This window comes from Corvus kubaryi, unplaced genomic scaffold (assembly GCF_017639235.1).
Source record: "Corvus kubaryi isolate FWS band 111438036 unplaced genomic scaffold, C.kubaryi_AGA036_p1.0 37391, whole genome shotgun sequence".
NCBI lineage: Eukaryota > Metazoa > Chordata > Aves > Passeriformes > Corvidae > Corvus > Corvus kubaryi.
In genome coordinates this window covers 11,545,656-11,614,937 of record NW_024581130.1, presented here as the reverse complement: position 1 = coordinate 11,614,937, position 69,282 = coordinate 11,545,656, and the positions used below count along the sequence as shown (strand labels likewise).

Genomic DNA, 69,282 nt, shown 5'->3' with positions numbered 1-69,282 from the left:
CTTTCATTCATTAGTAATCTGTCCTTTAATGGTTACTGATTTCTCACTTCTTATGCTAATTAGTCCATATTTTTAGTCGTCTTCTATATTTCCCTTTAGTAGGGAATTTCCAATGCTGAATCTTTATCTGGTAGTTTCTGCAGTGTCCTTGTGATCCATAAATTCTGCTTTCTAGATGTCCAACCTCACCACTCCCTCTTTCTCCCCCGGGCTTTGTTCATGGGAGCATATCAGAGTTAGTTTCTCGAAACTGAATGTTTCAGTACTTTTGCCAAGCTGTTCCCACAAAAATAGCTTATGACAATTTTTCTAAATGCTGGCTGAGAGCAATTTAAGAATAGTCCACTATTTATAATTTATATACGTATAGGTGACGATTAATTAAAATAATTAATTTAAAAGGCAGTTAAACTCCTTAACTGCAATTATTGAGACGTTCTAGTGTTTCCAACACCGGGCGCGGCGCGCGAGCCCTTCAAGCGGCTCCCGTGCCCTCACGGGGTGGCCGGAAGCGGAAGCGGCCGCGGGACCGGCGGAGGCGCCGTTGCGGTGGCGGCGTCTCCGGAGTGGCCCGGCGGATCCCGAAGGATCCTGGTGCTGCCGGCGGGGGCGGCAGCGGCCCCACCGCGCTCTCAGGGCGTCCCGAAGCGCCGGGCGCGGCCGGTCCCCGCGCTCCCTCCGTGCCTCCGGTATCCAGGGACTCGGCTCCGTTGCTGAGGGGCCGCCCCGCCCCGGCCATGGTGCGGCTGCATGTGAAGCGCGGCGGCGAGAGCCAGTTTCTTCTGGAGACGCCGGGCAGCGCCCGCCTGGCCGAGCTGGCGCCGCTCGCCGCTCGCATCCACAACGGGCGGCTGAAGGTGCAGCGCCTGTGCTCAGGTACCGCTGGGGGCCGCGCGGGGCGGGAACGGCCCTCAGGCGCCGCCCGGGCAGCGGGAACGCGCCGCCTCCCCACTTAATGGGGCCGTGATCGCACAGTGCCACCGCGTGTGAATTCCCGCCTTTGGTATTATAAGTGAGGGCACTGCACAGCGCTGAAAATTCTCTCGCTGTGTGTGCCGGCAGCGGCTGCTTAAGTCACGGAATCGCGGAATGGTTTGGACTGGGAGGGACCTGAAAGCTCATGCAGTCCCACCCCCTGCCGTGGACAGGGACATCTTCCACTATCCCAGGTTGCTCCAGGCCCCATCCAACCTGAACTTGGACGCTTCCAGGGTTCCAGGGGCAGCCACAGCTTTTCTGGGCAACCTGTGCCAGGGCCTCCCCACCCTCACAGGGAAGAATTTCTTCCTGATACCCGATCTAACCCTGCCCTCTGTCAGTTTGAAGCCGTTCCCCCTTGTCCTGTCACTCCAGACCCCTGTCCAAAGTCCTCCTTCAGGGCACTGTGAAGTGCTCCCTTATGACCAGCAGTCCCCCAACAGGTGTGTGAGGTTATATTGGCCACCACATACATCCCCTGACATGCAGTGGAGTCTGTGATGTGTCTGAATTAGCGCTGAGTTCACTTCCGAGGCAGCTTTGAAAAACCTTTCCTGCCCCACAGTAGGGCTGTCAGAGCAGAGATTCCTGTCAGGTGAGCCTGACCTGGGGCTGCAGTTGACCCACACCTGCTGTGCACCAGCCACAGTGTTTGTGGGGTGTCTGAGGCCATACTGAGGCTGCTCTGAAATTTAAAAAATCTGACTAGGGAAATACCAAAAAGAAAAGGTTTATGGCCAGAAAGTACCATGCAGGTTTGTGTCCCTGCAAGTGTCATTTGTTACGTTGTTTTACGGGTATGTGAAATGTATAAATTTCAACATTATTACAGCATCCGTATCTATATATATGTGTTTATAGCCCTCATTATTTATTCCCTGTACTTACTTGTTGAAAAACTAAAAGCTAGGGGCACAGTTTACCTGCATGTACATCATGTGAAAGCCTTTTGGAAATGGACTATAGTAACAGAGACTTTTAATCTTGTTCTCTAAACACTCTAAAGAGATGGAGGAGCTAGCAGAGCATGGTATTTCCTTGCCATACAATATGCAAGGACTGGCAGATGAGCAGATCGAAGAGCTGAAGTTAAAGGATGAGTGGGCAGAGAAGTGTGTCCCAAGCGGTGGAAGCGTCTTCAGGAAGGATGAAATGGGGCGAAGAAATGGATTTGGTAAGTCAAATGTAAATGCTTGCTTCTCTCCCTTCAGACACAGATAATCCATAATATAATAGGGAACAACAAATCCCTAATTCTGGAATAGGATAGCCAAACTAATGGTTAAACACACAGGAATTCTGTCTTGGGTTACAGCCTGGGGTAATGCTGATTTACAAGCCTAAAGAGCAGTATCTTCAGCATATAAACAATCACCAGGAGCAAGTTTGACTGTTCCAGTTTAGTTTACTCTCCCGATTTGTAAATGTACACTTCAGAACTGGTTTTCTCCGGGGACTCCAAGATACATTAACAAGTTGTTTTTCTAATATTTCTTTTTTCTCATTGCCTGGGACTCAGATTCACTGAACATGTGTTTGTAAGTGGGAGGACAGCCTTATGATATTGACAAAGTTGGAGTATTGAACAGTGTGTATATGTAAGCCAAACCAAGTACTGTCAAATGATGCACTTAAGTGGGACATAAGCTGGGAATGAGTATGCTTTAGCAGTATTTTTGTTTTTGAGGACAGGCTTGTTATATCAACTAAAACAGGTAACTGTGATATGAAATGTACAGTGAATTTGCAAAACTGTCTGTGCTATTAGATTGAGATTTTAATTAGAACAAAACACAACTGCAAGCTGTTATGCCCACTTAAAGCACATCCGCTAGTACAGTCCACAACAGGCCAGCAAGGAAGGAGCCTTGGTTTATGTTTTGGAGGGTATGGGATTATGTTTGTTGCTTTCTACTTAGTACCTTTGTCCCAAATGAAGTTCCAGGTCATAGAACCATGGAATCACAGGATGGTTTGGGTTGGAAAGGACCGTAAAGCTCATCCTGTTCCAGTCCGCTGCCATGGGCAAGGACGCTTCCCACTAGACCACACTGCTCCAAGGCCTGTCCAGCCTGGCCTTGGACACTTCCAGGGGTCCAGGGGCAAATACCAGTCGCATGTCTTTGGGGAAAAGTGAGTTTATTTGTCCTGTGAAAAATACTGCTTGTTTCTTAAGTTAGTAAGAAGTACAGGAATGAACTATCCAACTGGCAAATAGGCTGTAGCTTGGTGGTGTTTCTCCTGCTTTACGATTTCATACTGTTTCATTTGCTCACACTGGGGTCTGGACAGGTTGTGTGCTTGGTTTCTTGGCAGTAAGTGTAAACTATGAAATATGTATCTTACTTTTAGCTCCAAATGAAAAAATGCAGCAAGTTATAAAGAAGACAGTAGAGGAAGCCAAGGCATTAATCTCTAAGGTAAGTTTCCTCAAGTGGTGTGTGGGGCTTTCCTAAAAAGTGCTGTGGAGCTGGGCATCTTAAATGAAACCAGACTTTTCAGTGCAAGGACTGACAGTTGTTGCGAAATGCCATGAAGTGAATAGCATAATAAAAACTGACATTTTGGTTAATGATTTTCTTCGAGGCTTTTGGTGAGTGGTTCAACAGGTTAAGGAATCAGATACTAAACTCCAAGGGAATGCTGGCAGCCGAGCCCGTGTGGAATGATTAAAGCACGTTCACCCAAAGAACGCATCCACGCAATTTGCTATTGATGTGTTCTTTGGGTGAATGCTTGTCATGCTTTCTGGTGAAAAATTAACTACATTCTGTGCTGTTCTTGGAGTTCATGAAGTCTTTTGACTTTTATGTGCAATTAATTGAAAAATGTGTTCTAATCTCTTAGATTATCACAGAATCACAGATGATTTGGTTTGGAAGGGGCTTGAAAGGTCATTCAGTCCCACCCCATTGCCATGGTTAGGGATGCCTTCCACTAGACCAGGTTGCTCAGAGCTCAATCCAGCCTGGCCTTGAACACTTCCAGGGATGGGGCAGGGATTAGGCCTTGGTTTGGCAAGCACTTGGACTCATGCTCAGTCCTGCTGAGTGTGTGCGTTCAAAGACAAGCACAAGGTTTGCCCTGATGGCATGGTGTTCTCAGGTATTCGAATTCACATTACCAGATCTATAGGTGCTCTGTGTTGTGTTTCAGCTTTTGTAGGACTTTGCAACACAAATTTAGTAATTTGTGAATGGAGTTAAGGATAGTTTGGGAAGTGGTTTATTTGGTTCGCCACTTGATAAAGACAAAAGAGAAGAAATGTGCCTGTGTATTTGAGGTTGCACTGGTCAGTTAGCCAGATCAAGAACATCCACAAGGAGGCAACATTCCCTTACCCTAGTACTTAAGAAACTCTTAAATCTGTTGGGAAGAACTTAATTTCTTCTCTTCCAGATGTCATGTTTCTTCTTTATCTCTGCAGTAGGATTTAGAATGATCTCAAGTACTTGGTCTTACACGTCTCTGCATGAGCTGTGCAATTTGCCAAGCTTTACACTTCTGCTCATGTGTGCTTTACTTTTTTCTCAAGTTTTAAGCCCCTTCTCTATCCCTCACTTTAATTCTGCTGGCTTGAATCATGTTCATGAGTCACAAGTGCTTGGAGCCAAAGCATTCCTGTCTGGTATCTGTGGTCATATGTGTCCTGGTTTGAGTCCTGTGTCCCACAGGCCGTTGTCTCCTGCACAATTTAGTGAAGATCTCCTTTTTTTGTTTCCTCCCCCATCCCATGTAAGCAGGCAAAACAGAGGCGCCAAAGGTGAGAGATGTATTCCAATGAGGAAATTTGCACTCCTAATATCTTTGTGCAGCCTGTTAGCTCTGCTCAGATAGCCCATCACTGAACCTTTGAACTAGGCACAAAGCAAAGTCTTTCTGCAGGTTTGTTTGTATTACCAATGATCCTTGTCTGTATTTCAGAAACAAGTTCAGGCCAATGTGTGTGTTAATATGGAGATGGTGAAAGATGCGTTGGAGCAGCTCCGAGGGGCTGTGATGATTGTGTATCCAATGGGATTGCCTCCACATGATCCAATTAGGATGGAGTTTGAAGATAAAGAAGACTTGTCAGGAACTCATGTATGCAGTGATGTATTCCCTTTATATGTAGTCCCTGGGTTAAACATGGGCTATGCTGTTCTTCTTCTTATCAGTGAAGGTTGTTTTCACCTCCAATATGGAGAATTTGTTGCCCAAGGTGTTTCTATTAGATCAAGATTGAATGGAATATAAATAAAAATGCCATAGGTGAGTATGAGGAGAAAGACGTAGAAGTAGAGTGTAAAATTACACTTCATGTAAGGAATTCCAGAAAGATTTTTTTTTTTTCCCCCAGAAAAAAAAAAAAATTCCGGTTTTGGAAAAAAAAAGCAAGAAACAACACTCCCCAACTCTTCCCCTTATTTATTTTGTCACAGGCTGGAACTGAAGTTATAAAAGAATCGGAAGCACAGCTGTGGTGGGCAGGAAAGCAGTTGGAAGAAACAAAGTTGCTCTCTGACTATGTAGGCAAAAATGAAAAAACAACCATCATTGTCAAGATCCAGAAAGTGAGTATTGCTCGGAGATTTCTCTACAAGTTCCTCACCCTTGGTTATCTGTTCTCCGTGGGAGAGAACTATCCCTAGGAGTGTAAAATGGATTAGATTAGTTCCAGCTTGAGCATCTTAAAACTGTATATCCATTTTATGGTTTGAATGGATTATATTCTTGAGTTTTTCTTCAGTAATTCTTTAGCCTGTCAGTTATGTACTATAGTTGGTTGCTACTTCTTGCTCCATAGTGTTTTTGTCAAGTACAAAGAGGTATTTAAAGAATAGATGAAATACAAACTGAAAAGTTTTATGGCCAATCTTGCCACCTGCAGGTTCTGCAGTGCATCCCTGAGAAGGGGGTAAGTCAGGTGATTTATGTGTTTGTCACTTAGAAGATCAGAATTGCTTTCTCTTTCCTCTCAGGGTCACTGGAAAATGGTGTGGCATCTCAGTAGCCACTGAAGTCTAGGGTCCCGGGAATGTTGTCTGTTTAATTAGCTGAAGGACCTGCTCAAAGAATGTGGTGCAGTATAGGAGTTTGTCTCTGCCTAAACTGCCTCAGACCCTGTTCGTTCTTGAGAGCATTCACTATGTCCATGCAAGATGCTGTGTTTGCAGTTGCTGACAGCAGGTGTTTTCTGCTTGGTCCATCATTTCTTCCAGGAGTACAGTAGCCTGGATAAGCAATTTCCTTTTATATGTAGTGGTTTGTAACTCCCTTACTTCCCTGCCTTACTGAGTGCTAAGCCATCCTGTGTCTGTATTAGCAGGGGTGCTAAAGATATGGGCATATCCTGAGATGTCTAGAGTGACATTAAAACAGATGTATTATGTCTTTTAGAGTGGAAACTTAAGTAAAATAGACTCAATCCTGTTGGCATCTTCCACTGATGCCCACAAAATGATTCAGATTTCACAGCATGATTCAGATACAGAGATGAAAAAATAAACCTCACTTGAAAAAATAACCCTTACTTCCCTGTAAGGATAGTGAGGCTCTGGCACAGGTTGCCCAGAGCAGCTGTGGCTGCCCCTGGATCCCTGGAAGTGTCCAAGGCCAGGTTGGACAGGGCTTGGAGCAACCTGGGCTAGTGGAAAGCGTCCCTGCCCATGGCAGGGGCTTGGAATTAAAATATCTTCAAGGTCCCTTCCAACCCAAACCAGTCTGGGATTCTATGAATGCAGAAGCAGTTTCTCAGCATTTATTTTCCTGTCCTGAGGGACCTTATTAAATTTGACAATCCAGTTGTCTGAAGAAAGGTTTTTGATGTCTCTGTGTAGCAGCTTCTCCTTTGTATCACAAATGCCATCGGCAACATTTACAATTTCCCTTCCAGAAAGGACAAGGAGCTCCAGGGCGGGAGCCTGTGATCAGTCATGAGGAGCAAAAAGAGATGATGCTGTACTACTACAGGAAGCAGGAGGAGCTGAAGGTAAGTGTTCTTTTGGAGCCTGAGAGCTGAGCTGCTCCGATAGAGCTCAGGCTGCGTCCCTCACCGCCTCCCTCCCCTCTCTGCCACAGAAACTGGAGGAGGAGGACGACGACTCGTTTCTAAATGCTGAGTGGGCAGACAACCATGCTCTGAAAAGGCAATTTCACGGTGTGAAAGACATCAAATGGGGTCCAAGATGAAGCTCTGCAAACCCCTTCTTAAGCTGCTCAGTTGATGCTCTTGTTTGCAGCAAGGACCTGTTTTGTGTGTGGTAGATTCTTCTGACAGCAGCTGAAATTTTCACTTCTGTGGCCTTAGGTGTTCAATAAATGTTCATATTTCTCTGTGACTGCAGCAGCACTTCTCTCTGCAAAGAATTCAACCAATTCTCTTGAAGTTTGGTATTTTATTAGAAACTTGTAATTTGGATATGAAGTGTCAATCTATTTCATAGATAATAGGTCTAGTAAATATGCACTGGAATGTTTGGTGTTGTTCAGTGGTCTTTATACTCTCTTCTCATTCTTACTGTTAGATGGTGTTCTCTGGAGAAGGTAATTTGTTTTATAGGAGATGAGCTTCCCCCAACTAATGCAGGGAGAATGAAGGTTTTTTTATGTGCTTGTTCGCATTTCGACATAGCTGTTTCCAAACCATCGTTTTGAAATGAGGTAGCCTCTTAATAATTGTTTAAAGGAAGTGTTTTTGTATAAACACGAGTAACATACTTGTGGACTGCTTCATTTTCATTATTTGCGTTTAGTTTTTATTGCTGGTATATAGAGGTTGACAGAAATTTGTATACAAAAGTAAGCATCATTTGCAGGTAGATTGAATAAATAAACCCAAGTTTAATAGGACCCGATCTCTAAGATGGAAGTAAAAAAATCATCACTTTCCATATTGGTATGGTTGAAGAGACACAGATCAAGTTAAAAGTTGAGTGTTTGCTGAACTCGCAGCTTGAAGATTGGATGCAGAAAAGATAAGTAATGCCATTCAGTGAACTGTTAATGGTGGATTTACTTCAATCGATGATTTTTTTATTTTTAGGGAAGTTTTGTGTCTGGTAGTTTTTTTTGAATCTCAACTTTACAGTAATATGGCTTTTTACAAGAAAAATCAGCTTTTCTGAGTTGCAAAACTTCAAATATTTTTTATTTTAAATTTATTTGGAATTATTTCACATGGCAAAAAAGTTTTCTAACAAAACACTTGTTCTACCACTTCCTAAGAGGAAAATCAGTGTCCTGGAGCTTATAATATTCTTATTTCCCCTCTGAAAGCAAGGGAAAAGAAGGCATAGGAAATATTTAACAGAGATTCTGCACTCCTTTGACTGCTGTCCTCTGCTCTAATTGGTGCTGGATTTTTATTTGGCTGAGCAAACTTTCCAAAGCATTGATGCTTTTTGGAGTTCCCACAACAGTGTTTGTTGATCTGCTGGATTCATTTATTGTGACTGAAATTGAATGAACTCACTGGACAAAGATTAAAGAGTACAGGAGCCCAGGAAAGCCTATAGCTATTTAACTGCGCAAGGAGATAATGAGATAGAAACACCACACATAGGTTTGCAAATTTGCAAGTGTTTTGTCTTTCTTTTAAACCACTTATTTCTAGAAGTTTAATAGTAGCCATGCCCTTCCAGAGGGAAAATCCATTCTCTCCCAAAGGAGACACACAGGAGAATATTGCTAAACCTTTTGTTTTGTGGCCTTATCACCATCCTGATGAGTGGAAATGGTTTCCACACGTGGTTTCATTCCTTTTCTCCTTTTTAACGATTTTGCTTTCCCGCATTGCTCTGTTCTCTGCCTTGCCCAGGATTCTGGATAAATAAAAAGGACTTATTTGTTGCTTCCTGCAACCTCACCCAGCATTCCTGGTGACAAACTCGAGGCATTTTCAAGGCAGGAGTGGCGAGTTCAAACAGCTACACTAGCATTGCATGTTTCCTTCCAGCTATTTATGACCCAGCTATTGATGCTGGGTCATAAGCATTTCCAGATGTGTGTCATGCCCACAGCCTTGTGTGGGGCACAAACCAAATAGTCCAAACAACTTGCAAGCTCTCCTTTGCAGTATTTTCTCCTTAGGTTGCTCTCCTGGGAAATTGCAGGGATTTTACTGCTGAAACTCCATCCCACTGCCAGCCTTGAGTGTCCTTCCCATAGCATCACTGCTGCTGCCCCATGGCACCCTCCCCGTGGATACATCAGCCCTCAGCCTGGAGGGGGAGTAGATTCCAGCTATGGCACTTCACCTGCTGGCTTTTTCAGGGCTTGGGACAGGTAAGTGCATACCTCATTAATTTTCTATTTTCTCTACTGGATACTTTTTCTGCAGAGGGTGTTGTTTCAGAAAGATCCAAATAATTCAATGTCTGTTTATCAGGTTTTCTCATGTTTTTTTTCATTCTGACTTTCAGACTGCTGTGAACAGTGAATATTTTGGAATGAGGTGAACTGCTAATTGACAGCTTTCCCCAATTAGACTTGGAAAGTGTATGCAAAAAGAATAAAATAGCAACCCAAATTCAGACTATAAATAGTTCAGTCAGAGGAACAGATCCTGAGTGAAGCTTGACCTCCCAGCCTGGAGCAAAAGCTGTTTCCCCTGCCCTGATGACTTGCTTGTGGAGCTGGGGTTTGGACATGGTTTGTCACTACATTGGAGGATCCATTTAAACGAGTATGCATTATTAAGCACTGCACTTCTTTTTCCTCAAAACACATTCCCAGTGGCTGGGAAATGGGAAGCAGCTGGGAAATCTTGGGAAGCAGCTGCTTCTCTGGCACCTGCAGGAATTTTTTACTGTCCGCCCACAGCATGTGGTGGCAGGCGGGGAGGAAAATCAGGAGGGGATCAGGTCTGTTAAATCACTATTTCAATACGAAAGGTCTTTTTCCTCTGAGGCTGTAAAATCAAGGAGAGGAATGGGAGTTGGGAAAAGTGAAACGTTTTGCCCCAAGGAAGGGACTAACTTCTGAGTTTGCAAACTGGTTTCTGCTGATCTGCTGCACTGCAGTTGTTTTGTCACCAGGAATGTAGACCCTGGTTTCATCTGGGAAGCCCAAGGAGGGCTATCAGATGGGTGGGTGTGTGGATGAAGTGAACAAAACAGGGAAAGGACCTGTGTGCCCAGTGGCAGGAGCAAAGGCATTGGGCACAAAATGAAACACAGGAGGGTCCCTCTGAACATCAGGGAACACTTTGTCACTGTGTGGATGGCCGAGCACTGGCACAGGTTGCCCAGAAAGGTTGTGGAGTCTCGTCCTTGGTTGGACCAGGTGCTCTTCAGTGGGTCACCCCTAGGGCACACTGACTTTACCTAGCCTTGGGCAAAGTGAAGTCGGGAGGAAAGATAACTCCCAGCTTTTGTTAGGATGGCAGCTTCTGACATCCGAGGCTTTCCAATAAAATGAGGGAAGAAAATGCACAAATTTTAGTGGCTATAAACATTAACTGTCAGACAGATAACTTCCAGAAATGAGCCAGCTGGGTGTCAACTGGCCTGTGGGCCTCAGGCTCTCCAGGAGGGAGTTTCACCAGGACTCAGAGTTCTGGGTAGCCCAGCAGAGCAGGGGGCCCTGGAGCCCCTGCCCTCAGCCTGCTCCAGGTCAGAGCCCAGCCTGCTCCAGTAAAAGAAGAGGATCAGGTTTTTTTCACTAGTATGGTCTGTCAGCAGAGGGAATTGTTGGGATGTCCATCAGTCCCTTCGTATCTGACCAGGAAATGGGTGGCACCTGCCCCATGAGTCAGGAGGAAGGAGCCAACTCTGGCCCAGAGCCCTCCCCAAAGGCAAACTTGCCTTCTTCCACCCTCAGGACCAAGGCATGGGCTTCTCCAAACCAAAACCTATTAATCAATATCGTGCATAGCACAGGTTATGACGACTTCCTACTGGAAAGGGGAGAGCAGTATCCCAGAGGGAATGCAGCCAGGCTCCTGGACTGTGCCTGGCCTCTCCTGCAGTTTCCCAGTGCTCTGGATGACCTCAACCCTCTGTCCATCTCCTTAGCCTCTCTTCCTTCCGCTGATAGGATGCTAATTGGTGGTGAGATTTTTCCAGTTGAGCACAGACAGGATTGTGCCTTAGTCATCTGAGCAAGATCCCTTCCTCCCTTTAAAGTTTTTCCAGGCTTAATTCGACTTTGTATCAGTAGGAAATGACAAGTCATGTCACTGTTTTCTTTCCAAGTGTTTCATACTACACTCTACCTGGACACACAGCATCTCAGTGGGGAAGCACAATGAACCCATGAAGTATTACCAATAGGAAGTGACATTTTTCCTCCTTTTGTTCAGTAAATTCCCTGTGGGCTGCAGCTAAAATATTGGAGACGTTTTTAAGACAGGAAGGCTGTTGTGGTTTCAGCTTAGATACATTACTGATTTCATTTTCTGTCCAACTGAAACCAAATCTGTCTAGTCTAACAATTTTCAAGTGAAGATTGCGAACTGATAAAAAATCCTGAGAACATGACCTGTGTTCAAGTGCTGGCTCTAGCCCTGCTTTAGGATCAGAAAAATGAACCCAATGTTTCCCTTAAGTGTTCTTAGCATGTGGCAAAGTCAGGAGTTTTTTATGAAAGCAGCAGCCATTTTGGAGCTTGTCCTTCACAGATTTGCCAGCACAGATAGCAGCCGGAGCACATCTCAGGCGGGTCTGTTCTGATGGTTTAATACATCTGCTTAAATATTTTCCACCTTTTTTGATATTCCTAAACATGGATTTGGCAGTTGATCCCAAATTACAATGAAAAGTAATCTGTAGCATAAATTAAAAATGTAGAGTGTTTTTCACAGAAGGATTTATAGACAGTCAAGGATACGAAACCCTCTTTTTATTGCATATATTTCTTTTTGTTTTACAAATATTATATTCACTGATACAAATGTTCCTTCACAGAAGGTACATTGTTGTTTTTTTTTTTTTTAAAGGGATAGGGTGTCATCCAAAATAAGCCATTTATTGTTCATTAATATAAAATGTATTCATATTTCTAGGAGGTGTCATATCCAAACCACTGTTCATCCAAATTTCCTGTATGATCTGCTCCCTGCGTTCAATCCTTTCGGCCAGTTCTGCTGCCTCTGCTGAGTTATAACCTGTGTAAGAAGGTCTGTAAAGTCCGTCTGTCTCACCCTGGGTGTTGGAAAGGGAGGAATCCTCCCCCTCCTCTTCCTCCTCCTCCTGTTCACTGCTTTCGTAGGCTCTGGCACTCTCTGGCACCAGCTGATCCCTCTTTCTGTGCAATTTCCGGATGTCACTAGCACACGACATGCGGATCACCAAGGCACACAGCGTGAAGAATAATCCTACACAAACACTGGACACAAACAGGAGAGCGGCTCTTTCGGGGTGATCTGCAGGCAAGAAAGCCAGGGCTTAATTGCTTTACAAACTGCCAAGGCTGCCTACAAACCCCCAGCTGCAATTCCCGCAGTGTTCCATAGCCATAAGGCATCCAAACCTCCCAACACTCACAGCCCAACCCTGCCAGCTCTGCCTCTCCAAACTGCTGGGCAAAAATGCAGCCTGCTTATAACATCGTAAAATAACAACATGACCCCAACCCTTTACGAGCAGCTCACTGCTGTTGTCAACCAGCTACCAGAACTCTGCACACCTTTTTTGGTTTTTCCAGCCATCCTGCCAAAACAGGCCTTACCCTTACAAACAGGGGGCATGAGAAGAGTGACTGTGGGCTCAGCAGGGCCTTAGCAGCATCTCCAGGCCAGGCTGAGTAGGTAGCACTTTTCTTACTTTGCACTTAGTGTTGCTAAGTCACAAAACCTGCTTTGTCTCACGGCAGAGACGGCTGAGTTTGGGATGGCTTTTCTCTTCCTCCCCCTCTTCCTCCCCCTCTTCCTCCCCCTCTCTCTTTCTTTCTACTACTCCTTGACGATCCGTGTATGTACGCAGCCCAACATTTCCAAAGACAGGTGTTTCCAATGCTCTCACAGGTCAGGGCCAGGTGTACAAAACTACTGAACATCCAACAGTCCCAACTGAAAATATTAATTTCAATATATCTTGGCTGCAGTTGCTTAGAGAGTTTGAATCCTTCAAGGCAGGAAATATTCCCTAAATATCAATTATGCTGGGATTGTCCCATCAACCAGACTCTGATTATATTGTAATAATATCATTACCATAAACGTGGGATTACTAGTTGTAACCTTTGGATTTGGTCCTCCCTTTTCCCCATAATGCCATGATCTAGTGAGCCAAACAGTATCAGCCTCATTTTCCTACCTCTAATGTATGCAAATGTAGCCAAGTAGTTAGAGCTAACAATAGTTCCATCTTTCTTTGGAAGTCTTGATTCCCTTGGATCAAGGTCGACACCTGTGACACGAGGAGGGAAGGTAAATTCAATGAAGCTACTAAACTCATATTCACCCAGTAACTTTCCAGCTAACGAGTCCACCCAAAACACAGGCAGGCCAGTGCTGTGCTGAAGGAGCTGCAGAACACTAGACCAAAAAATGGTTGCTAAGTTGAATACAGTATAATTAACAAATTATTGAAAATATCAAACATCTAGAAAATGGCAAGTTCATTTAAAGGAGCCTATTGCCAAGTGAAACCCCTTGTGCCTATTCCCATTGGGTTTTCTGAAATAATTTTACTTCATGAAACTTCACGGTTCTCCAATGGCCTTCCCAGCCCAAACATGCCATGTGCTCCTGTTACTGGGGATAGCGTACACACATCAGCCTCATCCTTAACTTTGTGGCCTTTGAAAAGAGCAGGTGTTGGCAGAACTTGTAAAAGATTCTTCACCCTGAAACAACTACAATTTCACTTTTGCCCTTCCCAACGTGCTGGCTCTGGGCAGGTCACCCTTCCTGCAGCGTTGCTGGGACTGCAGGACTGTGCTCACATCCCACTCCCAGCCTGTCCCCCTGCTCTCCAACAGGAAAAGCAGCTCTTTCAGCAGGGTTTCCACTACTTCATCCCAAACCCTGATTCTGTGGTGGTACATACCATCATTCTGTTTGATGGAAGACTTGTTATCGGGGACCAGGGGGTTGACAGCCGTGAGGATAAATTTCGGAACTGCAGAGACAAAAGACAAATTGTGTTCTGTTAGTTTTAAGAACCTTCTCCCCAGTTAATTACAAATCCCTCTGCTAACCCTGGGTTTATTAACTGGGTTTCTGACAGTGGTATTGAAGGTTGGACTCGATCTTGGAGACCTTTTCCGACCTTAATGATTGTATGGTTCTTGCAAAGTCAGGGCAGCTCTGGGCCTGTGACTGGATTTACACACACCAGCCTGCTCCAGGAACATCCGTGCAACTCCATACAGCCTGGCAACCTGCCCCTTGTTTTCAGCCCCTCAAGGGTGTGCCAACCAGTGGATGGAGACAAAATTGGCCTCTAACTTCAGCATAAATTGGGCTACAGCCAGATGCTAGGTTGCATCTAGATACTGGGTTTGGATGAGGATAATTCACTGTAATTCTAAGATAAATGTTAAAGTCTTGCATGATGTCATTTGCGAAGCCTCTGAGTTGCTGAGGAGGAAAGGGGGGAGGATGGGAATAAATGAGCTGCATCTCTCTCATTTCATTAATTTATTCCCTTGATAAGTGTTTACAGTCTTCTTCAAATAAAAGAACTACAAGCAGGTGCATTGTACAGACATTGACGGTTCACATATTCTGTGTTGGATGAATGGGCCCTTCTGACAGCCAGATCTTGGCACCTGTTCCTGTACTATGTGAAGCCAGATTGATTGATTTTCAGACTGATTGTGAGAGAAAAAAAAGAAGAAATTTCAAGTATGACACTCACCTCTATCCCACATAGAAATATTTGCCAAGAAACAGTGTTGAGAGAATTAAAGGGAACAGAGGTTTGCAGCTTAAACAGACGCTGAGGTTTGCAGCTTAGCATAGTTTTCATTTGGAAAACAACTAAAAATAGCACTTTTTTGTGAGCATAACTTTTCTTTCTGTGTGGGCTCAAAGTCAGAGCCGTTTCCTTTCCTCATGAAGGAATACTTTTGGGACTCTTGGCTCCTGTTTGCAGTGGAAGGCCAACAGCTACAGGGGTAAATAAGCTCATTTCTATTTTGTCTTGTACCTCATGGTAGTTTATAGCTGTTTCCCCCTGGCAGAATACTTTCCTTGGTGTGTGGGGCAGACAGGGAGCAGGATTGTTTCCAGCCTGCGGTCTGCATTTGCAGGCCTGGCTATTCTGAACAACATGCCTGTGTTGTGAACCATGTCCTGGGAGGATGCTCAGTCTCCAGCACCGATGCAGGACCCAGAGCTCCTGTTGCATGGCCTGGGACTCCTTCCCCTGTGCTGGTGTCCCTCCTGCTCCCCCTGCAGGGGGAGCTCCCCAGGGCTTTGCTTGTTCTTTTTCCCCCTATACCATTCAAATATTTATTGTAGGGGAATGTTTAATTCAAAATTGCATGGACAGAAAGAGCCCCTGGCTCCTTGCAGTGCTCATTTTCATTACGGTGCCTTTCAGACACAAGGACCTTAACTAGGATAGGCTACATCAGGTTGCTGAACCGAACAGCTGCTACCAGCATGAGGAATTCTTATTAAGATAATAACATCTGTACTACACCTTGTGCCAGCACTGCTTTGGCAAGTAGGAGTCAGTCACCTCCTGCAGGCTGCCAAAGGCAGCACACAAAGGGACTCTGGCATCCAGGGAGTGTGGATCCTCGCGGGACCACAGGAGCCGTGTTTCCTGAGAGAGGATTCCAGGATCCTGAAGTGCGGGCTCAGCAAGAGCCAGGAGGTCCCACCTTGCACAGACAGGAGATGATTCTGAGCAGATCACTGGGGGCACTGAGACTTCAAGAAACTAGCGCCTCTCGGCTCCTGCCATGTTTTTATACTGTCAGGAATGAACTGCAAATGTAAAAATGTAGCCAGACTCACTACCCCTAAACGGCTGCTGACCGCTGGGTGGGGCAGCATGGGGTTTTTTCACGTTCCTGACCACGATAGAAATACTTTGAAGTGTGACACAGCCCTGAGAACAAAAGTGCTCTGGTCTGCTGCGTTCCTGTCATTACAGGGGGAGGTCTATTTGCATTATCTTGGGAAGCATCAGACTAGCAGGCATCTTCTAGTGAGGAGAATGTAAAACTGTGATTCTGGAATATTCCAAATTCTTCCCGTGTTGATTAGATGATCTGTAAAATAATCAGATCTGCAAATCATTGGCTAGTGCTTCACATTGCACAGCCCAGTAAGATTTGGCAGAAGAAAAAATCTTCCAAATGTGCCAGCAGCACAAAAGAACACTATTTGTTACCCACGTGTTTTTGCAAAACCTCATCCCTAAATAACAGCATGCATAACTCCAGTGCAAATAAACTCGCACTGCTTTTCTGATACACAGATGTGCAAAGAGGAATGACTTGTTGTAGTTATGCTTATGCTAATCGGAGAGAATTATATTAACTCATTCATAAAGGCAGCTGCACAATAATCTAATGTATTGGTGCAATGGCAGGTTCCTGTATCTCTCCAGTAATAGGAAGCTGAATTACTGTACTGCCTTTCACAGCTGACAACCAATGCTGGGGGAGACTGAAAATCTCTCAGGGCTCATTTTCCTCTGATCTTCAGGTAGAGGTGATCTGGCCATCAATCCTACACTGCTGTTCTCAAAAGCATGTCTCGGGTAACCTGTGCCCTTTGACCACTACTTACTAGGGATGCAGCCAAGGGACTTTGCAGTATGTAGCTGTAGAGCTGCTCCTAACAAAGTATTTTAGGGAATTCTGCTTGCCTCTTATGAAAATATATTAGTCTATAGGAAACAATATGGAAAGCTGTTCCCTCTTGTCTGAGGAATGAGCTGAAGTATGTTTCAATCCTGCAAGGGATGTATAACCTCAAATCTTTACTTTTCATAAACCTTCACTTCCCTTTCCATGAGAAAGGAAACCCCTCTGTGAGGGAGAAGCTGTAGATGTGCTCACATGAATCAGGTTTCAGGACTGGGCTTGTATACAGTGCTTCAATTATGCTGGACTGTTTTACCTGCCCTGATGCCAGGCAATGCCAGGTTATTTTTCCTAGCTCTGTTGCAGGTGAATTCTGTGGAACTGACTCTTATCTGGATAGTATTTCTCGAAAATATTGAACTACATACTTGATATTTTATTGTCGGTTGCATTTTTTGTAGCAAAAAACTCCTTAAGTCCAGAGTCTTTGTTAGGTGCCGCTGTGCCCAGGGGATTGTTCGTGTATTGTGTGTGTCTGTGTTACAAACGTCCTATGTTAAAGGGAAGTGCGTATTTAGGAAGGCTCAGTGCACATATGTAGACATGCGTGTCTTTGCAAGCAGAAATGAGGGCTTGAAAATGATTGTGCATTTGCTCTTACCACATGCATAGCTGACATTAAGGTATTTTGTCACTCCAGGTAGGCATGGACTTCCAAAATCCCGGCTAGTGACAATGATTTTGCATCTCTGCTTCCCATAACACCTTTTTGATAACACTTCCAGCGCTGTGTAAGAGAAACAGTCTGAAAGAAAAAACACATATAATAAATATAAGACTCTGGTGTTAGCCGAAATGAGAGCTGCTGGATGCAAGACTAGAGATACAAGTCTGCATCTCATCTCAGGCATAACTTTGCCTAAGCAGGATTTCAGTATTAAATATTAGGATTTGTCAATGCAAGGAAGTCAGCTGCAATAAAAATGTGAACTTGCAGCAAGTTAACTCTCCCGTGTTGCCTTCCAGGTGCATACTAAGGCTGCAGGAAGAGTCCTGTTGAGCTCCAAACAGATGCCCAATATAAGATCTCGATGTACCATTCAGGATGTCTTGGAAACAATAAGCACATCCAAATCGCTCTCTATCTATTCCATCTCAAATCAAGAGAGAAGAAATGCTGTTTCCAAGTCTGTCTCTCAGCCCTGGGTTACTGAGATGAGTCGACCGGACACCCAAGTTCAGTTCAAGTCAGGTGAGATCAATTTTTATGTGCTGCAACAGCTTAGGCTGCAGGGAAGTTCAGGGTATTAAAAAGCAGCTTTTGATTTACAGTGAAGAGGTCAAAATGGGCTCAGTATTTAACCAGGGAAACATGTGGCTTCCAAAAATGGGTTTTGCACTGGAGGTGAAATTACTTGACTGGGAAAGTGTGTGAGTCACATTCTGCTTTAAAAAAAAAGAACGTCTCTAAATGTGATTAAGTTCTCTGTATCCACATGTGCTAAACTCCAAGCCACAAAGCAAGAAACACCCTGTAGTTTTGGTGTCTGAATAGAAAGGATGCAGAATGGACAAGTCTGGATCAAGTAATACTTCTCTGAGTCTTTCTGCATCACTGCACACACTGTGGCTTCCTATGTAGGACAGATATGTCTCACTCCAGGCTTCTGAGGCGAGGGCGCTGTAGAGGTCTGAAACATATTTCTCGGGACATTAAAACAGTCCCTCTTCCTGCAATAAAGGATGGCACCCAGTCAGCTGCCAACTGCTGAAGCTCATTTGTGCCTCTTTAGAGGAAGGACAAACACTGTTTGCAAAGACACTCCAAAGGTTCCCCAAATCTGTTTGGAAAGAAGAGAAGGTTTGAGACTGAGTTCTTGACATTTAATGTGTGAAAATGGGGCAGATTTGTGGTTTTTAGAGTTAACTCCCTGAATAAGCACCGAGTAAGTCATATACCTGGGCAGAGTCATCAGGAGATATTGGGCTCATCCGTCTGGCAAAGGGCTCGTGAGTTACTTTGGACATGAATTTTAGGAGACAGCTCTTCCTCTGACCTTTCAGAGACCTAAAATCCCCGTACCTGTGTGTCCCAAGAGACTGCTGGAAGGCAGGGAAGAGCTGACCTAAAGCAGTGGGTAGTTCTGATTAAGTAACTCAGCAGTTTTAGTTTCCCTCCCTGGCAATTTCAGATAAGTAAAGATATATTTAGATGGACGTTTTAGGCAGCCAATCGCTTACTTTGGCAAGTACAAAACCAACTGGAGAATATCAGGAGGAATTACCGGGTGACTCATGAATGAATGGATTGGGAGCACAGCAGCAAACTGAATTGTTTTCTACAGAATTTTCTTTTATAAGGCTCGTGCCTTATAAAAACAGGAGGATGCTGTGCTGATGGTTTTCTACATATTCAGTGATATGGCAAGTGTGTGTTTCATTTCAGGTTTGGTAGGCATTTGCTCATGTTTCTGTGGGACTTAATAGCTTCTTATCATCTCTATCCATGTTGGATTTGGCTCCTGTACCAGTCATTATATGCCTGCAGGTTCTTGGCAGGCCAGTTTTTGGAGAACCTCCCAGGGCTTGCCTGGTGTCATAGGTGAGTGAATGCAAACTGTGGCTGGTTTCTTCTGCAGGACAGGACAGACGTTACCTGGAAAGACTTACAACATTAAAAAAACCTATTTAAAACTTCCTGCGTTCTAAAAAGATTTTGGGTTTTAGTGATTCAATCCAAAATCCTGTCTGGTTTATATGCATCCTTGCTACCTTCCCAGTAGTTCTCCCAGCAGCTATGATGGGAATAACTTGAATAACTTCCCCTCCTCCTGGTGAAACACCTTATTCCAGTGACTGAATGAGGAGAGGTCAGTGCTGTGTTTGGAGTAAAGGAATTCCATGGAATGGCCCCAGAGAAACCATTAATTGGGAGATGAACATAAATATGCAATGTGGCTTCTTTCTGGCTAAGTGCTGTTCGATCTACACAGATATCCCTGGGGCTTGTTAGACTGGTACCGTACATTTTCAATAACCTGCTTCTGGAAAGGCACATTCCCAGAGTGCTAAAAGGCTGGTGGCATCCAGCGGTGGTGGACAAGGCAGCAATGTGTGGCTGGGAAAACACTCCATTCTCCATGCCTTTCTCCCGAAGTTGGTTGTTACACACCAAGAGTGTCGGTGGATCTTTTGTACCAGACACTGCTATGGATGGCACAGGGACACGGGTGTCAAGACGAGGTTCTTAATGCAGTAATAAACTATCCAATCTGACTGCAGCTATTTAACAGTTGGAGTACAAAGCCTTGTTTCTGCAGGAAAGGCTCTTTCAGCTCCCTAATTAGCTTTGTTTGGGAAAGTTTTGGCATGCAAATGACATGCCATAAATCATGCAGGCTTTAATGAGAAGTAATTTGTCTTCTGGTTTCTTAAAGCTTCTCTCAATCCAGACAGGAGGAGCTTTCCCTCCCTTTCTTTCCACCCTGCCACACAAGACCTGCAGGTGATGGAGCATCTTGTGCCAGGCCCCAGGGACAGCATCCTGTCCCACCCTCTCCAAACGTTTCCAACTGCTTTCATCCCCAACTGCTCCTTATGCCGCTTTATGTGTCCTGGGCTGTGTCCACCCACAGAAGAATAAGGAGCTCGCTTTTAAAATCAAAGCAAAGAAATGCTTTGGTTTTAAGCTGAAAGCAAAGATTTCACACCTTCAAATCAGGATGCCTTGTGCTTTGTGGAGCCCAAATATCAGCTGTGGGGACAAGAACTGACAGGGGGAAGCTATGGAGTTCGGAGCAAGCTAAGGCTGCAGGATCCTAAAGAAAGTTGCTGAAATAATATGGTAATTTATGCAAGAGCATGGCACGCAAGGTCCCGCCTATGCATCAGAAAAGGGCCACTTGAGCTGCTAATTCCAGCAGAAACACACAATGTGATCAGCAGCACTTTTGTACCAACAAGACCCCACCAAACTTGGTCTCTCTTTCCTCCTTGCACATGCATGTGCAGTGTGGGGGATCCATCGCACCAAACACCAAGGGCAAGAGACAAGTGGGGCTCTCCGCTTCCTGGCAGCAGGAGCCGGACTCCTTGCTCCTGCATGTGCACATGCAGGAGTTCCTTGGCTCCTTTTAGACTTGGGGGCCAGGTGTACTTTTCCAAACCTTTCACAAATTTGAGCCATGAAAAAATAGACCCAAGAAACTCCTGATCTGCTGGTAAAGAAAACATTACTGGATGAAATGATGTGTGTCTCAGAGTGCTCCAAGCAACTTCCACCAGACAAATCTGATCTTCCCTGTTTGTCTCAGAAGAAAGTTACTTGGACTCTAAAAATGGTGGCTGGTCTTTTTTTCCCTTCAGTCGCTCCTCATCCTGTCACTGCTCTGAAAACCTCTTCTTTTAAGGGGGTTTTTCCTTGACAACGTTTGCTGGGGCCAAGGGGTGCAATGGCTCCTACTGGCACCTCTTGAGGCCCAAAGCACCTACTAAGCTTCTCAGTTTTCTCAGGCTGACACAGGCAAGGACCTTTTCATATCTGCTGTCTGCACACAGAGAGAGCTGACTTAAGGGGTTTTGTGGTGGAAGGAAAACGGAACTATTTTATCCTTACTTTTGCATCCACAAAATTGATTTGACTCCTGTCTCCCACGCCCAAAGTGCCAAGGCGGTGAGGAAACATTTCCAGATCTGCCTACAGCTGCTTGTGCCTTCACTGCTCTTACTTCTGATCTCAAGAGACATTCCCAAGGGACTGGCTCACACCAGGCAGAGAGTACATCTCTTAGTAAGAGACAGAAACCAAAAGCTTTTCAGTCAGTGAATAAGAGATGTAAGGCCCTTTGAATTGGCTACAGTATCCAAACAAACAAACAAAAACAAATAAAAAAGAATCACAGCATCATAGAATCCTGTTACGTTAAAAAAATCATGACACCTAGTTGGACTGGAAGGAAGCTACAGGATGTTGAAAATCCCTCTTGCTTGACTTGCTCACCCTTTCCTCTTAGCTGAATTCCACAGGAAGAGGAGACTATGACAAAGCCTAACCCCAGGGTATGTCATGGCACAGTGCAAGCTGTGATGGGAGTTGGTGAATTCTCCACCTCCCCTCTCAACCCTCCAAAAGTGGGGCCAGATAAAAGGGCTGCACTGGAAGGAACCCCACCTTCCAGCAATGAGAACCATGGCAGGGGTGTAATTCAGGGCTGTGTTGGTCCCTGGTGCTTGAGGAGATGCGCAGCTGACCAGGCAATGTGCATCCAGAGGAATTTCTGGGAAGGATATTGCAGTGTTCTAGCTTGCAAGTTGAACCTAGGGGCAGCCCACTACCAAGACTTCTTTCAAGTATTTTCATGTATTAACAAGAGTAATTTATTATTTGGGAGGTGTTTGTTGAGCTGAATCTTCCTGGTGCTCTCTATGGTAACCTGTTCTGGCACAATTCTTTAACAACTTCTGGCCAATAAATTTTCTATTTCCTCATGCACATGTTAGTACAAATATGAAAAGAGATAATGGGTCAGAAAAGGCAACAAGTCACACAGGAACAAACTGCTATAGTTTCCTGCTTTGGTGCTTGGCACAGTGGATTCCTCTAGGCAGAACCATCTGCTACAAAACCACACCCAGAATTTTCTTGTGAAGTTTTTGATAGTCTTAGTAAAGCAGAGAGGTTACTTGCTGGAAGTTCTGTGCAGTCTTAACAGTACCAGGCATTTGGACAGCTGCAGAAGCTGATTTTTACTATTAAACTGGCTCAGAAAAGCAGTTGCATGAGTAGGTACTCATGCTAGATGTGGAGGTGAGGGTCAGGATCCTACAAGTGCTCAAGGCCACACAGCTATCTCCCATAGCTGAGATGGATTTATATACTTTATTTCCTATATGGAGAAGAGCTTTTTGCCAAAGACTTGACATGTTTTCCTGGGTTCCCTTTGAAGCAAAGCTCTGAAAATCTGTCAGCTGATTTGACAGGTGGTTCACAGAAAAGCAGTGCTTGAGAACACATCTGTCCCAACCCAAAGCTGCTGTTTGTCATTGCTATCACACATATCAGCAGGTAGCCAAGATCTCGAGGTGCATCCACTTCAATACCCAGTACACCTGACAGGACCATATCAAGTATGGAAAGATGCAAAGCTTTTGAGCTCACCAGAGACTTTCTATGCCTGTCATTAGGACCTACAGATGACTTCTCTTCTGCGTAGTGCTAAAAAAATCACCTCACAGTTTCTCTGTGAGGCAGTGAAAGAGCTGGAAAGGCTTGAGCGCTGCCTTTAGGCTGAGTTGCACCCATGCGAGCAGAAACAACAATGGATGTGTTTTGGAGCCAATTTAGCTTTTGCTGTAAACATAAATAGGTACACAGACTCTGATTCGAGAAGGAAGAGCTGTCTTAAGTCATTACATTCAAATTACCATTGTTTTCCCGGAGAGAAAGGTACACAGTCACTGCAGAAATCTAATCGTGCACTACATCTGTAGGTGCTTAAATAACCACTCAAATAAGTGTCAGGCTTGAGACAGATCTGGAGTCAATTGGATCTGGCTCCTAAGTGCCGAGTCTTTTGTGATAACTGAATGTGAACTCCCATGCCACACAGGGGCTTTTGGAAATTCTACTGCCTATAGAAGGTCACTGGTACCACGCAGGAAGAGGCCAAGCACTTCCATGAAGTAGTAGGAAATCTATACAAGGATCTACCTTCTGTAGATCTGATTTGTATTTGTCTCAGGTTTTATGCTCTCTCCTATTACTGGTGTCTTAGGCTGCTTTATAGAGCACAAAACCAGTGTCAGCCAGGGTGTTGCTGCATAGGTGCTTGTAAACAGGGGCCACAGCAGAGCTTGTTGCATTTGCAAATTCTTTCTCTTTATCGTGGGAGACTTTATCCAGTAGGAAAGGTTTGCAGAATTCTGATCTGTGAACTGTGAGTGCTGACATCAGAGGCAAGGGAGTAATTTTGAAAGGTCAGTGAAGTGCAAGGTACAAGTGTGGTGGCAGCCTCTCTCGATCAGCTGAGACATCTGTGCCCTGACTTGTGTCACCCGTTAATGCCAGCATTGTAAGGGGTGTGGGGGCCTGCCAGAGACCTGCTGAAATGTTTCCTCTGCAGAACAGATAGGCACAGCTAAGTCTATGTGAAGGCCCGAGAGAGCCGATGTGAAACACAGACACAGCAATATTAAATAGATTCTTGTCTAAGAACAGATTGCAATTTTCAGCCAATAAATTTTTAATAGTATCTATGTAACTAAATAGAAACATTGGCTTGCAGACAAAGGGCTCTTAAGATTAATTATTGATCTCTTCTTGATGTTTTGAGAGATGCTTCTCATAGATGACACTTAAAGCATGTTTCTTAGGAGCAACGTTAAGCCTTTGCACAGGGCTGGCATCAGTCATGCAAGCCCTTCCCTTTGTAGTACTCATCTCATGCTGGCCTTCTCCATGGCATGACAAGTTACCATCATGCCTTCAGTGTCACCATTGAACATATTATTCAGTGTAGTACTATGTATGTAGGACATTCCTGACTTGGTGCCAGAGAGAAGTCCCAAGTATGTTTAACTTTCTGATGTGCCACCACAGCCTTGGAGTCTAGCCATACAACAGCATCTAAAGCAACGGCCCTGCCTCATGGACCCTCTCCTTACAGTCTGCAGCTAAGGCAGGGAATATCTGGCAGAAACAGGTATCAGAGAAGAAGGAGCAGTAAGACACAGTATCGTGACACTTGTGTCACCTGGTCATTGTCAGAAGCTGGAGGAAGCAGAGAGGCAAACAGTGAATATTTAGTATATGTCACCTAAATTCAAGACAGACAAGAGAACTAGTTTTTGATGCTAATCATACTACAGACTGATTAACTGTATGAAAGTTTATTACTTTGCTGCATTTATTACTCTATGTTCCTCCCTCTTACCGGGCAGTTTGAGAAATAATCTCTCTCACATTTCAACCACCGATGCTTTCAAAACACCATTGCTCTTGCATCTGAAGTTTCTCCCCACCTGTGTCCCCTCTTCCCTGTGCTCCTGCCTGGAGAAGGTTCCTCTACGGTGCCCAAACGTACCAAAGGGGGGTGTGTGCTCCGCCTTTGTTGAGCAGACGCTCTCCTCATGTGCCCATCTGCCGTAGGTGGCTGAGTAGATGATAAGGAACTTGGATTCCTGACAGTGGAGCTTCAGTTCCTGGTTTTCACATGCTGATTTGGTTTTGTATTCAGCTAAAGTAGAAGCAAACAGCAATAATAGCATGAGGCAATTTATTTAGCTGCACTGTTAATAGCAAATAGCAGCAGGACAGAAACCAGCTTTCCTGCAAATGCTGTTGCAAGTGACATGTGGCACCTGTACAGCCAGACACAGAGTCAAGAGCAGAGTGCTTCTCCCAAATGAGTTGCTCCCAAGTGACTATCTAGAGCCTGTGGCTGCTTGTTGAACAGAATAAAAAACCCTAACTTTTGCCAATCTCCTCTCCCAGTGTAACAGCCTCCTTGGTTTCCTGGCTTGCTTTCCTGCTCAGTAAGAGAAGCTTCATCTTTCCCTTTTGTCTCTCCTCAGGACACTGTTGCATTCTACGCGTGTCTCAGCTGCCTCTGCACACTCATCAATCACGGGCAGGGCTGGCACTGCTCAGTGACAGCACTGGGGGAGAGGGACAGACAATGGGAGGACAAAGGCCAGGATGGGGTTCCCATCCCAAGGCAGACAGTGCTCTCAGCTGTATTTGCATGGCTTCACCAAGGTCAGTTGGTTTCTCTGGGCGGCACCTTCAAGCAGGGGCTCATTTGAAAGTTTGGCTGGCAAAGTGATGTGAATTAGGACCCTGAGAAAAATCCCCCCCTCCCTTGCTCAGCTGGCACAGGCACCCTGGCAGCACCCTCAGCAGAGGTGGGGAAGGCACTGAGCTCATCTTCATGGCTTATCGCTCCTAGGGAAACCCTTTAAATCTGCTACCTGGCCAAGAAGGCTCTTCCTGGCCCAAGCAGCCACTCTGTCCGTGACATTTTACCTTCTTGAGTCTTCCTGGTTGAGCTGTGTTGCCAAACCTTTTTATGGCAGATAAAGCCAGGGAGAAGAGTTTATTCTCCTCCAATTTTTTTGGTCCTCAAAAATGTGGAAACAGGAAAAGGAGATTCCTGAGCTGAGCAGAAGAAAAGGGAGACCTTTTGTTAGCAAGTGATGTCCCTGTGAGTGGAGGGTGGATGCTGGTTCTTGGGGAACTGGAGAGAGAAAAACCTCCTATCTACTCAACATTATTGTTTCATCCAAAACAGAACAGATAAAACAATGGGTTAATGTTCTTGGTAACAGTCCCGTTTCTTCCGTTTGAGCTCATCAACAGCTACAAGCTTAAGTCTGAAAAAGAGTGATTTTGAGAAATACTTGACCTGCTGCAGGTTGTGACTTCTGCAGAAGCACCTGCCGTACTGTGCACCAATAAATAGGTCGAAAACCTGGGGTCTCTGCCCAAGGACTGACAGCCTAAAGCTGAGCTCTGAGTCTGGCTGTGCTGGAGGGGCTGTGGAAGTACGTATAACCCCAAGTGGTATCAGAAAAGGAGAAGAGCCCAAGATAAACCTCTGCAGGGATACGGCAACAATAATTGTAAATAGATGAAAAGCTAAGGGATTTAGGCAATTGCTTAAGTGCCCACTTGAAGGAAAGGAGACTGCAAAATATATTTGAAGTTATCCTGAAGTGATTTCCTGAGTAAGGATGTTTTCCACTGCCAAGACTAACAATATTGGTATCTTACCTACAAATACAAATTTCCTGTCACAAGAAATCATGTAATTTGCCCTGGAATTGGACTATTTCTCAATCCTGAAGGCAGCACATGCTGCTAAATATGCTTTTGACCAGCTTTTTAAGAATTCAAATCACAGAAAATACTATATACTCAAAGAAGCTCATCTCCCATGGAAAAAAATATTAAGCAGCTTCCAAAAGTAATAAACAATCCAAATTCGCTTTTGGTTAGTAAAAAGAGATTTCTAATGACACAGACACTGCTATGACATTCAAATCCACCTACTATTAATAATGGACTAATTGCAATATGCAAAATGACTTAAACTATTGATATAATAAAACAGATCATGAAATTTTTCAATTTCAGGCTTTTTTTTCCCTAACGATTGGCCCTGTGTATCTCCCTGGGAGTTTCTGAGTCAGTGCTTTGCCAAAGGTAACATCTGCCTACTCCACTCCATCTTTCTGCTGACTTCCACTTTCCAGTGTGAGATTGCCCTTCAGTTCACTTGCCACCTACTCCTGTTCTACCACTGATGTATATCTTAGTGCTCTGATCAAAGAAAACCCCCTTAGTGCTTTCTCCTTTGCTCATGGGTTGGTATTTCTGAGTTGGCTGGTGAACTTACCCATAAATCATCGTTCAGCTGTTTTCTCTGGGACCCATTTCAGCCACTCTGGGGATTCACTGCCAGACAACCTGAGCCCCCAGGCTACTGGAGCTTGTTCTCATATACCATAGCAACAAGGAGAACGATTAAAAACCACCAATAAAGGAAACCTCATGAGGATTGTCTTAATCGTTCTTCCGTTTTCTCATGTTTACAAAGTGGATTCTCTTTGAGGTAAGATTTGTTCCTTCACATACCAGCATCGAATACCTGCACAGAGCACAGGTGATTCTGCAATAAAAGCCTCTAACCAAGTCAGCACATGTATCTTCTGGCCATTATTCCATAAACGGGAGGTATTTTTGAATCTTTGAAAGCTTTAGGCCCAGCTCCTTAAGTATTTTTGCATATTCCTTCCTAGGATACCTTCTTCATCATTTGGATCCTTAGCCCAAGCATCTGGTTTTGCTGTTCAGCTCTTTCTAATACGACATTATCATTGCAATCTCACTAAAAATAATTTCCAAAACATTTTTCCTTTCTAGTCTGATGTCTGACACCTGCCCCTGCCAAACTACGCTGGTCATTAAATTGGCAGCCAGCACCCTGAAGCTGCAAACACAATGGAGAGCTAAGGTAAAGTAGAAAAAAACAATTTGTTATCAATCCAAGAGCCCCAAAATTTCACATGGATTTATGCAAAGCCTTGTGCAGTGGCATTTTAACCAAAACAAGCAACCAAACATGCAGAAAAACACATTTGCCTGATAAAGATTACTTACTAGGTTTGCATTTAAAGGAGACAAGGAGGAATTTAGTGGTCCCTGGACACAGATCAGGCCCAAAAACCCGACTATTGACAAGGAGTTGGCAGGATCTCAGGTTTTGGCATTCATCCAGTACTTTCTAGAACAATGGGCAAAAAGGATAGTCTTGACAACAAGGTATGAAGCTATACAGCAGTGAAAACACTTAGTTGTATTTTGTTCTACACAGGAGAGAAACCACAACTTTTTGGCTATAAACGTGCAAGAAACATCAGTATCATTGGATCTAGGCCATAGCTCCACTGGAATTGGAGTCATGGCCAACTTTATGGGAACACATTCATCACAGCCATGCTCATGGCAAGTTAGGATGTTACCGATTTGCTGTTGTTTGTCACTTTTCCCTCTGCCCCTGGGGAGGTTGGCCAAATTCCCCTGGGTGCCACCAAAGCCTCAATGGTGCAGAGCCCAGAGCAAGTGGGGACACACTAAGCCCCCAGCTGTCTCACTGACATGCTTGAGACACTTGTACACTCCTGAGCACATTTATGGGAGTGCAATGTCCAGGAGAAGCATGGCAACTCTAAAAGATGTCTTTTTAACCACTTCTTCTTGATCTACTTACATGTACCTTAACATGCCCTGTAATAATCTTCACTTGAAAGAGTTCTGACTGATGAAAAGCACAACCCGAGCTTTAAGCCATGTGTAGGACCTCCTGCTTAAGGGACGCTTCCTTCTTGCTTGCAGTTACACACATGACCAGATATTTGCTTGACTTGCCACGAGCAAATTTCAGAACTGGTTTGAATGGATAGCACGGATCTGCAAGTCTATCCTCAGCCTCCTTGTCTTGTTTTGTGGGGGTGTTTTTTTATGCTGTTCTAAGGCCATATCTACTCCAAATTTATTGGCCCAGCAATATATCCTGGTTCTTACTGTACAGCTTCCCTGGGAGTGGGAACAGAGGAGGACAACAAACAGGCCAGCAGTGCTATACACAAAGTGTCACTTGGTCTCTCTCCCGATCTGGCAAAAGGACTGAGTGCTCCTCCTGCTCACACTGGTGCTCCCACTCCAGCTGTGCTCTTGGAACTGTAGCTGCAGAAAATATTAAGACATTGCCAGAGCAAGTCTGTGTCCAGTTTTTAACACAGTCACAAGCCAAAGCACCTAAAAACACCCAGTTTAAATGCAGCAGTGTATTTAGGAAATTCTTGTTCACCTCCAAAACTCAGTTAAGAGAGGGCTTTTCTGTCATTGTTTTTGGATAGTCTGTGTGGTTGTGCACAGGATTCATGATGTTTAAAATCACAGCAGGCTGTAATAAGGAGGGTGTTTTCTCCAGTTACTCCACTCTTAACAGGAGTAACTGTAATATACCATTCTAATAGTTTTAGGTAGTCCCTCAAAATCTGTGGGAATTTTTGCTTTGTTTCTCATCAGAAGAGGTCTTAGTCATACCAAGAGACCAAATCACAAATTTACCACTGCGATGGCACAAGCTGCATTCCTATTTCCAGGCTGAGAGAGTTGGCAGTGGCTGGATCTCTGTTGTCATCAGTGGAAACCTTCCCTCCCAAGCAGCAATGACACACATTGGCAGCACACTGCAGTGATCCTACAGCTCCCATTGTCAGAGGAAGAGGACATGCATCCAACACTTTTTGAGCATTAAATGCACTCTGAAGAGTTTAAAAGGGAAGGAAAGTACAGCAGACTTAATTTTATCAGTCCATTCTCCTTTTACAGAGTTGCAAGTCAAATAACTCCTCCTAAGTTGGGATAGTTCTGGAAGGGACCAGTGAAACAGTTACATCTTAAGTAAATGGAGATAGCTGTCCCCTACTGAGTCACCTTCTGTTTGCACCTGAGCTGAGTCATCTCCTGAGCATCTGTTTGTGTTTTCTCCTGCCTAATGTAAACAGCAGTCCCATTTTCTCTCGTGTTGCTGTGCAAAAGCACGCAGCCACAAAAGCAAACAATGATACTCAAAATAGTACCGGGCAGTTACTGTCTCTAGCCAGATCCAGCTTTGCAGTGGTCCCTCTAACAGGAGGTCTCTGTAATACGTGCCTGTGATGCTTCCTCCTAGCTACAGGGCATCATCTTGCCTGCCTGTGCGGACTGCAGATCTACTTCCAAAGGGAAGGGGAGGAGGGATGAGGTCACTGGTGCTCTTTTCTAAGAAACCAGTTTACAAGATGTGTCCCTTCTCCTTAACAGAACTGGAACTTCCTGAGATGCACAGCATTTGTATCTCACACACTGATGGCCCTGACAAAATGCTTTCATGCCTTTGATCAGCCACGGTGCCCGAATGATGATGGTAGTTTATACAAGAGTTACCCCATGCTGTGTTTATTATATTCAGGGGGAAAAACTGCCTCACAAAGGCACTCACAAGCCCAAAATAATCATTGGTGCCACTTTGCTGCAGTCAGTCATATAACATCAAGGATGCATCTGGACTGCTGGTTTTGGTGGAGAGATGTACTTTCACATGGCCCATAGGTCATGTCTGGAATGTCCTCAAAAATTGCAGTACATCATGGATGAGCCACACTTATAAAATTGCCCTAATACTGTTTCTGGAGAGAAGATATTACTGCCAAACCACTTCATAATACCCTTCAACTCAGAAAGGGTGGAAACAGACATTCCCTGATGCCAAGAAGGAACGTGTAGTCTACAGACACAAATGTTGCAAACTTCATCAGAGCTTCTGTAGAGCATTTACAACAGTTTAGCCGACAGAACGTATTCAGATTCCACTGACTGCTCATTTTTGCAATGATTTACTGAATTTGGAACAACACTGGGTATTTTTCACTATGATGAAACAAGCCTTTGACAGCAGTTTAAGTCAGACCTTGTTACAATAGTCTCTACAGCAGAAAGTAATAATTGATGAAGTATAAATCATTTTAAGCTATACTGAAGCAGGCCCAGCAAACAAACTGTAGGGTGTTGCTGATACAAATCAGGTAGTCACAGAAATGCAGGCATCTGCAGAAATGCTTGGGATTTGCTGTTTAGCTGTTGCTGTGCCTTTTCAGTGAGGGAGGACAGGCATGGAACAGTGCCAACCAGGGATGTCATCTTATTCACTGGATTTGTAACTCAGCTCTGTCCAATGCTTGTGTCCTCCCCTGGGGTCAAGCAGAGCCTGTGTGATAGATTAAGACTGGTCAACTCAGTTATGACCAGCCCTTGAATGGAAAGGAGCTGACTATTTTAGGGAACTTTAAAAATGGGGTTTCCAAAGCAAGGCTCATCACAACGGAAGGCAATCTTCAAAGTTCTCACAATCCTATGGTAATACCCTGCTGTCCAGACAAATCCTTCCAGCTGTAACTCTTTTGGTGGTAAACTGCCATAGGTACAGTGTCATCTCATTCAAGGTTGAGAACACTTGCACAGAAATGGCAGGGAAACTGTCAAAAACATTCTGTACCTTGAGAAACCTTTACAACGTGTGGTACCTGCAAAGAGGTGGGTGCCACGCAGTTCCTGGGTTCTGTCATCCTGGTTTCAGGCTCCCAAGTACTGCACATGTGGGGGTCCTGCCCATAAAATGCTGACTGAACACTGATGGTTGAGTGCCGAGGGCAGTGCAGGCTCAGGTGCTGCCCATCGCAGGCATAGGCGGTGTGATTCTGCAGGAGCTTCGTTAGGTAACCTAGAAAATATTCAGCTCTGTTACAACTAGCACAGGAAATGACAAGCTCGTTAGATAATAAGAAAACCACAATCAGTTTCCGGAAAGGGCATTGTAATCAAGGTTATACGTCTGGCCCGCAGCCACCCGGTTCTCTGAATGGGTCACCCCTTGCGTGCTCTTAGCGCTCCGGGCTGGAAAACACGAGGTCTCATGGCAGGGAGTCCAAGCCCTCCCAGCACTCCAGCAGCAGCAGGATGTGTTGTACGGACAATATGTGGGCTCAGGCCCTTGCCAGTCGTGGCTGCTCACGATCCCAGGGCATGTCTGCAGCAGTCAGAAGGGTATTACTGGGTTTTGTGGGCCAGGTTCTTGCATTCCATCTGCCTAAGGTACTCCTTATACCTCTTGTTAAAAGGTTGTGCTGCACTTTTGGGCTCGTGGGCAGTTGTGTTTCACACGCTCTTAAGTAAAAAGGAGAAAAAAAACCCCTCACATTTTCTTGTGGGAACATTTTCTTATTGTGGCTGAATCGGGGGCTTTTTTGTATCATTAAAACAAAAATTCATTTTCTCAAAGAAAATACTGAGAAAGAGTTCACTCCTTTTAATTAATTAAAATTTGCCCTTTAAATAAAATGCGCCATTTAATTTTCACACTTCTGCCCTTCATAAACTTTCCCCAAAGACAAGCGATTTTCAAAAAGGTTTTTAAATAGAAACTTTAGTACTCCAAGCAAAAGATAGGAAAATCATAGAATCATAGAATGGTTTGGGTTGGAAAGTTCCTTAAAGATCACCCAGTTCCAACCCGCCTGCCACCTTCCACTAGAACAGGTTGCTCAGAGCTCCATCCAGTCTGGCCTTGAACACTTCCAGGGATGGGTCAAACATTTCAGTTCTCTGGCATCTTTTCCAGCTCCAGCTGTGCATCTGGATAACGAAAATCAGGTTCCCTATCAGTTATTAAGTCTGGAGGAAGGAGAAGCCTGCTCCATTGTTACCTATGTCCAGAGCCCAGGGGAGGACGGGAGTCAGGCGGATGCACCTTCCAGCACAGCAGAGCTGTAGGCGAGTTCCCCACCTCAGTGACCTCAGTCTGAGCACTGGCACTGGAGCTGGGACGGAAGAAGTTTCATGCCTTGCATTTGCAGTCTGGATCTCAAGGAGACCAGTCCAGCAGCAATCCCCACAGCTTCTCACAGGTTAAAAAGAATAACCAAACCCACTACCAAATCCATCCCCTGCATTTTCTGTGTAATTGAGATCACAAATAATTGAAGTTCCCTGCCGGAGCCCCTCCTCTCTCAGCCTGTTCCTGAGACATGCTGAGTGCTGCCAGAAAAATGGGCCGGATGCCCAGTTGCACCCAAGTGACTTTGCTATGGCCAGTGCTGCAGAGGGGCCTCCTGTGGCATTTGCTGAACGCCTTGCCATCACCATCGTGGCATAAAGGGCCACAGTGTCAGAGTATTCAGCCCTACATGAGTTGTGGGCACTCAACACCCTCAAAGATAGGACCCACTGTTTCTAATCATTTCAGTTCTTCAGGTTTTAAGTTACGTGGGGCCAAGAGTGCTGTATACAAAACAGTCCAGTATTCCCTAAAGAATATCAGCTATGCTGCGATTTGGATGAGTTCCCTGGCATCTTAACTGCTACTTTGATCCTGCAAATTCCTAATCCAGCATCTAAGCACCTTTCTTCAACAATTGCAACTATTCAATCCTTTAAAAAAATGTCTTTATAAAAAGCTTGCTCTGGTTCTGTACGAGCAATATGGTTCACTTGTAAAAATGATATTAAATGGACTGGTGAAAAGAAGACATCTTGCTCTCCAGCCTTCCAAGCAGCTTAAACATGACTCTGCTGTTACTAAAATCCTTGTGTATTTGCACACAATAAAGGATAAAAATAGTAATGGAAATTGCTGAAACCTAATGTTCTCTGATAACAGGAGTGGTGACGTAGTATCTAAATTGCTCATCTCACATGGTAGACCATGTAAACCTGCATTTTTCATTACTGCACACACAGACACACGTGGAGCAGTCAGTCCTTTGCAGCTCACAGCCCATGCTGAGGAAGGATTCCCACTCCAAAAGTCATAATTTCCTCTTATCCTTCTCTGAAGAACTCCAGGTTCTTTCCTGTACTCATGCTGGCCCTCTCCTCGTAATGGGGCACTGCCTGCCCTGCACTCAGCAGTTTTCTCAGCAGCTGCTGCTTCTCCTCCTTTCCTGAGCAGTATGGCCTTGTAGTCACCCTGGTAGAAGCTTCACCTTCTTGAGACCATGAGTATCTCTCTGTTGTGTACTGACTTCTGTCCAGAAACACGTTTTCCCAGATGGAGCAAGTTCAGCCAAACAACAGTGTAAAGTTGGGGGAAAATCCAGTGTGATCTCTAAAAGTAATGAGAGCCATAGTGATCAGGAGTGAGGGCATCGTGAGGGTTGGACTCTTCCTGGGGCAGCTTCCTGTCTTTTCCTTTTGTGTTTACTTCATCAGTATCTGTTAGTTGTGAATTTGGGGAAAACATTTTTTTAGTGTCTAAATATGGGAGCTGGAGGCTGTTCCTGGACTACAGCAGACCTCCAAGTCCTGGTCCCCTGCCTGTCAGGAAAGTCCTCGCTAGCTCCTTGATGGCCAAGGCGATTCCCTTTCCCTGAAGAGCAGGGCAGAGGGATGGCTGGAGCACAGCCAGCATGGATGGAGTGAGGTCACGGTTCTGTGTCCACTTGGGCTGGGCAATCAGAAGACTTGTGAGTTAACGGGGTTTCTTACCTGAGCAAAGAGAATCATAACCAGACCCCATAAAAACCTTAGATGACTTAATGTTTTAAACCTAATGTTGTTTTTCTTTCATTGTGTTCTGGGTTGGGTAATGGAGGGGGAGATGGTGTCCAGCTGCAGCAGTCACTTTTCCAAGTGTCATTCTGCAATGAGGAGGACTATAACGTTCCTCTTTTTCCAGAAATAATAAATATCACTCTTTAAAACAATATGAAACTATACCAAAAAAGTTAACTACCATGAGAATTGTCTAAATTAGAAAACCTTGGCAATACTGCCGTGTCTCAACATCTCTACGCCTCTGTGTGAAAGCCCCACTAGGCACTTTCCCATTTATCTAGGGCACACATTCATAAGCAATGTATGGGGTGCTCTGCATATAGAATCATGTATGAGATGTTAGAGACTGGCTCAGAAGTTAAGCCTAAAGCACACAGGAACAAAAAGATCCCATTGATTTGGAGGCCAGAAGGTATCATCCCACCCAACTGTCTGCCTAACCCAGACTACTCACTCATTGTAATCTTTTACTGAGACTCAAAACACCAGTGCAGAATCCAAGCATAATCCTTTCTTCCAGAATTAGCCAAATTAGTCACAGCATCCACTCTGTTGACAAAGAACTTCAGCTAAAAAAACCATAGCACCAGAGAACCACACAAAACACTGAGGCTGAGCAGCTGAACAAAGCTTTGAGCCTTAGTTTTTACTGAAAAGGAGGACTGATAAACGATAAAAAAAATTACTGACAAAAATAACTGGCATAGGAGAATAAACAGATACTTCTTTGTGTGAAAAATAACTCTTTAAGAGGTTATAGCATCTCATATGTAACCACTTGCTCCTGGCATAATCACTTTGAATAGCAGCAATAAGGGTAGCAGTGGACCTGAAGGTACAGAAATCCAGAAAGAATTTTTTTTCACTCAAAACCTCTGAAAATCTGGGAACTTGGAAAGTTCTGTATATGTTCAGTTCACCTTGTCTGCCCTGGCACGAGGTCCCCAGATGGAAGGATCAAGGAGAAGAGCATTTCAGGCTGTGAGCCCAATGCCCAGCACACACTAAAAGCAATCTCAGCATTGGCTCAGGTAATGTCTTTTGGGTAAGAGAGCAGGTTTGCAATGCAGTATTTTTAGAGGCTGAGGCTGCGTAGTCCACAAGCTATGAGGGTCCTCAGAATTGGGCCTTCATACACAGATTTAGTAACATCAGTTCCTGTGCATTGTTCAATTTGGTTTAATTAGCATAGAAATTTGCTGGATCACTTTAAAGACATACCAATCTATTTTAGATCAAAATAAATCCAAATAGCACGCGTATTGTTGTGGGAGTCCCAAAAGGCTAGTCTATCTGGTAAATCTCCATCAGCTCCCACAGTGATGTGAAGAATTGTGCCAACACTCATTAAAAATACACAAGCCAGATTGGTGAGTTTGAAGGAAGAGATTTCACGCAGTGATAACAGAATTGTTAATAAACTCTACTACAAACACCATTAGAAGCACAACTCTGATATTGATTGGTGTTGGGGATCCAGCTGCAGTACTTCTCCAGCAATATTTTCTCCGTTGTTTTGTGAAGGAAGCATTGAGAAATTAACTCCTGAGTTTCGATCCCCATCCCATCTGCCATACCCTCTGGTGGTCTCCAGAGGCAGCTATGCCACAGATCATGCTGTGCCAGAGTTACTCTGTCCACAGGGACTAGGATCTGCCTCTTCACCTTGGCTGTCTGCAAATTCTGCCTGTGGCAGCTGGTTTTTAGGACTAGTAATCGCGGAGGGCAAAATGTTGCCCAGGAAAGACACTGTTTCTAAAATTCATGACACTATGTTACTTGCTTCATCATTTTATTCTTTTTTATCTAAGTGCCTTGTAAACATCCTGTTTGACTCATTGTAGCCACACTCCATGTCTTTGATCAGTAAGAAATACACTTAGGCAGAAGCATTGTTTATTCTTTTTGCTGTTCAGAAATTAGCACAACAGTTTTACCCAGCAGATGCACACTAAAATCTGTAACTCCTTAATATATGCTTTCTTGCATAGTCACCAATCTGATTTAATTTCCCTCCATGGCTTGTTTTTTTCAGCGTGCTGTTTTCCACTGTTCCTCTCAACCCTTGCTCTCTTTGCTAGTGACTACCATCCTACCGACTTCAACCTTTCACTTGTACTGCAGAGGCAGCATAAAAGGTTGGTTTTCTGTGCAAGGAAAATGTTTTTCATATCATCACTCTATTTTTTGTATAATCTAAGTCTTTTTTATGCGAGGATAGCTGTTTACTTGGAAAAACTAGGGATCATCTAGTTTCTCTAATAAGATAGTGACCACAAAACCCCATTCCATTTCCAAATGCCTTCTTTGGTTTCAGAGCACCCAAAGCTGTTGCTTTTCTTCTTCTTTTTCAGTCCTTGAGAGTTGTCAGTTGCCCATTTCTAAAGGAGATGAAGTTTATGAGATCCTGACCTCTGTCCATCTGCATTCCCTTATTCAATTCAACACCTTTTAAGTTTAATGGCCAGTTTCAAACCTGAAGGGTGTGGGGCTCGAAGAAATAAAGTTCCTACAAGTTTCATGGAAATTGAAGCCTGAGCTGCCACTTTCAACTCAGTCTCAATGACTAATGCTGCAAGTGAATTGGCAGCTGGAGAGACAGGATGGTTATCCTGGAGAGCCATCAGCCTGATGCCAATGCAGCAATTTGTTACCACTGGCCTTACTGAGAGACAAAGGATTAACTCTGAAAGAAAATGCTTCAGTTAGTAGTGAGGATGCTTTTGGGATAGTATGGCAATCAAAGCAGTGATTGAGACATCAGTCAGGTTTTTCATGAGCTGCTTTATCCACATACATGCTTTCCTGAGGAGGTTGTCTTCATTTTTTTCCCCTCATGGATCATAACATGAATCATAACTGTCTTACTGAATCTAATTATCGCTGTGTCTTAAATCTGAGGGTCAAATTAAGCAAAAGTTTGGTTCAACCTAAGCCAGAGAGAAGGCCAGGTAACCAGCAGATAACTCAACGCAAAACCTCATTCACTCCCAGTTTAAGCAGGGTTTCTTCAGAGAGCAGCAGCACACACAGGAAGCCAAGTCGTGAACTCTTCCTAGAAAAACAAAGCCAATGAATAAAAGAACAGGCCTGTAACTTTTTGGTTACAGTTTCTCCAGGAAGCACACAACCTCTTCCTCCCTGTGCTACTCGGCGCAGACTTGCAGTTAAGTGAGTTACATTTTTGCAGAGTGGGAAAGCCCATGAATCCTGCACTCACACACCACATGCCTGTTCTTTGTTCCTCACATCCTCCCACGGGCGTTCTCTGTCCTTCAGATCTACGCTTCCACACTCCCTTGTGTTGTCTCCTAGGAGTGATGCCTGGTTTATTGTATCCCAATGGCTTTCTGAGGAAACTGGAGAGATCCCTATGCACTACTGTTTGCTCACTCGCTTTCTGTTTTTATTTCCTTCTTGTGTCAGGAAGAGGCAAGTTGTTCTTGATCCCTGAAATCTTGGGTCTGCAGTAAACACCACCCTACAGTCAGTTATGCTTCTCTCAGCTGTTCCATGAAGTTAGAAGGGCAAACATGTGTCCCAGGACCTAATATGGAACTACTGCAGTAGAAAAGGAAGATTTTCTCCATCCCATCTAAAGAAGCTGACAAGAGGCATGGGTTACGGGTGACTTTAAGGCTCTTTTCTGCCCTTGCCAAAAATCCTCCGTTTAACTGGAGACAGAGTAGCCTCTTCTAGTGCCATTAACAAGAAGTAACAAGAGAAAGGCTCTGTGGGCAGCGACTGTTTCTGGAGACCGAATGAGAGACTCTTTATGCCCTAAGACAAAACACTTGTAATGTTCCCAAAGACTGCAAGTAGGAGAACCCTGGTGACTAGAGGAAAATATTTCCCTGAAAACTCAAATTTATGAACATGAACCTCCATGTTCGTGTTCCCCAAGAGAGCCAGGGGGCTGTTCATTGCCAACTCAGAAAACAAAACACAGGTTTTGTTTTGCAAACAGAACTTTGACCCAAACTCTGTTGTTTTTTTTTTTTTTTTTTGTAAGCCCACTTATATTTGACATTCAGAAAACAATCAGAAAATCTGAGAAAATCTGAAAAAATCAGTAAAAATCAGAAAATCTGAGAAAATCTGAAAAAATCAGTAAAAATCAGAAATCTGGCAGCTCACATCTGCAGTGCTATGATGGTTTATAGTACAGTAAGTCCAAGCTAGAAAAGCACAAATACACTCCCCACTTCACTCTCAGCGCTTGATGATTTTCTTTACAACAACATTTCTTTGTCTTCAACTCAGTTCTAGCCTGAAGAAATGAAAAGTCAAAAAACTGCAAAATTATTCTGAAAGAATAATTCTTGTCTTCCCATCCAAGATTAAATACAATGAAGAAAAATAAACAGATATTTGTGAGTTGAGACCCTCATCCAAAGCCCAGTGAAATCCTTGGGAATCCTTCCAGTGACCATAGGCTTTCAATTAGGTCTTATATAGTGAGTGATGTTTTAAAATTAATTCTAAATTAAGAGCCAAACCTCACTGGTATTTAATTTGTTGCCAGAAGCCACACAATAGATCTTTGAAGCAAAACTCTTAAAATGCCTAGAAATTCAGATTAAATGACTCACCAGTGTTGGACAAATAAGGCACAACCACGCCTCCTTCTGCTCTTCAGCTCCCTTAAGACACTATTTTCTCTGTGTTGGGTAATATATCAAAATATTTCAATTTTAGTTGTAGATTATGGCTGGCAGATGACAGAATTCTGGTAAGTGGTGACTGATCAGACAGTGCCTTCTCTGTCTGGGGACACTTCCAACAAAAGCTGAGTATTTATTTGGAACAAGTCTGTAACCCCTTTCTCTAATAAAGTTGAGACTGGAAGCTCTGCCTTACTGGGAAGGATAGCAGCAGCAGATGGAACAGGAAGGCAGGGGGGAGCTAATCCCTGCTATTTATTTTGAATAAAAATAGCATATGGTGTGTCAGGTGCCAGCACTCTGCCCAGAGCGAACAGAGAGAGTTCTGCCCCAAACTTCCTGCCCCAAAGCTGTGAGAATCTGACAGACTCAAACATGGTGGTCTCTGAGTGGTGGAGCTCAGGGACTCAAGTTTTGTGTCTCGTGTTTGAATTCCCCAACAAATGTAGGGGCAAGAGCATCATGCTACCCCTTAACTCATTTCGGGAGAGCTTTGGGGGCAGCATCCCTTCTTGGGGATATGAAGACCTAGCTTACTGTAACTGTAAAGGTCTCACAAAATCTGTAAGAACTTGACAGGAGCAAAGCTTTTACTTCTCTAACAAGGATAACTAAATCTCATCAGAGGATTTAACAAAAAAATATTAGCACATCTAAAATGTGGTTTCATAAGTCAAACTTCCTCAGAAAGGCAAAAAGAGCTGCAGGGACAGGCCTGAAACAAAACCTTGGGTCTCAGCACCATGATCTAAGCTAAAATCTCAGTTCTGACACACGCCTCTTTGTTCCACAGAACAAATCCCAGACCAGAGCCCTCTTCACTCGGAGAAACTTTAAACCTGACTTTGAGGTTTAACTCGCATATTACTGAAATGAAACATATTTCTAAAATTAAATGTTTTTCTTTAAATAAAGCAATGAACACTTTCACTTGACTTTTACAAGGCAGTATAGAGAAGATGCATTATTGCATCACTCCTGCTAGCACTTCTTTAAATATCCTGGTTGAAGGACACGCTGCAATTGCCACAGTGAGTCAAAAGAACTGACTCAAGGAAATTTATATAGGCTTTTATCTCGCCAACACAAGGCCAACAAAAAAACCTCTGCATCATTGTGGTTGGTAGTGATTGATCCTGCCACGTTACTACAAACAAAGCATTTGCTCAAAGCGTTTGTTTGCTTTCCGTTTACCTGGGGGAATCTGGGATGGGTGAATGCCACAGAACTTAATGGAAACTTTTAATGCAGAAAGGTCACAGGAGCAGATTATATTTCTTGGGTGAACTTTGCTTTTTCATTAGATCCACTTCTTTCTATGGTTGGGTCAGGAGACCAAGTCTATGGAGTTAAGGTGATGCACAGTTCTGTCTGAACTGTTTTGGAAGAAAAGACAGAAAAGTTGACACCAGAGAACAGAGATTAAAAGGTTCTCCCTAAGCAGCGGCTGCTTTCTGTTCACATCCAGAAAGTCATTCCTCACCCCAGTTATGCAATCACAATTACTTCATTTTTAATCTTCAGTTATAGCCACATTTCTTGGAAGCTGCCCAGAAAACCTAGGTGGGACTCAGGTAAAGAAAGGAAGACTGACTGGTGGGTGAGCCAAGGAGGTGCGGTCAAGCCTGAGCTCAGAGCAGCAAGGAGAACAGAAAAAGAAAGAAGCATAAAAAAAGGGTGAATGAGTGTTCCTCAGTGTTGCCAGAGAGAAGGAGTTTGTTCCCAGATGGATAAGGGGTCAGTTCACTTTGTCAACAGACAGGGAAGAGGTGGGAGGAGCCATGGGGATAGGATGGAGAGCTGAGGCCTTTTCCCTCCGCCAGCATGGAGAGCAAGAGGATGAGAGGAGGTGAGGAGCAGTGATCCCTGCTGTGGGGAAGGTACCCTCAAAATGCCACCATCCCCAGCCAAGCCAGCTCTCCCTCAGCAGCTGGGCTTTCTATGGCACCAGAACACCTACAGTGTGAAATACTGTAAAGAAGTTTGCTGATTTTGCCAGCTCTTATTTCACCTGTTTTGAGAACCAGTCCTTGAACATAGAGGAGTTGTGAGGAAATGGCTGTCATGAGGCCCTGATGTCCTGAAAAACAGCCCTTCTGACAGTCTCCTGGGAGCCCAGAGTATCCAGGATTTTAGTTCCCAGAGACTGGAGAACTAGCAAAATTCACAGCAGCCCCCTGGAACGGGACCTGATCCAAAACGTGAAAGCTGCAAGTGATCACTGAGAAGATAAAGATATATTTTAGTTAAAAGGTGTGTTTTGAAGAATGGGCATGAGGGGAAGAAAATTCTCTAGTTGTAGGATCACTCTTATATTCGTGAAGATCTAAGGAAAGGACTGTGGATTAAATCTCTCTTCTTCCAAAACTTTCAGCTTTCAGTTTAAATTTGGGCAAGAATACTTGGATTCCACTTTGAAAAATTAATTACACAGAGGACTGCAGACCTCAGAGCACACCTCCGCTTTCAGTAACCAATGAAACTAATAGATTCATAGAATCATTAAGATTGGAAAAGACCTGCAAGATCATCAAGTCCAACCTTTGAATTTCTTGTCCAAACTTCTAGAGAAACATAGATTATGCAGATTTTTATCGTATCAACATTACTTCCAATAAGAGACACGATTGAGTTGTTCTCACAGAGCTGAATTTTGAACTGCTGGTGGTGTCTTTATTTCAGAACATTTTTCTTCCCTAGCAAATACCAATCCACAAAATGTTATTGCACAGTGAAGAAATGCCTCTCTAAAAAAAAAAAAAAAAAATACAGCAAGAAATTTTTTTCTCACAGTTAAAAGCTGGACAGATGAGAGCAAGAACCTGCAGCTCTAGACAGTAGAAAGGATATAGACCACAAATACAAGTCAAACTTATAAATAAAGTAATAATAACCCTTCACTATACACTGCTCCGGGCTCCCCTTTCCAAAACATCAAACAGATCCCACGAGGGTGCATCTTTGGGTTGTTACAAGCCAACAGCGAGGTCTGGTGATGAACAAATGGGCTCTGAGCAGGGTGGAACTGCTGGCACGATTTAACACTTGCATTAAGGGAACAACAGAGATTACATGGGCAGGTGTTGGAACCTGGCAGCAGTCTAGGAAGGAACTCTGGAAAGCTGTCAGAATGGTGGGCAGAGGAGGAGAGAGGAAAAGAGTTTGGGCGTTAGGGGTAGAGGCCTGATTGCACTTGGCAGCTGCAGGGCACTGCTCCTTTAAACGGGACAGGTTTGTGGCCACAAATATTCAGCAGAGTTTAGGAAAATCGAGTTGCTGTTCCTGCCGAGGGAGGGAGCAAATAAGGGAAATGAGCAACTGCACAAACTCATCTCAAAGCTGCTGTTACGGAGCTTGTAGTTCTTCAACAGTATTAAACAGCCTGGGGATGGCACTGCAGGGTGTCGTCTCACCTCTGGCAGCTTTTGAAGCAGTACCTGCTTTTGAAGCAGCTAAAAACTTCTCCCTATGCTCTGGATACATTTTTTTTTAAAGGTTCCAGTAACATTTTGATCTCTTCTGTTATTCTGGATTAGATCTCCATGTTAAAAGTAAAATGTGAGCAGAATTTGTTCAGGCCTGGGAACTTCCCAGTCTGGTAAGAACTCTGGAATCTGCTTTTCTTTTCTACGTCTTATTTACTGAAATGTCTGCATGTCATGTTTAATATTGATCTCTGGGGTGAGATAGCTTTTTTTCTCTGATCATTTTACCTATTTGGAAAGCTCAGTGCACAATGAATACTGAAGACAGCTGTACTTCTGAAATTAATCTTGGATAACCTTATCTAAATAACATCATTTGAAAAATGAACAGACTTTTGTGAGAGGAACTTTCGTAGATAAGGGAATAATTTTTAACTCAGTGGCTAGTTGAAAGGGAAAATTTCAACATTTGTTTTATGTTATTGTGGAGAACCACCATGTGATTCCAAAACTAACATCCCAAACCAGCAGTTAAGCAAAAAAAACCACCAAAGAATGAGACAGCAAGCATTTAAAAGCCTTTTACATGTGAAAGGAATTTAATATGAGAAATGTAGCTTATCCAAGTACGTAATTCTGGTCTTTAAATTTCATGGCTGCTTGCTTAGAAATTTTCAGGCTTGTGGAGCCGAATGCAATTTTAAAAATTACAAACTGTATTTTTCTGTTGCTGGGAAAATAGTTTCTACAGAGCCATGACCAGCATTTTGAACTGTATCAGCACGAACTACATTAAAATGCATAACAACACATTTTGGCTATTAATTATATATTAACTTTGTTGCAGTGCACTCAACTGGCTTTTGGGAAGTTCTGCTCTGTTCAATACGGGTAAGGTTTGCTTTCTGCCCTAGAGGCAGTTCCTTAAGCTTAAGGAATATGCTGTGTTCGCTGTGATAATGTAGGAAGGAGAGAAGCAGCTCTTCTAAATAACTTTCTAACAGCAGTGGGATGCCCTGGAGCAGTAGAAAAGGTACAAGAGTGCAGTTTTCACAAACAAAGAACAGAGATTGCTTCCTCATCTTGATGGAAACAAGGATATTTTCCCAGTTCCTCCAGTCACTTCACTTTGCACTGACGCAGCACCCTCCCAAGGATCACGTCTGTGATTTCTGGTGCCTGTGCTCCCTGCGAAGGGACTCCCCTCACACCGGTGCTACGAGGCTTCCCTCCTAGCAGAGGGAAGTGCAGCACTTGTTCGCTCCCTCAGGGCCCGACTCCAAGTCTCCAGGAGAAAGTGGGAACCTTTCCAGGGACTTCCACGCACTTTTGGTCAGGCCCTGGCCGATCCACCCACAGCGTTCCCACCGCGCAGCGACAGCTCAGCTTCTCGTGTCCCTTCCCACCTGGCCCCTCTGGAAAGCCTTAAACCTCTCCTCCTCCCTGCCTTCTTCAGGGCTCATCCGACCTGCGCTCCCCGAGGTGCAGGCCCGGGACACGGCCCCGCAGAGGGGATACGGAACACGGAGCGCTCCGGGGAATACGCGGCTCCGTGCGGCGCTCCGGCCGGGAGCCCGCGGCCCCTGCCCTGGATGTGGCGGGTCCCCGCGGGGCATCGCGGGGAGCTGGCAGCCCCCGCCAGACCCTGCCCGCGGCGTGCCCGCCTCCGCCCGGCCCCTCGGAGCCCCGCAGCCCCCGCAGCCCGGAGCCCGTCACGCGGTGCCCGCCCCGTACCTGAGAAGTCGGCGAGCGCCGCGACCTCCGCTCCGCACACAAGGACCACGCAGGACAGGAGGCGGAGGAGCCGCCCGGGCTCTACCTGTGCGCGGCGTGGGTGCTGCCCCGCATCCCCGTCCCTCATGGTGCGGGAGAGGGCGGCTCGGGGCGGGGGGGCAGCCCCGCCGCTTCACATGGTGCAGCCGCTCCCGGCTGGCGGTGCGGCCCCCCCGGGCCGCCGGGCGCCCTCGGGGCTGCCCTTGCCCCGCGCGGGAGAAGAAGGAGGAGGAGGAGAAGGGGGAGAAGGAGGGCGAGGGCGGAGCAGCCCTGCCAGCGGCCGCGGCGGGAGCGGGTCCAGCCGGCGCGGGCACTTGGGACGCGGGGGCGGCGGGGAAGGGACGGGAAGGGACGCGGGCTCCCGGCGGCGCCGTGCCGGGCACTGCCCTCGGCGCACATCGTGCGGCCGGGCTGACTCAGACCCGGCTGCACGTCGCCCGCCCTCCCCGGCTCTCCCCACCCCTCTCCGGGCAGTTCGTGCCTCCCTCCTGGTCAAGAGGCTCGATTTCACCGTCTCCCCCCTCATTCTTGCTTGGCAATGGTTGGAGGACTGTCACGGACTTAACACACACACCGCGACTCATGTGGCCACATTTCCCCGCTTGTGTTTTTCCCCAGACAGGTGCAAGGTGCTCCCCATCACTCCCTGTCCCCCGCAGCCCAACTTCCCTGCTTTCCCTACTGCAGACGTCGTCGCCCCTCCTGCCGGACCCTTGTGCCGTTCCTGCCCTTACACCTCGGCTCACGGGTCTCTGAGGGAACCCAGGTGGGAGTTGCGCCGGGCAGGATCTCTGGATGAGGGATTTCAGTGGGCAAACAGCACTGACTCTTCCATGTTGCAAAAGGACTCTCTCTGTTTCCTCACTCTGATGGTGTGTGACACCATCTTACTGCAGCCCCGCAGTTTTACGACTCTACTTCAGCATGCCTTGAGTTTGAAGTGTGTAGGCTTAGCTTAAAGTTTTCACTGCAAAGTGAGGAAACATCTTGAAGTTACTTTGAGAGAGTTCAAGTTGTTCCCTGAAATCTTTTGTGATATGGAAAAGTGAACCAGTGAGAAGTTCAAACAAATTGTCATTGCAACCTGCTAAACTACCTTCAAATATAATTTGGTGCTTCTTTTACGATATGAGAGACTCAAGGGAATATATCAGGACACTCATTTCCCAGTTCCTATAAGAGCTCTCCCCAGGAAAGAGAGCTTAGAACTAACACCAAAAATGGGGCATGAAAGCATCTTTTTTTCCTGGGGCTGTGCTGGGGTATAAAATGGGTAAACATAAATATCCAGCTGTTTACATCCTGCCATGCATGTTCATACTGATCTTTCTCCGGAAGAAAATCCTCACGAGTGAGTAGGTGAAAGATGATGGAACCAAACTAATTGTGTTAGATCTATTCATCTCCTGTTCCAACTGAAGTTGGAATGCATCCAGATTTGAATTTCCAAACTTTGGCACCCCTTTTCAGAGGTTACACTGGACTTTGACCAGCTTGGTCTTCACGTTTGAATCTGAATCCACTTTTGTTCCTGACCCTCTCCTTCTTCAGACACAAAAAAACAACTGGGTAGCACATATATTAGAGTATGCTTCCTTAGTCTTGGGCAGATAAGAGCAAAACAGGTTTCACATGAACCTGTCTGAGGTCAGGGGCATTCCATCAACTTTTACTGAGCTCAGATAAATGGGATCAAAGATGCCGAAATAACAGTATAAAATCACCCTGAAACATCTGCAACTGCAAACACAGACAGGGAGAGAGAACAGTAGCTCTGCAGGTGAAGCCCTTGCTTCTGGTTGCTTCAGATAAGGACAGTGTTTGCCTCTGAATGCAACCCTCTGCCTTCCAGCTGGATAACTGGAAGGAGACTTGTGGGAGCCTCCCCCTACTCCCCTACTTTTTCCCCTTGACCTTGCCATACCTGATCATTCAATCTGACACTTCCTGCATTTACTGTCTCAGGTCAGTCCCGCCAAAGGCAGAAATGAATGCTGGGGAACAAGTAGCATAGATTTTTACAAAGAAAGCATTTGGAGGCCATACTTGGATCCTCTAGAAAGGTGTTTAGATGATTAGGGTGAACTTACCTGTCTATCCCAACTTCCTACCTGCCATAACTACGTATCTCTCATAACTTTAGGTGAGTGCAGTCAGATGCTTCAGGATGCCAAACCTCCACTCCCTATACAGCCAATGGAGAGATTTCTCATATTCAGGCCACCTGCGACAGCTCTAACAAGAAGTGTTTTGGCTCCTTCTCTCAGATCTGCTCATTGATCCCTGGAATGTAGATGTCAATAATGACAATTCACTCTGAGCGACTGAGTTCATGGGTCTGTGACAAGTACACCATCAATGCAGAAGAATATATAAAGCATCAAAAATAACTGGGAAGTATCCCGTACTTGTGCTTGAAAGACTTTGAATCAGAAGGTCTGCAGATGGGAACTTGTGAATCTTCTCTTCACGGTAAGATAACATAGCTTTTTCTACCCAGGTGGTGCTGTAAGAAAAAGACCGTCCCAAAGTGCAGGAATGAGCTTGGTATGCTCTTGGCACTGTGCAGGTATAACCCAAAGGCAAGGGCAGTTTCCAAGTGGAATGACTGAACTGGGAGAAGTTCAAAATGTAGGTAACCTCCAGGGAGGTGAAGCAGTGAGGGTTGAATGACAGCACAAGAGGCAGCTGGGTGCTCCTGCTTGTAGATATCTGCTTTTTAGGGAAGCCTTCCTATGGAGGAGGAAAACCTACGGACACTGGCTGACAGGAATTCAAGACATGCTTTCAGTAGAATGGTGCTGACATTTTTTAACATATATTTTTCCCCCTCTGAATGGGGGCTACTTTGCTATTCAACATTAACCTAAGCCCAAGAAACCTAAAGTATAAAAAGTATTTTTGCGAATCTCTGCTATTCCCTGTGATGGGTAGTGCTTAAATAGTAAATGTGGAGACAGCAGTGTAAAACACAAAGGCAGGAAGGGAGAAAATGTTTACCATGATGTGCAGAATGTGTCTCTTTGCCACAGCCTGGAAAGCAGCTCCTAAAAGCTGGCAATGCTCAGTAGCTGGAAGACAATACAACTAATCCAGACATGCTCAGCATGTAGAATTACAGAATCTCAGCCTTGTCCTTTCCTCACAAGCAACAGGAATTAGATTCCTTTTTTTCCCCAAAGAAAAAAATCACATGAAAGCCCATAAGTTAGAATCCAGGAGAGACATCATGTCTGCTTCAGACAGTTTCCCTCTTCTGAACTTGGGGAGAAAAGAAATCATTTCACAGTGTCAGAAATGCAGGAATTGTGTTGTTGCATGGAAGCTTTGCAAAGGCAAAGCCAAAATCTGAGCACTTAACTTCTTTTTCTCCATATTATTAATTTTTCCCTGAACTTCAGCCAAACTACCAATTTGGAATTCATATGATGGCTTAGTGTATGGAAATTCCAATAAAATTAGTGCTGTCAGTTAAGAAGTAAACAATGTGAAATAAAAGAAAGTGAATGGGAGAAAAAGAATGCAAAATAAAATAGACAGTTGAGTTAGATGGCCTAAAATTTTCTGTTAGATCACTAGATCCATTGTACAATAACAAAAATTGTCAGAAAAATATCTCAGAAATACCGTTTCACACACACATATGCACACACACATACACGCACACGTCTGTGTGTATGTACACTTCTCCCCACTATATCCCTTACTGCTTTTTCTTCCTGCTTTCTCCCCTATAATTTTTTTAGGAACTGATATATGTAATTTTCATTCTATTCTCCCAGAATAAAGTTTCAAAGGAGTTCTCTAACGTTCTTTTTGGCTTTTGAGGATTAAAACAAAAAAAATTAATAAAATCTAAGAACAAAACCCCAGACTTTTCCCACATTTTTAAAAGCTTTATATTCCTGCATTCTGACACAGACAGAATCTACAGGACAGTTCAAACAAGTGGGTTGCTATCCTCTCTGTTTCTATGGAAATGAGTGTCAGACCAGTTAAAACATAGCACTTTATAGTAATCACTATATGGTGATTATTTAAAATAACAGCACATTTTTCCCAATCCAAGCTCTACTTCTATGGATACAAGCTGAAAATAATTGTAGAGAAGTGTGTTCCATAGTTTTTTTATAATTCTAAATGTGTTTTGGAGGCTGTAAGTTGTCACAAGGTGCTATGGATAATAAGATCTAACAAGATCTTCAAGTGTGCTGTAATTTGAACTTGAGAGGACCAGTTCTGTGAGCCAGAGTTAGGAAACATTCTCGTGTGTGTAAGTAGAAGTTTGAATGAATATTGAGTGCTGTACTTAACCCAGCAGGTTTAGAAGAAGGGGAAATATTTGCTGTTTTCTGCCGTTTTTTGACTCGCTTCAGAGAGAGCAAACTCATCTGAACAAGTTTTGAGTTTTGTGTTCATGAGCTGCTCCTTGACCAAACTAGTCATAACACCATAGAGACCCTGACCAAGGGTCATAACACCAGTCAGAAGACCAAGACAGAAGATGTGACCTATGAAGTCTGTAAAGCCAATCTCCTCACGTTTCATTTGGAATGAAACCTCACTCCATTTCCTCACCACTCGCGGCAGAAAGTCCCCACTCCTCACCCTCCGGAATGCTGCCAGTCTTGCTGGCACTTCTCCTGTACACAGATTATTTTTTCTAGCAGTGCACCTGGCACTTGTATAGACACGAAGTAAGAGGCATGCCCCATCTTACAGAGCTTACTGCTGGAAACAAGAGAAAACATGACCTAAGGTGGAGGCAGAACAAATGCTCCAAGGGAAAGGTCCTGGCTTTGTTGTTCTTGCCCTCTTAAAGCACCCAAGTCATCCCTGGTCAACTCCTGACATGGCACTTCAAAGACACATGGGAAAGACTATGTGTCTTGCCTCTCAGTTTAGGAAGGACATTAGGACAGAGTGGCTGGGTGGATCACAGCCTTGGAAATCAACTCCTTTGTGAAAGTGCTTTATTATGGGTGTATGAGCCTGCCTTTGATGGGTTGTTGTCACTGTTCCCCTTTAATAAGTATTTAAGCTAAGATTTTCCAAAATGACTAATGGTTATGTACTTGAAATTCAAGACTGAAGCTTTTTAAAGCCACAGAATCAATGTCAAAACACTGAAAAAGCTGTGGCTTTTCCAAGAGCCTTGAAAACATCAGGCTTCAAGGTCTCTCGAGTTAGGTATGCAAAGGCATGGAAAACTGGTAGTGTTTCAGAAAAGAGTAGCTCATATCAATATCTAATCAGTGAAAGTTAATAGTTTTGAGATCCAGACCTCAGGCTAATTCAACCTGAGCACTGTGAAATTAGAAGCAAATAACAGAATTTGAAAATAATATTGCAGCATTTCTAAGTGCCTGCTTTTCCTATCAGGACTGTAAGGGCTTCCTGGTAAATTCTGTGACTCAGTGACTGTGTCAAACTAGCTCAGACTGGATGATACTTGAAGATTATTCCATGTGTAGAAGGTGGGAAGGATTTCAGTCCACAGAAGATATCTCAAGTATCGCAATAGATACTCAGAGCTGCTTTCAGCACATACCTCCTCTAGCTCTTCACATCCTGCTCATGGACCTCCACACTTTTCTGTCCTCTTCCCTTCTTTTCTGATCTTTCCACCCATCTTCAGCACCTGGGCATGCAGCCCAATTCCAGACTCACACCATGCTCTGACTCAAACCCCTGGTGCTCATAATGCCTTGTGGACAGGTCCTTCCATATCGACAGGCTCTAGTATTCCTTGTGGGAGGAAGATAAACTGCCATTAGTCAGGCTTTAAAATGCACTCCTTGCACTCCAGCTAAAATAACTATGGGACTGGGGGAGGAGGAGGAAAAGGAGGAGAGGTGATTTTGATTTACAGCATCAAGAGTGAAAAAAGTTGTGGTTTTACTTCAGCCTTACCGGCCCTCATCTCCTGGGTTCACACACTGTACTTGCACATCACCTGGACTCCTCGACGCCAAACTTCTGGAATTCAGGCTCTGCAATGACTGTGTCTCCAAGTGTGTGAGCTAGCACTGGGCTGATCCAAGCAAGGATCATGGGAGTATGGGGCACAGGGCATTTGGACATGTGATGACAAAGGAGTGATAGTGTTGGGAACATCCCCTTCTCGGGAGGCTGTGCTGAGGAAGTGGTCCTGGTATCCCATCTCTTGGCAGCATCCACCCTCTCTCCTTCTGTGATCCCATGCCTCAGGAAAGCAGGAAGATTTGACAAAGAGCTCTATTTCACACTTGAAATTTTGGGAAAAAACAAAGGAAAGCTTTCTGTGGAATAATTGTGTAAACTAAGAGTGAACATTGAGAGAGTTTTAAAGATGTGATTTTGGATTAAATCCATTCCCTCTGAATGCTTTCTGTAGTTAATTTATACATATAATGAAAAAATTATTTTAAGAAACGAATGCATTTCCTACCGAAGTAGTGTAAGGTAGGGGACCACAACTCACATATGGCCTTGAAGTGAAACCACCACAGGGGTTACTGTAACTGGGGCTCCAGTGGCCAAATACCAGTGGGTTTAAAGAACAGCTTTGGGCTGGGATTAGCATGGGCTGTACAGCTGTGCTCAGGCAGAGGTGTGTCAGCAGTCCGACTCAGGGGTAGTCACTCATCTGTAGGGAGAGGTTGTAGGTCTGGAGATCAGGCTGAATTTGGGAAGGGTCACGAGGATGTGTTTAGGGAATGATGTAAATGCGTATCAAGAGACTTAATCTGGAGGGGTGGCAAGTAGTAGCTATAGAACAGCAAGCATCTACAGCTAAAGGCTGGAGATAGGGACTGGCTGAGCAGGACAGGAGTGTTTAAGGCTGAAATCAGAATAGAAACCTTGGTGAAGCTTTTGCATAAGAAATGGCCTTATCTGCCAAATCAGATTTTTGCATTCAGGGTTGCATGAGTGAGGATCCTGCAGCAAAGAAAAAGGTTCAGGTTTGGGAAACAAAGGCAAGTTAGGCAGGACTGCAGGGCTGGAGCTTGGCTGTTTACATACTGTTCAGGGCAGTAAAGTCTTCAGAGGTCGTGTTGTGGCTGAGGCAGGAAAGGGTCGCTTGGCTCAATTAGTCTCATATCTAGAACTGTTCCTTGAACAAGGTGGAGAGCTGAGGTTCATGCAAGGGACCAGAAATTGTTTTTCAGACTAGAAAATGCCAGAGGGGCAGTGTATAACTTGGATATGATGATATGTTCATCTGGCAAGAATTTTGATTTTCTGAAAACTGGGCAGCTCAGAAGTTACTACTTGACTCATTTGCTGCTTCCATCTGTTGCACACGTAAGCACGACAGAGCAGATGAATTTTGTCTGAGCTTGAGGTCTTTGACTGGCCCTCCATAAATGCAGCTTGCCAAAAAAACAGACTTGGGGGAGGAAAGTTGTCAGATAGAATAGAGAAAGACAAGGACACAGGCTTCAAAGTGCACTCCAGCAGAACATGGAAGTGACCTGGACAGAAGTGAAACCAGCAGTCTGCTTCTCCAGCCTCCTGGAAGCCTCTACACAGGCAATGAGGGGAGAGAATAACTGAACTTCAAGGTGAAATAAAAATAATTTTCAGTAGCATTTTCCAGTACTCCTTAAAATACTAGAACTCCTATGAAATATGGTGGGATAACTATCAGGCTTGTAAGTCCGGTCACTGGGACTTTTACCTTGAAGATCTCAATATGGGTACTTCGAGCTTCTTAAAAGCTGTGTGAAATCAAATAGTTTTTCTTAGTTCTACTAGCTCCAGCCTTCCTTTTCATCCCCTCAATAACAAAGCAACTCCCTCTTGAGAATGTTATTTACTTTCTGTATTATGTGCCTACCAATTTCTGGAATTGCAAATGTATTTGGATACTTGCATAAATTTAAGTTTCAGGAAAACCTTAAGGCTGAAACAGGATTCCAATCATCCAGAAGAAGCCACCAAAAATGTTTTATGGAAGAAGTGAGAAGTCTGTACTCTACCTTTGCATAGAATTTGCTATACTATGGTAAATTCCAAATGGAACGGCCGTCTAAACAAGCAGAAAAAGAGTTGGAATGTAGCGAGTTAAATTTAAGTATTCCTGGAAACAAGAATTATTAGCAGAGCTTGGAGCACGTCGTCACTAGCAGCAGTAAGATGCTTTTAGCTTTGTTCTCCTAAGTTACTTGTAAAAAGCCCTTGTATCTAGTGTCTAGCAATTCCTATTTTCCCATTTCCTTTTCCCCCCCAGTCTCATGTACTCCTTTTATTTTACCCTTTTGTCTTCTAACTGCACCTTCTTTTATTTTGTTCCACCCTCTGTTCTCAAAACATCACAGCACCCTCCATCAACGTGAAAGCGTTCATCCTAAATCTTAGAATGACTGTGAATGTTGCCCTCTTCTGGATCACTTTTTTTTTTACAGTATTTTGCTAAAAAAATAACAGTTTGAAAAACCCCAGAAAGATACTAATGTTGCCTTTATTACTTGCACATATGGGAGGAAAAAAAAAGTTTGGATTTGGATAGATCTTTATTTTCATTTTTTCTTACTGAAATAATCTCCTTTATCTTCCACTACTGTTTCAGCTGCTGTCATTCCATACGTAACAGTTTATTGGAACAAGGCTTTTACAATTCCTCCTTATCACTGTGCTTGTCCTGGAATAACTCTTGCTGAAAGCAAGGGAAGAGTTTAGATTTTTGTTAATCTAACCCTGCCGTCTCGCAGTGGGAAGCCGTTCCCCCTTGTTGTGTCACTCCCTCCCTTGTAAATAGTCCCTCTCTCTCTTTCCCATGGGCCCCTTCAGGTACTGGAAAGCCCCAGATAGGTCACCCCGAAGTCTTTCCCTTTCCCGCAAAGAGAGGAGTATGTGAGGAAGTTCTCTCCTCTCCCTGCTTCCCGGCACCCCGCGCGTTTCCCTTGCACTCCTAAATTTAATCCGTGTTGGTTCAGGATCGCAGTGGGCTGCAGTCCTGGGAAACTGGGATGACAAAAACCTTGCAAGCAGCGATGGATGAGAGACTGCTGAAGATGGGATATTGGGAAGGAATTCTCGGCTGTGAGGGTGGGCAGGCCCTGGCACAGGGTGCCCAGAGCAGCTGTGGCTGCCCCTGGATCCCTGGAAGTGTCCAAGGCCAGGCTGGACGGGGCTTGGAGCAGCCTGGGACAGTGGAAGGTGTCCCTGCCCGTGGCAGGAGGGTGGGACGGATGGCGAAACGAGATGATCGTTACGGCCCCTTCCAAACCACTCCACGATAACTATCTTTAACTCTTTTTGTCCACTTGGGCACTGATCGCTCGGAAACCCCTCACGCGAACGCTCGGCCAGGCCGGGCAGGGGCTGCCGGCAGCACCCCACCTCCCGGGGGCGGGACGGCCCCGGGCCGCTCCCGCTCCGCCCGCCCCTTCCTGCGGGAACGGCGGCGGTTCCGGGGCGGTGCTGGGCTCCGGCATGGCCGGGAAGCGGAGTGGCGAGGCCGAGGAGCGGAGTGGGGAGCCCGCGGCCAAGCGCGCCTGTGGCCCGCAGGACGAGGAGTTCAATGGCGCCCGCTTCAAGGCGCTGCTGCGGGACCCCGCGGCCGCCGTCAAGGGTGAGCGGGCTCTGCTGGGCGGGAAAGGCGCGTGCTGAGGCGGCGGCCCCGGGCTGCAGCCGGCCCAGGGGACGTCGCGGGGATGGCACCAATGCTGGTGGTGATGGTGATGGCGATGGCGCTGATCGGCAGGGCCCGGCCCCCGCAGGGGGTCCCACACGTGGCGCTGGTGCCCCGGTGACGCTGTGGCTTTGCAGGGCTGGAGACCTTCGTGGCCGTCGCCAAGACGCTGCCATCGCCCCAAGTGTACGATGTCGTGGAGGGATACGTGAAAATTTCCATGGAGTGTGCTGAGATATTCAAGCTTCTCGATGGAGAAAGGAAGCCTGAAAGTGAAGTAAGTTGGGCATGGGGGTTGAAAGTCACTGCCTGACGGCTACAATCCCAACAATCCCACCCTGGAGAAGAACCAACAGAAGGTAACCAGGGAACGGTCACGGCCCTATGGCTGCCAGAACTCCAGGAGCGTTTGGACAAAGCCCTCAGGCACAGGGTGGGATTGTTGGGGTGTCTGTGCAGGACCAGGAGTTGGACTGGATGCTCCTTGTGGGTCCCTTCCAGCTCGGGATAGTCTATGATTCCAGGAATAAATGCTTTGTGGTGTAAACAACTCTGATAATTGAATATGGGTTTGGTTTGGATTTTTTTCTGGAAGTAGCAGTGACAGAAGCACCTACCAAGTGGGAGATGCTCTTTTCAGTTCATAGATGTTCCTGGATTTAATGATACACACAACCAATAGTCCCGTCCAAATCAAGCTGTTCAGGTTCTTTAAATGTTATCAAAAGACCTTTCAGGAAATAAGGGGATCAATAGAAGCAGTTAAGAAAGCAAAACAAAAGTGGTCCAGTTAAAGTAAATGTTTTTAGATATCTCTCTGATACATCAGTATTTTTGAGAAGCCACTGGTAAAATTGACCTAATTTTTCTCATCTCAGCTGGCCACAATTTATCCTCATCAGAATATGATGAATGAACAAAAGGTTCAATAACTTTTTGCTGTGAATGCTGGTGCAGCATTGCTAACTGCTTACAATGTAACATTGTATTGTGTTCTTTTTAACCATCACTTGCTGCTCTTTGCCTTACAGTATCATTTTTGTCTGTGTAATGACAACCTGTGTTGTGTTTAGTGACAGGCTTTCGTCAACATCCTTTTGCTAATAGGGGCTAATGTTTGTAATGGGCACAGCCCCAGTGCTGTATGGATTTTGGGTTCTTCTAGAAGGTATTAATTGCAAGACTGGAACAGCCCAGATGTTTTTCTCTGGCACGTTTCATTTTTCATCATCCACTTAGGAGCTATTGTCTCTTGAAGCATTGATTCCTTGAAACTACATGCTCTCAGAAGTAATCTTTTCGAAGAGGAAGCATTAATTTGGCAGACAGTCTAGAACTTAGTGTCACTTTCATATGTGGAAGCTTTCCTCTTGGAGTAGGGTTACTCTTTTTATTAATGGTGGTTATTACTGTTTGCTCAGCTAATAATTTCAAGTCTTACCTGATATTGTCAGATATCAACATACTTCTTTATCCTGCAGATGCTGTTAATCTTTCAAGCTCTAGAAGCCATTTTACTGAGGACAGCCAGTGACCTCTCCCATTTTTCTGTTGTGGGAATGAACATTGTCAAAAAGTTGATTCATTCCTATATGAAACTGGTCTATGCTGCTTTGTATTCTGAAAATCACAGGTAAGTCTTCCTGGTTTTCTGGTGGAGAATCTCTGTCACTTGATCTGGAGGAACTGTCCTAGACATTGCAAAATTCATCTGGACTTATTGCTAATAATCCGCCTTCATTTAAAAATCCTATTCCACTTGTCATAAAGTAATTGCCTGTGGAAGTCTTTGCAAAGTGGAAGCTCTGATACAACAAATAATTCAGTGCCGTAGGCTGCTTTCCTGAAGCTGTAGTTTTTGTCAGTTGGGCCTGTCCTGGTGAAAGCCAACATGGGTGGTACCTTGAGTCTTGTTATTTTAATGCTACTTGATTTGTGGGGTGAAATGTACTGTGTGGAACAGGGCTGGGCAGTGTTCTTGTGATGGCAAAAAGAGCTGCTCTTGAGTGGTTTATTTCCCTGTGTTTTTTGGAGTCAGGCTTTACATGTTTGTAATGGATTTTTCTCTTTCATGCTGGCTTTTCTTGTGTAGTTTTCCCAGCCTCTTAAATCTGAGGTGGTTTTAGGTTGTTTAATAACTAACTGTGTTATCTAGTCCAGACCAAACAATTTCTCATGCACATGTGGACAGGGTGAAAGATGTTGCAAATGCCCGAGACATTTCAATACAAACCTGGGAGGAAGAGGAGAGGAGAGAAAAGAACAGACTGAAATTGGCTTGTCCAATGACTCATCTTTCAGTCTTTGAGCAGAATTGGAGAAGCTTTCTCTGCTTTCCCAGTTCATAGACACAACTGTGCTTCCTGCTCTGCACAGTTGATCTTGTTGCAAGCAGGCGTTTTAGCTGGACAGACAGTCTCAAATAGGTATGCTGGAAACAAATTTTGAAGCTGTGCAAGATCTGCACTTCTGATTAAGTGTTTAAAGTTCAGCTTCTGGAGAAATCCTTCTAGAACCTGCACAGAGGAGGCTGCGGATTTCTGATGGGAGATGCTCTGCATTTTCTGTGTGACCTCTTTGATGTGCAGAGGGATTTTCTTTACTGTGTGTCTACATGGGATCTCTGCTTGAATCACATGGCTTTTTACAGATTGTCCATGACAGAAACATGATGGACAGGTTACAAGCCTGTTCATGGATAGTGGCTGTTCAGATGATGGAGGTCTGCGGTCTTGTACCCAGTGGCCCTGACATAATCCCATTGAAATAAATGGCAAACCTCTATGAATTTAGTAGTTCGTAGAATCATAGAATAATTAAGGGTTGTCTAGTCCAACCCCACTGCCATGAGCAGGTCATGTTCAAGCTGTTATTTTTGGCACTTTCTCCCTTTTAAACTACTTTATAAAGGGAATATCCAGCCCCACATTACGGTTTAATTTTGGGGACAAGTGTAAAAAGGCGTTTCCTACTCCCTTCTTCCTTCTCCCCTCTTTCCCAGCTGCTGCTATTACTGCCTAAAATAATTATTTTGTTTGTTTAACTTCCCTTCTATTTTCCCTTTAAGTTTTAATCTCTTGGTTTGGTGGTTTGGTGGTTTGTATAGCCATCATCCCAGAAATAACCTGCAGGTTTACCTCTGGTTTTTTTTTTTTTTTTAGGATGAGCCGAGGGTGCCTCACGCTGTTGTCGGCAATGGTGGCTCAGGGCCCGGATTCAGCAAGGGATGTGTATAGTCACTTTGATTTCAATAACAAATACCTGCCTGGATTGTTGAAAAAAAGGTGTAAGAAGGTAGGTGCTGTCTGCCATGGAATGCTATACTATGGCTCCATCAGCTTTTTTAGCCAACTATTTAGAAAAAAGCTGTTGCCACCGTTTCTTCGCTGTATTTTCATCTGCAAGAACTTAACTCTCCCGTCCCGTCCTGTGTCAGGCTGAAGTCCTTGATTGTGCCTGACTGGACATATGGAAGTGCCTTGTGTGTGTTTCCAAGAAGCTTTGGAGAAATACAAATGTACGGTTTCTATGAACTGCCCTTCTAGTGTCTAAAACAGAGTTGAAGTGATGGTAAACTCCTGAAAACTAGTCAGTCTTTTTGTGGTTTGGTCCCACTGAAGTCAGTGGAAGTCGGAGAGGGGATATTGCCCAGTACTAATACAGAGTAATTGCATTTGAAAACATAAACAAGAGTTCTGAATAGTCTGTAGCTGGAAATCCTTAAGAAGAATACGTGAGTGAGGAGAAAAAGTCACTCCCTTTTTTCCAGAATAAACTATCTTGTTTCCTCCCTGTTTACTAAAAATAGTCAGGATTGACCCAAACCAGTGCTTTAGAACAAGAATATTAATGTGTCCTTCCAAATGTAAGCACATAACAAATCCAGTATTACTTTCAATGCTGACATACTATTTCTGGATTTTAAAGATGACTTGCAGAGTGAATGTGTACGTTTATGTTGGGTTTGTGCCATCTGAGATAAAATTCAGACTTTTTCTTTATAAAGCAATCAAGTGGAAGGCAAAAAACCAAACACATCCCTTTTTCCCTGGAACCACCTTTTATAGTTCCGGAGCTGTCGCATTCCATGGGTTTTGAGCTCACTGCAGAAGCTGTCTGCAGGAGTATCTGCACCCTTTATTTTAAATGCTTGGGTGTAGGCTGTCGATCACAAGCTTGTTAGATACGCGAGTAAGGTACGAGGAAACAAGCATCCAGAAGGTCTTCCTCTTGCGCAGCTTTCAGTGAAATTATGTCACAACTGGCTGTCAGAGGTGAGTTTTTAACACAAAAATACTCAGCCCAAAGCTTACAGCAAAATCTTGTTTCTTTCTATTTATTTCTTCTTTGAACCCTTTCAGGAGTCCCTGCTACCTTATCTTTTGCCTACTCGGAATCTTCTTTACACGCAGCTTAATTTTGCACAGCAGGTGTTGAAAGAATTGTAAATTGTGGCGGTGCTCTGTCAGAAAGTGTAGTGATAGAGTGATAGGACGAGGGGTGACTTTTTATTCGAAAGAGAGTAGATTTACATTAGATATTGGGAAGAGATTCTTGGCTGTGAGGGTGATGAGACACTCTCCAGTACAGGTTGCCCAGAGAAGCTGTCACTGCCCCATCCCTGGAAGTGTCCAAGACTGGGTTGGATGGGTCTTGGAGCAACCTAGGATATTGTGAGGTGTCCTTGCCCATGGCAGGGGTGTGGAATGAGGTGATCCTTAAGATCTCTTTCAAGTCAAACCATTCTGTGATTCAGTGTTCCTATCCGATGATGCTGTTACAGGCCAAGATCTCACTGATTCCACTGTGCCTGAATTGGTAGTTTTATATTAGCCCCTTTTAATGGGCATTCTTGTGAACTGACTGAGCAGTGCACAAGGGAGGAAGTTCAGTGATGCAGTGTTTGGCATGAAACTGCTGTTAATATTTCCTTCTTCTTTAAATTTGTGACCTGGTCTCATATATTGAGAATTGAAAAGCACGTGAACTAGTACATTTTTCTTTTTATGTTAAGGTGAACTGCTTAATGCAAGAAGTTTTTTAGCTGAGTACGCTGTGGATGAATTGCATGTAAATATATGTGTAAGGCTATATGCAATGCATTTATAGAATTTTTCATTTACCCATTTGTGGCACTTGTAGGGATAATCAGCAGCTGCAGTATCAATTTTGCAGCTGGGAACAATCTGTGTGCTAGCAGTATTTTTAAATTTTATATTTTTATGTTTCCAGGGGAGAACAGATGTCCGCATGGCCTATATTCAGTTTGCTCTCTCCTTTCTCATTGCTGGTGATAATGCAATCTTGGCACAGGTGCTGGAATTAAAAGGTACTTCATAATTGCTTGTTGGGTTTTTGTTTTCAAGGCACACTCATTTATAGGTGATAATAAATATGACCTAATTAAAAACATGAACCAGGTAGAGAGCACTAATAAGAAGCAAAATATTTTTAATCTTATTACCTGAAAAGCTTGAAACTTCTTTGGTAGTCTAGTAAATAGGCCTCTTCTGCTTGAGAGCAATATGCTGTCTGCTAAAGCTTTGCAAAAATAGAGTCTTTGGTGACACAGATGGAAAAAAAAGGTAAATCTAATATAAAACTTTGAGGTCATAGAGTCAATAAACAGAAAAAAAATTCATGGCCTCCAGCCTTGCTCGTAAGACTGTAACAGTGCATATGCTGCACTAACTTTCTTTTTAAAAGTGTTAAAGACTGTGTGTACTTGATTTGCCTTTCTGCCCTGTGAGTTGTGACCCTTGGTAAAGTTATGAGATAATTCAGAAGGGATCTAGAAATACTGTTTGAAAAAAAGTCCTTAAGCCATTAGCTGGCAGCCGGTCGTTTCTCGTATGGCGAGGGACTGAGAACTGGCTGTAATTATCTACTTCTCTTGCTCCTGCTACCCCAGGGCTGCTGATTTCCTTTAGGTGCTGGCAGTTGTTCCGTTCTTTCAGGCTGGGGATTGCACACCTCGGCCCAGTCAGTACAGCTGGCTTTCATTCCCCTGTAAGAGCCCCAGGTTCTCTATAAACTGAAGTTGTCTGACTTTGGGATGCACTGGTGAGCCAAAAGATGAGGCATGTGGTTGGAGATGGAACCTCCAAACATTTGAGAATCATGCAGTGAAACAATTGCAGGTGCTTCAATGGAAAGAATTTGAATTTACTTAAATTTTAGTATGGCATTTCAGGGCCCAAAATGTATTTAAAGTTGACAGATGCTGTAGCAGTGTTAATCAGCAAATTGGCAAATTAGCCAGTCAAGATGAAAGTAGGTTTGTCAGCATTGCTTGCTCATCACTGTAGTCATAGACACATCATCCTTCTGAACTCTGATTGCTGCCTTTTGGTTGATCCTGGAATATAACAGCAAGGTAACGTGGAAGAGGAATGGGTATGAATTCCCTGCAGCATTTTAGTATGAAAGGAGCTATCACATTTTGACTTAACATTTGAAATGTTCTCTTAGATTTCATTCCAGATATTCTTCGCTCTGAAATAAAGGAAGACAGAGTTTCTACTGTCAATCTTCTGCTCTCCACGCTGAGAACTAAGGTACGATGCACCCTTGAAACTGTGTTGTCCTGTGTTTTCTGTTTTCCTCACTGTTGGAAACGGTTCTGCAGTGATTTCTCACACAATGTTTAGTTCTTAGGGCTGCCTGCAGTGTGCAGCTGCATGTCTGTGACTTATCACATGTGTTGGAGGTTGGTAGCTTGGATTTATTACTGTCTCAGGATGGAAGTTTGTTCTCCTTTTCCAATACCCCGTTTTAAGGAAGTCACTGCAATAGCTTTTGCTTGAATGCTAATTTCAGCTCATCTTCAGAGTGTGATGTCCAACATAGTCTAACCTTTTTGTGGGTTGGGACTGCATCAGTGCCAAGCCTGAATGTCAAAAGAACTGGAGTATTCTTGGCGCTTCCAGTGACAGTAAGATTGGTCTTTCAGTTAATCAGCCTCGTGCTGAAATTGGGAGCTCAGCTAGACTTGAGTGGGTTTGTTAGCTCTGAGCTGGGTAACCATGTACAGTCGTCTTTCAGGAGAAAAAGGATTTTGTGTGATATTAGTACAGGGGCTGAGGTGTGAAAGGGGTGTCCAGGAGCTGCTGGTTGCAGTTGAAGGGTGTATGGTACCGTTCCCCAGCAAGTCTTGCCATTGAAGCCACATCCTGTGGTCCTGCTTAGCTGAGTTTTGGACTCACTGCTGGGATGACAGGGTTTCTGCTGCAGGAGATAAATTCTGTCAAAGATATTTCTTGGTGGGGTGGAGGAGAAGGGAAGTCTTGTAAAACTGTCTTCCCAAGAACAGAGAATTTGTTGCAAAAAAGAAAGGGTACATTCCACCCGCTGTCAAAAAGTACTGCTGGAAAGGTAAGGCTGCTCCCCTTTGATGTTGGTTTTTCTGGTTCTTTCATGGCAGACAGAAATTACCTCGTGCTGTATCAAGGATGAGACAGCAAACAGGGAAGCAGGAATTGCTGAAAGGTGTGAGAGTTGGTTTAGTGGTGGCTGCCTTTCCTGTGCTGTTACGTTCTGAGCATGTGCCTGCCTCTTCCCTGGGATGCACTTGTTGCTTGTAGAGCAGCTGCAACTGAGATGTATTTTTATTATCTATTATTTTTTAATATCTATTCTGAACTACTGTAGCAATGTTGCATAAGCTGTTGTATAAACAGTTGAGAGAATGAAGAAAAAAATAGTTTCAAATTTAGAGCGTAACCGTAAGAGCCTGCCTCAGACTCAGACTTTTCACAACTGGCCAATTAAAGCCGAAAATGTTCTTTCATTTTGCTGTTGCAATAACACAAAAAAGGAGGAGAATAAAAAAGCTACCATTTAAATGTAAAATAAACCTCCTTGAAACTTTGTTTTCCAAATGAAGCTTTTCCTGTATGGGAGTCATACATCATGAGCTGCTACATTATTGGTGGACCCCAGCACACTGTATGACTCATTCAGCTTAGCAAGAAAAATCAGAATTAAAACAATGCCAGCATTAAAACACAGCAGAAGAACTTTTGAGAAAGTTCTTCCACTCTGTATTCCCTTTCATTCAAACTTTATCTGTAGTAGGCTTTACCATGTCTACCCCTGGGTTCCTATGGTTCTAGTCTGTGGCTGTGATGCCTTAAACATGGTCTGTGCTCTTCAGTTGAACGTGAATGCCTGTCCTGTCCAGCATGTGCAGGGTTTGCAGAGGTTGGTGTAGGGTCAAGGTGGAGCAGGAGCATGTGAGGAAGGTGTTGACAGGACAGGCAGAACCTTTTTTCTGCCCTAGTGAGGAGAGCCAGCTCTGTGTGTACTAGAAGAATGAAGTGTGTTTATTTTACCATGATTTTGTGATAACTTGCAATAAATAGAAGAGTTTGGTTTTTTCTCATTGTTTTCAGGTGGTTCACAACAAATATATCACCAAAACACAGAAGGTGCGTTTTTTTACTGCAGAAGTGTTGCTTCACATCGCCTCACTGTACCGTTGGAATGGGATTACTGATGTCAGCCCTGGGGATTTAAAGGTCTGGTAATTTATTTCTTTGTTACTCTTAGTCCTTGTGCTGCCTTTTCCCCTCCCCCCCCCCTTTGAGTGCTCAGGTTTTGAAACAGCTCCCAGTTGCTCTGGGCTTGATGAGCTCAAAAAGAGGAATCTACTGAGCCTATTTTAAAAGATTTCTGTTGCTTCTCTGGCTACAGATTTTTCGCCTTTGTGTCTGCCCTCTTGTATTTCCTCTACCAGATGCTTATGACCCTGCCACTCCCATCCTGATATACTGTAAACACCCTTTGGAGATCTGTTTCTAGTAGGTGTCTGCTTGGAGCTGTGCAAATCTTTGACCCCATTCCTAATGGGGCATTTCAGTTCTGAATAATTTTAAGTTCTTACAATTCCTGGCAGTCCTTGTAAGTCATATGGTTCACGATTTCCCAGCCACAGTTGTCAAGAGTCTTCTCATCCTTAGGGATCTTGAGTTGTTCTGGATGTAGAAGGTTAATGGAATCATAGAATCACAGTCCTGAAGCTTCTCTTCTTAATCTGAACAAAAGCCAAATTTTCTTTTGGCATTTCTCTAAGAGGAGCTGTATAAAATGTAGAGTGAAGCTGATATCTGTGATGCCAAATCTCATATGCCTCCTATACTCCATTTTGGTTTTTATAGGTGGCTCAAGGTTCTGAAGAGGTGGGAAAAGCGGTGGTACGAGAACTTGTGCATAGTTTCTTAATGGACCTCTGCTGCTCTCTGAAACATGGCATAACGTTCTATGATCCAAGTCTTGGAACTTCTGGCAAGTAAGTCACTGGGCAGCTGGGATTGTGCGTGGATTTTTTGCTAGAAGCAAAAGAGACCTCACTAGTTACCGTGCGTGCCCTGAAATATGTGGTATTAATTCAAAGTAATGACTGTCATGCAGAAAACATGGAGGTAAATTCAGTTCTTTCTTCTCTGAGTATAAGCTCAGAAATTACACCAGGAGGGTGAGAGGTCTTGCCTTCAATTAACAGTTAGAGGAGCTGCAGAGTTCACATCCCATATAAAGTGTCAAAATAAGGATTTCTTACTTAAAATAATTTTTTTTGTCTTCAACAGGGGAGGAAATGTGGTACTTCTGCACTTCCTGCTTGGTTTAAAAACTGCAACAGAAGATGAAATGGTTGCTGATCTCATGGTGAATATTCTCAAAGTATGCCCAGATTTGTTGAATAGATACTTCAAGGAGACCCGGTATTCCTTTGTTCCTAGAGTGAAGTCTGCTTGGATGGACAACATGAAGTTACTCAAGAAGGTAGGAGTATGGGTGATGGTAAAAATCCATGCTCGGAGCAGGAGGCTCTATAAACATTTAAACTGAGCTGGGAAAGAAGGAATTGGTATAAAAAGTAGTGGAAAACGTCACGTCAGTGACGTGTTTTTTGAGATGCAGCAACATCAAAGCTCAGCTAGAAAAACCTATTGTCCTTTGTGAGTGTTCTGCTGCCTTCTTGTTTAGCTTAAAATGGGCAATAAGATCTGGAATCTGTTGAAAAGAGATGGCCTTTAGCTGGGATGCTGGTTGCCTACAGAGGGTCCATTTAGTTGAGTAGGAATCTGGAGGATGCTCTGTAACATCTTTGCATAAAAATTGACATTTAATGTTGCCATTACTTTCGACGAGTCAAAATCCTTCTGTAGAATGCTCCCCAGAAGAAGCTGTCATCTCTGGGACTGTATCAGAGATATTAAATTTTTGGTTTTTTTTTTCTTTCAGATCTATGAGGCTCAACCAGAGATCTCCAATTCTTTTAAGACTTCAGAATTTATTCCTCTTCCCAGGTTGCTTTCTATGGTGATGGTAACAACAGTCCCTGCAGTGTGCAATAAAATAATGTTCACCCAAGGGTTAAATGTAAGAGCAATCTATAGTATTTCAGTGATTTTTCTGTTCCAGTTAGTACTGTTTGATTTAAGTGTGTGATCATTCAAGAAATTTCTGAAGTTGGTTAATTATGTGTGTTTTGTATTGTCTACCCCAGCATAAATATGGCTTGGGGAAGCACTGGAAAATTAATTAAAACCACAGATAATGATTCCAGGTACCTTTGACAAGCACCAGTTCTGCCACTGCCCGCTAGTGGTTTAGGCTGGGAATCTGAAAACCTATGGATTCTTTACTGCTAGCCAAGATTTCGGAAATAATTAATTCATTGACAAATTTTAGCACACATTACAGATTCTGTGCAAAGCATAACGGGAATCACCGAAATGTCACTAATTCGCTTCCTTCTTTTAGTTGCCCAGCACGGTGGTAAAGCACAACATCCTGTCACTGGTATCCATGGTGCTGAGAAGAGCCTTGAGGAACATTGAACACTGTTTATCTGAAGAAACTTGGCAAAGGTCACAAATCTACACGCTGCCGGCAGTGCAGGAGTTTGTGCAGCTCTACAGAGAAGCTGTCAGCAAGGTAGAAAGAAAGAGACGCTTGGGGGCTGACAGGAGGCATTTTGCACGCTGCAGACAACTGCTCTCCTCTGTACTTTCTTCTCAAGTGGTTGCAGCCTAGGAGCCAGGAGATGGTACCCTGGGGGAGGCTGTGGATTAAATGGTGAGGTAGGAGCCTATGTTTCCTGACACAGCCGTCTGATGGGAATGCAAATAAAATTCTGGTGAGACAGATTTGTAACATCAATGGCTGTTGTGCAGCAAATGACTTCCAAGAGCAGGAAGCAAGTTCTCCTGGTTCAAGTCAATGTAGCCAGCAGAGGTTACTCAGTAGTTACTAGACAAGAGAGCACTTGAGTTGAAAGGATACCATGAAGAAGAAGAACCAAACATAAATTTTTCACAGGAAAGCTTTTCAATAAAATGTTCTTTCCAGTGCTCATATTCTGCAGAAGTGAAAGTACAGTGCTTGATTTCAGATCATTCCCTGATTGCATGCAGGGTCAGTTCCAACCTTTGTCACAGGAACTTTGTCTTACAAAGGAGAGCTGTTGCAATTTACCCTTTTTGCTTTTAGGTTTTACCAGACATGAATAATATAGTGGCTGTCTGGCAGTCCCTTCTGAAGCAAGAGAGAGAACACTGTGGTGGCCCAGCAGAGAAAAAGGAAGGTGATGTCTCCACTGTGAAGGCAATGACTGAGACAGAAGTTGCTGAGCAGCATGGTAGGCAAAGCAGGTGGAGTTACCCCTTCTTACTTCTGTGGGAATGGGTGTTGTGAAACCCTCATCCCACCCTTAACTTCAGCAGAATCCAGATCTCGCTTGTGCATTTACTACTTGCCTTTTCTTTGTTCAGCTCTTCAGGCCATTAGAATTGCCTGAGAACACAGTTTAACATAGAGGCTGCCACTGCTACTTGAAGGCTAAGCAGTTTGGCTTTCTGCTGTCCCAGGATCACAGAATGGTTGAGGTTGGAAGGGATCTCTGTAAACCATCTTGCCCAACATCTCTGCCTAAACCTGGTCACCCAGGTCCGTGTTCACACAGCTTTTGAGCACCCCCAAGGATGGAGACTCCAAAACCTCTCTGGGCAACCTGTGTGAGTTCTCGATCACCCTCATAGTCAGAAAGTGTTTCCTGACACTTGGAGTGTTTCCATGTTTCACTTTGTGCCCAGTGCCTCTGCTCCTGCCACTGGGTGCTTCTGGGAAGAGCCTGGCCTCGTCACCTTTGCACCCTTACTTCAGGTGTTAACATGCATTGTTGAGATGCCCCTGAGCCTTCTCTTCAGGCTGAACAGTCCCAGCTCTCCCAGCCATTCCTCACAGGAAAGATGTTCCAGTTCCTTCACAATCTTTGTGAGCCTTTGCTGGACTCTCCCCAGTGTCACCGTGTTCTGGGGAGTCCAGACCTGGACACAATGCTCCTGGTTTGGCCTCCCCAGTGCTGAGAGGAAGGAGGAGCTCCCTGACACCAGAGCCTTTGGATCCTTCCCAGGCAACCTGCTCTCCTGTTGGGTGGCCTCCAGAACGTACTGGTGAATGGGGCTGTTCCTTCTCAGGTGCAGGGCTCTGCTGCTCCTCTTGTTGAACTCAGCCCTCCTGCCCTTGACCTTTCCATGTTAGTAGTTGTTTCACAGCCACAAAATAAAGCTGGCAGGGAGACTTATATGCCTGAAAAATAGTTTTTGGAGAGATTTTTCTTTGTCCAAGTTATTTTACTGGGAGGTAATTTTTTTTTAGCAGTTAGTTACTGTGGCTACATGAATGCTTGTATTGGTGTAACACAGGAGTGGCATTATGAGTGTCGTAAGAGGGAGAAAGGTTGGAGTGAAGGCTTCAGGTTTCCTCTCTCAAACCCAGTTCCTCCTGAAGGGCTTGCTTCCACAGTCCCATTGCAGGGAGTAGGAAGTCTCAGAATTGTCTGCATCTTGGCCAATGGCCTGTGAAGTTTTCCTTGTAGGGCTGGAGATGAATCTGCAGCCACTTTTGCCCTTCACAGGGCATATTCCACAGAGAGACTTCCTGGAGCAGAGGGTTTTTCAGTGGATGTCCTTCTGTGGATCCCTTTGGGCAGCAAAATAGTTGTCAGCACTGACACTCCAAGGCTTGGTTGGCAGAGTGCTTGTGGAAACCAGTGGAGCAGCTAATTTCAGCAGAACTGTAGCTGTAGTTCCTCTGCATTCTGAGGTGGAAATGCTGTGTCACTTACTCCTAGCTCACTTTTTACAGCTTTATTTTTGCAGTGTGGCCACTGCAGATTTCTAATGGGAGCTGAGACTCAGGCAAAGAAAGTTTATCCATGGCATTCATCCAGTTCTTCCTACCTCCCTGAGGAAGACCAAATTAACAGGAAAAAATTAGGTGTTAAATGTTTTGGCTGTCCTTCACGTACTTTGTTTCCTTTCATTAATACTGGATGACGAGTAGCTTTTATGCCTCCTCATGTTACAACTGAAACCTGAGATGGCTTTTCCTAGGAAGTAAACAGTTGCCTTAAGTGCTGTTGGTGTTTCTCTCATACAGGTATTAGTTGTCTGCCTCTTGCCAAGAGCTCACACTGAGAAAGTATTATTTTGAAAGGGGAAAAAGAAAGAAAGAAGTCTTTAACTGAAATAATAAATTTGCAACAAATGGTAGTGTATGGTCTCCGGCACTTCCCCAGCCAAACCTACCTGACATTAGTTAAAAGTAGTGTTGCCAGAAATCAGCAGCATGACCATATCCTTTCCTTCACTTTTTTCCTGTTGTTCAGCCTTAAATTAAACAGCAACAGGGCTGGTGGGATTCTTACAGTGAGTGTTCAAGTGTTCAGGTTGTGTTTTATACGTGTGAGCGCTTCTGAGGCCAGTTAGGAATCGCAGCTCTCAATCTAAGCACTGAATAAGCAGATTTCGTTTTGAAAGTATTCACACAGGAATTCTGGGGAAGGAAACTGGAGATTCCATGGGTGTTTTTCTCGTTCTTCTTGTTGGGAAGATAGCAGGTCATTCCCTAGGCAAGTCTGCTGGAAATACAGTTAGTAATTCTCATGCTGGATTATGGAGGTGCTGCCACATTGTGCTCTCTTGCTATGAAGGAAGAAGAAACTAATTATGGAAATGCTTTGTTTAGGTTCAGATGATGCTGAGACACTGCTTCTGAAAGCTGCACTGCTTCAGGTCATATGTCTTTATCAGAAGGTTGTGCCCCACTTGGTAGCGCGGAGCAGCTTTGATTTTAGCAAGCTGCTAAAAGGTATGTGATGGATATTTCTATTTCCTCCACTGTTTTCTCTGGCTGTTTACAAAGTCCACAGCAGAAGGGAATGTTTGCTTTTCTGTGGAGATAAAAAACTGTTTTCTAAAAGTAGCCCATTTTAGTTTCTCCATTGTGTTGGCATTTATTGTTGCTGTTTCTGCAGTGCTCTGGCACTGTTAAATTCCACAGTCAGCTGTCAGCACTATGTTGCACTCCAGTCTTCCTCTCCGTGTGTCATATTCTTGGAAGTGTTTGGTCTTCGTGGGCTTTGAATTCTAATCTTTCTGAGGAAGGCTTATCTTCCGCTCTTAATGAGGTTTTTTCTATTTCCAAACTCTGATTAGCTGTGACGATAACGAATTTTTTGAACGGGATAGTTCACAGAAAGTTTGGGGTGGGGGAGAAGCACCTCCCAGTTTGCCAGTGTCCTCTGAAAAATCTTGTAATAGAGATTCAGCCTTGGTAGAGTCCAGTTGGACAGAGCCCTGGAGGGCAGAGAGGCCTTAGAATGCTGGCTGATATCATAAACCCAAGGATCACCTCCTCCAAGCTGGGAGTCCTGACGAGGAAGAAATTGCGCAAAAATGCTAGGAGGCTTCCATGGATGGATAAGGAGATGATGAGCAAAATCACAGGGAAAAAAAAATAAGCTTTCAGGAGGTAGAAGTGAGGACATGTGGCCTGGGAGTAATATATGGAAATTGTATGGGAAGCTAGGGGTAGGGCTTGGGAGACTCAGGCTCAGTTAGAACTGAGTCTGGCCAGGGCTGTCAAGGACAATGGGAAGGGCTTCTATAGGTATACTGCCAACAAAAGAAAGCCCAGGGATGATGTGAGCCCTCTTTGGAAGGAAATGGGAGACCTGATTACCTTGGACATGACGAAGGCTGAGGTTCTCAATGAGTTCTGTGCCTTGGCCATCAATGGCAAGTTCTCCAGTCAAGCCTCCCAAGTTGGGAAAGGCAAATGCTGGGACTGGGAGAGTGAAGATCCTGAGGCCGCTGTCAGAGAGGGTCAGGTTCAAGCCCATTTGAGGAACCTGAATGTGCTCAAGTCCATGGGACCCGAGGAGATCCATCCATGGGTCCTGAGGGAACTGACAGACGAAGTGGCTAATCAACTGCCCATTGTATTTGAGAATTTGTGGCAGTCTGATTAAGTTCCCACTGACTGGAAAAGGGGATACACAACCCTCATTTTTAAAAAGGAGGAAGTGGAAGACCCAAGGAACTACAGACCGGTCAGTCTCACCTTTGTGCCAGGCAGGATCATGGAGCAGATTCTCCTGGAAACTCTGCTAAGGCACATGGAAAACAC

At 44.4% G+C, this 69,282-nt stretch overlaps 3 protein-coding genes and 2 long non-coding RNA genes across 8 annotated transcripts in view; 3 read left to right on the top strand and 2 right to left on the bottom strand.

The window, feature by feature from the left end:
• The window catches only part of LOC121669286, a 1,644-nt gene extending 1,115 nt beyond the window's left edge, over positions 1-529 (bottom strand). The window contains exon 1 of the long non-coding RNA XR_006017693.1: positions 421-529. This is a non-coding gene — a long non-coding RNA (uncharacterized LOC121669286). The remainder of the gene's footprint in view (positions 1-420) is intronic.
• LOC121669282 (cilia- and flagella-associated protein 298-like) lies at positions 508-7,436 on the top strand. 2 transcript variants are annotated; one of them, XM_042038022.1, is made up of 7 exons: positions 509-876; positions 1,985-2,152; positions 3,331-3,398; positions 4,903-5,061; positions 5,400-5,531; positions 6,854-6,949; positions 7,039-7,436. In XM_042038022.1, the coding sequence occupies exons 1-7, from the start codon at positions 738-740 to the stop codon at positions 7,147-7,149; spliced, it is 873 nt and encodes a 290-aa protein (XP_041893956.1). In that variant the 5' UTR covers positions 509-737; the 3' UTR covers positions 7,150-7,436. The 2 variants fall into 2 exon arrangements, with proteins under 2 accessions (XP_041893957.1, XP_041893956.1); XM_042038023.1 differs by lacking the exon at positions 4,903-5,061 and having other exon boundaries at positions 508-876.
• Positions 7,437-11,782: 4,346 nt separating this feature from the next.
• Positions 11,783-44,521, bottom strand: EVA1C (eva-1 homolog C). Of its 2 annotated transcripts, XM_042038020.1 has the most exons (8): positions 44,148-44,516; positions 31,297-31,493; positions 27,827-27,950; positions 24,750-24,902; positions 17,330-17,473; positions 13,950-14,021; positions 13,215-13,307; positions 11,783-12,322 (listed from the first exon to the last, which is right to left on the bottom strand). In XM_042038020.1, the coding sequence occupies exons 1-8, from the start codon at positions 44,272-44,274 to the stop codon at positions 11,925-11,927; spliced, it is 1,308 nt and encodes a 435-aa protein (XP_041893954.1). In that variant the 5' UTR covers positions 44,275-44,516; the 3' UTR covers positions 11,783-11,924. The 2 variants fall into 2 exon arrangements, with proteins under 2 accessions (XP_041893954.1, XP_041893955.1); XM_042038021.1 differs by lacking the exon at positions 24,750-24,902 and having other exon boundaries at positions 44,148-44,521.
• Positions 11,990-43,225, top strand: LOC121669285. The gene is made up of 2 exons (XR_006017692.1): positions 11,990-12,076; positions 17,695-43,225. It is a non-coding gene; the product is annotated as an uncharacterized LOC121669285 (long non-coding RNA).
• A 9,044-nt stretch (positions 44,522-53,565) lies between the features above and the next one.
• URB1 (URB1 ribosome biogenesis homolog) overlaps positions 53,566-69,282 on the top strand; it is a 42,136-nt gene continuing 26,419 nt past the window's right edge. The window contains exons 1-13 of one of the 2 annotated variants that reach the window (XR_006017683.1): positions 53,566-53,745; positions 53,943-54,082; positions 55,287-55,438; positions 56,967-57,099; positions 59,038-59,134; positions 60,277-60,362; positions 62,199-62,324; positions 62,964-63,094; positions 63,393-63,588; positions 64,051-64,188; positions 64,573-64,746; positions 65,302-65,449; positions 67,840-67,962. Coding sequence is in view for 1 of the 2 variants with exons in the window: in XM_042038000.1 (XP_041893934.1) it covers positions 53,607-53,745; positions 53,943-54,082; positions 55,287-55,438; positions 56,967-57,099; positions 59,038-59,134; positions 60,277-60,362; positions 62,199-62,324; positions 62,964-63,094; positions 63,393-63,588; positions 64,051-64,188; positions 64,573-64,746; positions 65,302-65,449; positions 67,840-67,962 (1,783 nt within the window). In the remaining variant the exon portion in view is untranslated. The remainder of the gene's footprint in view (positions 53,746-53,942; positions 54,083-55,286; positions 55,439-56,966; positions 57,100-59,037; positions 59,135-60,276; positions 60,363-62,198; positions 62,325-62,963; positions 63,095-63,392; positions 63,589-64,050; positions 64,189-64,572; positions 64,747-65,301; positions 65,450-67,839; positions 67,963-69,282) is intronic. The other variant, XM_042038000.1, reaches the window with a different exon arrangement.

What these genes read in the sequence shown, in the direction of transcription:
- LOC121669282 (XM_042038022.1), top strand. Translation starts at nt 738, where the DNA reads ATGGTGCGGCTGCATGTGAAGCGCGGCGGCGAGAGCCAGTTTCTTCTG. An exon ending in GGGGCGAAGAAATGGATTTG is followed by an intron (nt 2,153 to 3,330) that starts GTAAGTCAAATG and finishes TCTTACTTTTAG; the next exon opens with CTCCAAATGAAAAAATGCAG. An exon ending in GGAAGCAGGAGGAGCTGAAG is followed by an intron (nt 6,950 to 7,038) that starts GTAAGTGTTCTT and finishes TCTCTGCCACAG; the next exon opens with AAACTGGAGGAGGAGGACGA.
- EVA1C (XM_042038020.1), bottom strand. Translation starts at nt 44,274, where the DNA reads ATGAGGGACGGGGATGCGGGGCAGCACCCACGCCGCGCACAGGTAGAG. An exon ending in GGAGCACACACCCCCCTTTG is followed by an intron (nt 17,474 to 24,749) that starts GTACGTTTGGGC and finishes TTTTTCTTTCAG; the next exon opens with ACTGTTTCTCTTACACAGCG. An exon ending in TAATGTCAGCTATGCATGTG is followed by an intron (nt 14,022 to 17,329) that starts GTAAGAGCAAAT and finishes TTGTCTCTGCAG; the next exon opens with TTCCGAAATTTATCCTCACG.